This window comes from Phascolarctos cinereus, unplaced genomic scaffold (assembly GCF_003287225.1).
Source record: "Phascolarctos cinereus isolate Bilbo 61053 unplaced genomic scaffold, phaCin_HiC Scaffold_7;HRSCAF=346, whole genome shotgun sequence".
Classification (NCBI taxonomy): Eukaryota; Metazoa; Chordata; class Mammalia; order Diprotodontia; family Phascolarctidae; genus Phascolarctos; species Phascolarctos cinereus.
Window position 1 is genome coordinate 179,389,700 of NW_027556180.1, and position 72,089 is coordinate 179,461,788.

Genomic DNA, 72,089 nt, shown 5'->3' on the forward strand with positions numbered 1-72,089 from the left:
GGTTATTTTGGTTTCATGTCAATAAATTACAAAAGACTGCTCTGAACACTTTTAAAGTAATAGACTCCCTATCCTCTCCTCATTCTAAACTCCAAAGGATATTATAATAGGTCATCTAGTACAATGGAATTAGCTACTATTATATTGTCATGAGAAAAAATAATTTTTCATATCTAAGGATTGATACAAATTAAATTGTAAGAGTTCTTTACTATTTCTTTCAGTATATTTTCCTTTTTAGTGACAAGAAATATTCTAAAGTAGAGGCAATAACCTGCAAACGAGAAGAAAAAGAAATCATAGTTTTTCCCCTCTTCTTTTAAAAATATTTAGTGTCTACAATTCATCAGTGAACCAAGTAAATCATGGCTTCTTCAAGTGAAAGGATCGAAACCAATTACCATTAGTGACCATCGGGTGCAGCCGATCCTTTCTGTCCTGTTGCCTGAATCTCAATGATCTCCCAAGTGTGCCCATGCAATTTAACAGAAAGATCAATACACCACAGCAGTTAGCAGCAGCCCTCTTCAAGTGCTTCACAAAACATGCTACATTTCTCTACCGAATAAATGTCAAAACATTCCAACAGCTACAATTCTTAGGAGAAATCGTTCTTCTGAAACATTATTGACATACTTTAACCCACATTTCCCGCTGCTCTCCAGCTTCCTACAGGCCAGTCAATTCTGATTTGGCAAGAGCCACATCGACATATGTCCCCTGCTGACTTACTCAGTAGGCATGAAAGATGTCACAATCTGGTGGAAGTTTCCTTGGGGTCAGAGGTTGGTGGTCTAGCACTGACCCAAGGTCAAGGTGACAGTAACCTCTCTCCAGAGACTTGTCTTCATCTCTAATATGTCCTTGGAGCCAATCAATATCATAACAGAGCTTGCCTTTCAGGCAAAAAGCACTTGCTAAATACTCTATGGTTACTTTCTACATTCTCTACTGAAAAGAGAAGCATGCATACAGAGGAAGCATTTATTATTTTCCAAATGTGCAAAGAAATCATTGTTAATCCTGGTACAGACTTTATTTTATTTCTAAGATTCAAAGGAATAATGTTAAATTTTCCCACCAGACATGTAACATTGATTTGCATAGTGCACCCATATTTTCAAAAGTCACTATTTAGAGTGACACATTTTTCATTAACTGTTACTGTCAGAATATAGTCTAGGAATACACATTTCCTTCTAATTTTGTCATTTGTTTTATTCCTTTGCAATCCCTCCCCCCTTTCTTTATTTCCAAACTCCCTTAGAGTCAAATATTTTCTCTTAAAGTATGGCACTCTTCTCAATTTTATCATGTCTGGGAGGGTGAAAGCATCCTGTGAAACAATCACACACATGAACAAGCCTATAACTATGGAGATCGCCACAGCTTTTATCAGGTGTTTACAAGCACAGGTATCATTTTCAGGGAAATATATGGTTGACTTTTTTAGAGAGGAAATATAAACTGCCCATATAGCAGCATTCCAATGTGCATTTCTCAAATGGAATCATAGTCCCATAAAAAAAAATCAAGGTGACTACAATATGGAAGGACCTCAATATCTTTGGTATGTGCAGGTATTTCACATAAATATGTGTAATAAAGTCTAGCAGTCTAGGGAAATTTAGGGTATGCCCAATCCATTGATAACATATTTACTGCAATAATTATTGGTACTATTGTTGCTTTGTAGAGAAGAAGGGCCTTGTTGCCAAGAGAATCTGGGTTCAAGTTCTGCCTTTAACCCATATTGGTTAAATAGCCACTTAACTTCTTGGGACCCTCTGGAAACTATCTAAAAGTTTAAGATTAAAAGTAAGAATGGGTAAGTGAAGGAAATTTCCATGCTAGGAGCTTTCCAAACATTTCACGAAAAAGTTAGGTCAAAAATGAAATAACAATTACAAACAGAGCATCTAGGAATTGGAAGGCAAAAATTCTAATGTCTGATCTCACATTTGTCATAGATAATTTTGTACCCATTGAGAAGACATTGAATCCAATATCTTACTTCATGATCTATAGACTGGAAGCAATAACTCCATCAAAGAAATTATCTATTCAGAAATCAGGAATGGATTTTAGGGGCAAATCCTGTGGACATGCTTGTCTTCAGTAAGGACTTCAACTTCAACTATTCCAGGCTGCTGACAAGTTTTTTAAACTAAAAAAAACTGGAAAGATGATTCTATTATCTCCCTCAGAAAGACATAAACACATTTTATTCCATCCTATTCAGGTATGTATTGAGCACTTATTTTTTGAGACATTTTAATGCTGAATTATTTCTAATAGATATCAAACTTTCATATATGATCCTAAAACTTTCATATATGGCTCTTTTTTTTGTTCCATACTACATGGAGGGAATCCTTTAAAAAATTTGCTGTACAAGACTCCTGTTTCTATTTGTGATTGTAATTCAATTTTCCTTATTTCTTCTTCCCCTAAGCTGGAAATTTTGTTTAAGAAAAGAACTAATTTTGTTTACTAATCATTTAATGTTGGAAACATATTTTTTTTCTCATAGATATTTTAGGAATTTGTTTAGGAATGACATATTTTCTCTATTTGTCAAAATTGAGAAATTCAACTGAAAACGCTCTATGGTTATTTTTTTGAAACTAAGAAATCATTGTTTCCTTCAAGGGAAGAACAAGATGCAAAAGTAAAGTCTAGTTTCTGCTTTGATCTTTGATTGCATTTGCAACAGAAGCAAGGTTTTTTGTTTGTTTGGTGAGGCGATTGGGGTTAAGTGACTTGCCCAGAGTCACACAGCTAGTAAGTGTTAAGTATCTGAGGCTGGATTTGAACTTGGGTCCTTCTGACTCCAAAGCCAGAGCTTTATTCACTGCACCACCTAGCTGCCCCATTAAGTCTCTCTATAAAAATCCCTATATTCTTATTCTTTTTTTTTTCTTTTTTGGCTATGCAGTGGGGCTAAGTGACTTTCCCACAGCAAAACTAAAGTCTAGTTCCTGCTTTGATCTTATGGCATTTGCAATAGAAGCAGTTGATTTTTTTTTCTTTTTTATTTTTGGTGAGGCAGTTGGGGTTAAGTGACTTGCCTAGGGTCACCCAGCTGGTAAATGTTAAGTGTCTGAGGCTGGATTTTAACTTGGGTTCTTCTGATTCTGGAGCCAGTGCTCTATCCACTACACCACCTAGCTGCTCCAAGCAGTTGATTTTTTTTTTTAACAGCTTAGTCAATCTTGATCTTCTAAGTATAAACCAAAATCTGTAAAGGTAAAAGTTATGAACTAAAGGAGTGTAACCTTTGCTAAAAATAATTTTTTTTTAAATTAAATGGAGCACATCATTGTCTTACTCAGTCATAATACTAAATAGACCATATTTATGAGGACAGTTGATTTACCTCAGTGTTTCATATTTTAGAGCTTGAACATGTGTCACAGCTTAGGGCTAAATACTTATAAATATCATAAAAATGGAAAAACAATTGACAAATTCATTGTACTTCCCTCAGATTTTGTTTTCAAGGCTAATCATTTAAGTAGGGAATTTTGGAGAGAATAAATTAATAGAGGATCTGATTAAGGTTGTTAGAAGAAGTATTGTATGATACATTCTAAGGTGATCTTGGAGACATAAAGATCTGGATTCTAGTGTCTATTTCTTTCTAGCTTTGTGATTCTGGACAAGTCACTTATACTCTCAGACTTAGTGTCCATCATCTGTGAAATAATGGAGTTATATTATGTGACCTTTAAGCCTTGAAGATCTAGAATTAAATCATTATGATCAATACAACACAAATCCTGTAAATCAGAGATCATAAAGAGCCTATCTACTTTAAAATGTTTCATTTCTAGACTTCTAGGGGTAAAGCTGAGATGGCAGAATAGAGAGTCTCTCAACATTCCTCCATGAACAATATTAAAATAATACCTCAAATCAAATTCTAGAGTGGCATAGCCAATAGTCAAAGTAAGAAATTCATGAAGCCCAAGACAACATAGGAGGTTGTAAGGAGAGATCTCAGACGTGGGGAAGTATGCTGGCCTGGAGACAATGTGGATGAAATATCAATGATGAGCCAAATTTTTGAAGACAGGAGCAGCAGCAGCTTCAGGAGCTCTCAAGCCAAAGATGGTAAAAGGACCGGGCAACTGGTCAGAAACTGATTACAGGGTATCCCATGTGCTCGCACTGGATGCAGGGCTATAAAACTATGCATAAACCTTTTATCCAGCAATACCACATCTAGATCTATATCCCAAAGATGTCATAAAAAATGAAAAAGGACCCACATACACAAAAATATTTATAGCAGCTATTTGTGTAGTGAAAAAGAATTGGAAATTGAAGTGATGCCCATCAATTGCAGAATGGCTGAACGAGTAGTGGTATATGAATAAAATGGAAGACTATTATATTACAAGAAATGATGAGCAGGTGGATTTCAGAAAAACCTGGAAAGACTCAGATGAACTGATATTGAGTGAAGTGAAGAACTAGGAGAATATTGTACACAGTAACAGCAACATTGTGTAATGATCAGCTTTGATAGACTTGGTTCTTCACAGCAATAGAATGATCTAAGACAGTTCCAAAAGACTCATGATGGAAAATGCTATCCACATCCAGAGAAAGAATTCTGAATGCTGATCAAAGAATACAATTTTCACTTTTTTAATTTTTTTCTTTCTCATGATTTTTTCCTTTTGTTCTTATTCTTCTTTCACAACATGACTAATGTGGAAATATGTTTAATATGATTATACATGTATAGCCTATGTCAGACTGCTTGCCATCTCAGGGAGGGAGGAGGAGATGGAGGGAGGAAGAAAATCTAGGAACTCAAAAATGTTATAAAAATGAATGTTGAAAACTAAAACAAACAAATAAATAAAGAGAAGAGTTCCTTTAAAGTTAAAACTGGAAAGTTCAAATGGAAAATGGTAGAGAAAGGGCAGAAACTCAACTAAGCCCTCCCAAAGTTTCCTCCAAACAAAGTTAAAAACATCCCTCAAAACAAATTCTGGACCAGCTGAAACAACAAAAGGATGGGGTGAAACAATTTTCTAGTCCAAGACAACTTAGATAATTGGCAGGAAAGGCTTATCACACAAGAATGAGAATGGAACACAGTCCATCTCAGGCAATGCTTGAGTAATAAAGCATCAGGCCTTTCCTCAGCAAGCCAGCAGCAGACCTTGGGGGCAACTGAATGGGCAGCAACTTCTGGAACTCTCAGCTGACAGATAATAACAGGATCAGACAACTGGATAGAAAATTATGGGGGTCACTTTGCTGGCACTTGGTTAAGGACTCTGTTTCATTGCTCATATATCACAGTCCTGGGCTGCAGTCAAATGATGAGAAGAATCACTATCATACCAGAGCTTATTACTGTAAGGGAGCTGGGCAGTTTCAAGGCAGAAAAGAATGGTTGTGGACACTCACAGACCAGAAAACAGTCCATGAGAGTATTAAAAATAATTCTCCTTAAATCATACCAACTTGAAAAAACTGAAAACTTACAGTTCTTACAACTGCACAAAAAACCCTGGAGCAAAGCCAAACTCAACCTAAAGTTAAAGGTCAAGAAATAGGCTGGAAAAATGAGCAAGCAATAACAACAATGAAAAATGAACTTGACTGTAGAAAGGTACTATGGTGACAGGGAAGATCAAAACACAAACTCAGAAGAAGACAACAAAATCAAAATTTTTCTATCCAAAACTTCAAAGAAAAAATGTGGGTTGGTATCAGACCCAGAAAGAATTCCTGAAAAAGTACAAAAAGGAATTGCATTTTATTTTTTATTTTTCTTTTGTGTATTTATTATATTATATTTTGTTTTACCCCATAATTACATATCAAGAAAAATTTTAGCATTCTTTTTTACAAGATTTTGAGCTCCAAATTTTTCTCCCTCCCTTCCTCACTCTTCTCTTCTGAAAATGGTAGGCACTTTGATATAGTTTATACATATGTTATCATGTAAAACATATTTCCATATTCATCACAGTTGTGGAAGAAGAAACAGATTGAAAGGGAAGAAAATATGAGAAAGAATAAAGTAAGTGAAAAAAATATCCTTCACTCTGCATTCAGAACACATCAGTTCTTTAACTGTGTATGGATAGAATTTCCCTTTGTGAGTCTTTTGTCCTTGTCTTGGATCATTGTGTTCTTAAAAAAACATAAGTCATTCATGGTTGATCATCACACAATTTTGCTGATACTGTGTACAGTGCTTTCCTGGTTCTGCTCATTTCACTTTGCATCAGTTCACACAAATCATTCCAGGTTTTTCCAAAATTTGTTTGTTCATCATTTCTTATTGCAAAATAGTATTCCATTACATTCATATAATACAGCTTGTTCAACCCTTCCTCAGTTGATAGGCATCCCCTCAATTTTCAATATTTTGCCATCATGGAAAGGGCTGCTATGAATATTTTTGTATATGTGGGTCCTTTTCCCTTTCTTATGATCTCTTTAGGATACAGATCTAATAGTGGTACCACAGGATCAAAGGGTACTTACCATTTTATATCCTTTTGGGCATAGTTCCAAATTGCTCTCCAGAATGGGTGAATCAGTTCTCAATTTCACCAACAGTGCATTGGTGTCCTGATTTTCTCACATCCTCTCCAACATTTATGATTTTTTGTCATCTTAGTCAATCTGATTGGTGTGAGGTGGTATTTCAGAGTTGTTTTAATTCACATTTCTCTAATTAAAAGTGATTTAGAACAGGGCTTCTTAAGCTTTTTCCACTCACACCCCTTCAGCACTTTATATGGCTATTGATAGCACTGATTTCGTCATCTGAAAACTCCTTATTCATACCCTTTGACCATTTATCACATAGGGAATGGTTTATATTCTCACATATTTGACTCAGTACTCTATATATTTGAGAAATGAGGCTTTTGTTAGAGACACTTGATTGTCTCAGCTTTCTGTTTTTTTTTCTAATCTTGCTTATATTGGTTTTGTTTGTACAAAAGCTTTTCAATTTAATATGATCAAAATTATCTATTCCACATTTCATAATTGCTCTACTCCTATTGTTTGGTAATGAATTCTTCTTTTCCCCATAGATCTGATGGGCAGAGTATTCATTGCTCTTCTAATTTGATTACATCATTGTCTATGGTACCTTTTAGCAAGATACAGTTTCCTTCCTTATCTCTTTTAATTAGGTCTATTTTTGCTTTTACTTTGTCTAAGATCAGGATTGCTAGCCCTGCTTTTTTTTTTATTTCAGCTGAAGCATAATAGATTCTGCCCCAGTACCTTATCTTTATTCTATGTGGCTCTCTGCTTCAAGTGTATTTCTTGTAAGCAACGTATCGTAGGATTCTGGTTTTTCATACACTCTTCTGCCTGCTTCCATTTTATGGGGGCTCATCCCATTCACATTCACAATTATGATTACTGCCTGGGTATTTCCCTCCATCCTATTCTTCCTCCTGTTTGTCCTCTCTTTCCTTCCACCTTTTCCTATCTCACCAGTGTTTTGCTTCTATCCACCGCTTCACTCTTCTGCTCTCCCTTCTGTCAGTCCCCAAATCCCTCCCCGCCTCCGTTGCTTAATATCCTTTCCTCCTACTTCCCTGTCCAGTTATATAGATTTATATATTCATCTGATTGTACAGATACAGGAGAGATAACTTAAAAATTATTGCACTACCTGAACACTATGATCAAAAAAAAAGCCTAGACATCATCTTTCAAGAAATTATTAAGGAAAACTGCCCTGATATTCTTGAACCAGAGGTTAAAATAGAAATGAAAGGAAACCACTGATCCCCTCCTGAATGAGATCCCAAAAGGAAAACTCCCAGGAATATTATAGCTAAATTCCAAAGTTCCCCATTCAAGGAGAAAATACTGTAAGCATCAAGAAAAAAAAATTTAAGTATTGTGGAAACACAATCAGGATAACACAAGATTTAGCAGCTTTTACATTAAAGGACCAGAGGGCTTGGAATATGATTTCCAGAGTCAAAGGAGCTAGGATTAAAACCAAGAGTCACCTACCCATCAAAACTGAGTGTAATCAGTGAGGGGAAAATGACATTCAATGATCTAGGGGAATTTAATGAATTCTTGAGAAGCCAGAGCTAAATAGAAAAATTGACTTTCAAATACAAGACTCAAGAGAAGCACGAAAATGTAAACAAGAAACATAAATCATAAGGGACTCATTAAAGTTGAATTATTTACATTCCTACATGGAAAGGTGATATTTGTAACTCATGAGACCTTCTCAGTATTCGGGTAGTAAGAGGGAATATATATAGACAGAGGGCACAGGGAAAGTTGAATATGAAGGGATGATATCTAAAAAGGAAAATTAAAGAGTGAGAGAGGAATGTACTGGGAGAAGGAGAAAGGGAGACGTAGAATGGGGTAAAATATCTCACATAAATGAGTCAAGAAAAACCTTTTACAGTAGAGGGGAAGAGGGGGGAGATGAGAAGAAATGAGTGAACTTAACTTTCATCAGATTTGGCTTAAGGAGGGAGTAATATACACATCCAATTGGGTGTGTAAATCTATCTTACCCTATAGGAATATAAGGGGAAAGGGGATAAGAGAGGGAGGGCAGATTGGGGGAGGTGGTAATCAAAAGCAAACACTTTTGAGCAGGTACAGGTAAAAAGAGAGAATAAAATAAATGGGGGCTGGGATAGGGTGGAGGGAAATAGAGTTAGTCTTTCACAACATGACTATTGTGGAAGTATTTTGCGTGATTGCAAATGAGGGCGGGTGGGGAGTGAGGAGGAGATAGAATTTGGAACTCAAAGTTTTAGAAATGAATGCTAGAAATTGTTTCTTCATGCATCTGGGAAATAAGATACACAGGCAAAGGGGTATAGAAATCTATGTTACCCTACAGGAAAATAGAAGGGGAAGGGGATAACAGGAAGGTAATAGAAGGGAGAACAGATTGGGTGAATGGTGGGGGAAGTGGAGAGATGGGGAGAAAATTTGGAACTGAGAATTTTGTGGAAGTGAATGTTGAAAACAAAAAAAAAAAGAATTAAAAAAAGAAAATATAAATTGAAAGACTCCAATGATCTCCACCTAAAAGAGATCACCAAATTCAAACTCCCAGAAATATTTTAGCCAAATTTCAGAACTGCTATGTCAAAGAGAAAATACTTCAAGCAGTAAGAAAGAAATCTTTTTAATATGGCACAGTCACATTCAAGATCAAACAAGATTTAGTAGCCACCACATCAAAAAAGTGGACAACTTGCTATATGATATTGAGAAAGCAAAAGAGATGGGGTTACAACCCAGAATCACCTACCTAAAAAACTGGGTATAATTTTTCTGGGGTCGGGGGGAATAAAATAGAGGCCTTTCAAGAATTCCTGCTGAAAAGACCACAGATGAATAGAAAATCCGACTTCCAAATACATAACTCAAGAGAAATCATAAGGGGATCAGTAAGGTTAAACTGTTTACCTTTCTATATGGTAAGACAATACATTGATCTTCTAAGAACTTTATTGTTATTAGGACAGTTCAAAGGATTCCATATAAAAAAAGAGAGTAAAGGAATAAGTCAATTATGTCAGAAGACATAAAAAATAGATAGATGAGAAAGAGGGATGCTATGGGAAAAAAGGGAAAGGGATAGAGAAAATGGAGTAATTATCTGACATAAATGAGGTATTAATTTACAGTGGAGGGGAAAATTGCATGTGGGTGGATGAACAACCCTTGAATCTCACTCACATCTAAATGGATCTAAAGAAGTAAATTATGTATCTACACACTCAATTGTTAATAGAAATCTATCTTAGCCAATGGGGAAGTAGGAAGGTAAATGAATAAAAGAATGTGGGTCATAAAAGAGAGGCCTAAGGTGGTGGTCAAAAGAAAAATAAACATTAGAGGAGGAGCAGGATAAAAAGTGAGAAAGAAAGATGAGCAGAAGAAAACAGGATGGAGGGGAATGCAAAGCTAATTACCATAAACGTGAGTGTGAATGAACTCACCCATAAAACAGAAGTGGATTGCAGAATGGATTAGAAACCAGAATCAAACAATATGTTGTTTAAAATAAAAAGACTTGAAACAGAAATACACACAAAGAGTTAAAATAAAGAACTGAAGTAGAATTTATTATGTTTCAGGAAAAGTTAAAAAAAAGGCAGGAGTAACAAACGAGATCCCAGACAAAGTAAAAACAAAGCAGACCTAATTAAAAAGGATAAGCAGGGAAGTGACATCTTGTTAAAAGACATCAAAGACAATGAAACAATAACAATGCTAAACATACATAGACCAAATGGCATAGTATCCAAATTGTTAAACAAAAAATTAAATGAATTATAGGAGGAAATAAACAGTAAAACTATCATAGTGAGAGACTTCAACTTTCCCCTCTCAGAGGTAGGTAAATCTAAACATGAAATAAATGAGAAAGAAATCAAGGAGATGAATATAATTTTAGAAAAGTTAGATATGATAGACCTCTGGAGAAAAATGAATAGGAAAAGAAAGGAATATACCTTTTTCACAGCTGTTCATAGCACCTTCACAAAAATTGGCCACATATTTTGCACGAAAAACTCAAAACCAAATACAGAAAAGAGAAATATTAAATGCATCCTTTTCAGACCATAATACTGTAAGCAATTACTTTCAGTAAAGGACCATGAAAGTACAGATTAAATATTAATTGGAAATAAAATAATCTAATCCTAAAGAATCAGTGGGTCAAAGAACAAATCATAGAAATAGTCAATAATTTTATTAAAGAGAATGACTAAAAATTAGACAACAGTCCAAAATTTGTGGAATGAAGCCAAAGCAGTACTTACGGGGAAATTTATATCTCTAAATGCATACATTAATAAGAGAGAGAAAGAGCAAATCAGTGAATTGGACATTCAACTTTAAAAAAAACTAAAAAAAATTAAAAATCTTTAATTAAGCACCAAAATGAAAATACTGAAAAACAAAGGTGAGATTAATAATTGAAAGCCAAAACAAATTGAACTAAAAATATAGTTAGAGAAATTGAGAAAATTAACTAGAAATTCATTGAAACAATTAACAATTTTAGCAAACTTACTGGATTTAAAATTGACCCATATAAATCATTGGTATTTCTACATATTACAAAAACTAGCAGAATTAAAAAGAAATTCCACTTAAAATAACTACAGATAATATAAATTGCTTATTATTCTATCTGCCAAGAAAAACCCATGGATTATATGAACATAATTAAAAACACTTGTAACACAAATAAGGATAGATTTAAACAATTGGAGAAATATTCATTGTTCACGAGTAGACTGAGCCAATGACAATTCTACCTAAGTTAATTTATTTATTCAATGACATACCAATCAAACTACCAAAATAATTATTTAATAGAGCTAGAAAAAATAGTGACTTAGTTCATATGGAAGTACAAAAAATCAAGAATATCACAGGAATCGATAAAAAAAAAATTAAGAAAGCATCTAGCAGTTCTATATTTCATATTTCAGCAATCATCATAATAAGCTGGAATGGCTAAGAAATGAGTGGTGGATCAGTGAAATAGACTGTATAATACACAATAGAAAATGACTATAGCAATCTAGGGTTTTATAAACTCAGAAATCCATTTTTTTGCATAATATTTGGCAAAATACTGGAATGTTGGAAATACTGGAACGCTTTTTTTTTAAATTAGGTATAGACCAACATCTCACACCATATATCAAGATATGGTCAAAATGGATAAATTATTTAGATATAAAGGGTGATATAAGTAAATTAAAGAAGTATAGAAAAATGTACCTGTCAAATCTATGAATAAGGGAAGAGCTTATTATCAAAGAAGAGATAGAAGGTATTACAAGAAGTAAAATAAATAATTTTGATTATATAATATTTAAAAATTTTTGTACCAAAAAAAAAAAACCCTTAAGGCAACCAAACAGGAAACTGGTGAAATTTTTTTTTCAGCAAGTTTCTCTGAAAAAAACACTTCATTTCTCAAATAATAAAAATAAATAAAGAAATAACTAACTAAATAGATAAATAAGTAAATAAATAAGAGCTATTCTCCAGCTGATAAATTGTCAAAAGATATGAATAGGCAGTTTTCAGAAGAAGAAATCAAAGCTTTCAATAGTCACAAGAAAAAAATACTTTAAATCACCAGTGATTAGAGAAATACAAATTTAAACAGCTCTGAGATACCACCTCTCACCTATCAGCTCAGCTAACATGATAGAAAAGGAAAATGACAAATGCCGGTGGGGACTTGGAAAAATTGGAGTTGTGAAGTAATGTAGCTATACTGGAGAACAATTTGGAACTAGTCTCAAAGGGCTATAAATCTATGCATACTCTTTGATACAGCTATACCACTATTAGGACTGTTTCCTAAAGACATCACAGAAAGGAGAAAATGACCTATGTGTATAAAAATATTTATAGCTATTCTTCTGATGGTAAAGAATTGTAAGTGGAGAGAATTTTCATCAACTGAGGAATGGCTGAACAAGTTGGGGTATCTGATTGTGATGTAATACTACTGCGCTTCAAGAAATGATAAACAGGATGGTTTCAGAAAACCCGGGACGACTTATATGAACTAATCCAAAGTGAAGTGAGCAGAATCAGGAGAACATTGGACACAGTAATAACAATATTGTAAGCATGATCTGCTGTCAAAGACTTAGCTGCTCTGATCAAGACAATGATCCAAGGCAATTCCAAAGAACCCAGGATGCAAAATGCTTTCCACCTCCAGAAAGAAAATTGATGAACTCTGAATATATGTTGAAAGCATAGTTAGGAAAACACACACACACACACATATATATATATATATGTGTGTGTGTGTGTGTGTGTGTGTGTGTGTGTGTGTGTGCATATGTGTATATATGTGTATGTATGTTTATATACATATGTGTGTGTGTATATATATGCATATATATGTATATATATGCATATATATGTATATATATGCATATATATATGTATGTATATATATATGTATATATGCATATATATGTATATATATATGCATATATATATATATATATGTATGTATATATATATATGTTACCAAATACTACAGACTAATAAGTTTGTTTCCCCCAAATCCTAGTGAGATTCTAGAATGAGTAATTTAACAGATATTCTATAATCACCTACAAAAAAACCCAGCTTTTGCAGAGAGTCAACTTGAGTTCACAAAGAGTAAGAAACACAAAACTAATCTCCTTTTCTTTTTCTCAGAGGTTGATTAGACTGGTACCTCAATGTAATACTTAAGAAAGTATCACATGTTTTATACCAAGCATTTGAAATGCTTCTGTGCAACCTAAGGAAATATAACCTGAATCATAGGAGACTTTGTAATACTACTGCTATATACGTTGCATTTTTTTGAGCTTAAGACATTAATCCTATGAGGTAGGTAGTTAATTAAAATGTATTTTCCTTATTTTGTAGATGAGGGAACTGAGTTTTAGAAAAATTAAATGGCTTTCCTTTGATCATACATCTTGTAAGTTGTATAGCTGGAACTCAAATACAAGATTTTATTTTTTCTGAAGCAATTGTTCTTTCCACAACAAATGTTTGCTTCATAATTGATTTAACAACTCTGTCCAAACACTGTTAAATAAGGAATTTATGTCAGTATAGAAGAGACAGATTTTCCCCTCTGACATTCTAAGAATAAATTGGATAAATAAAAAAGGCATAATTATCAAATAAGCAAAAGTAACAAAGCTGATATTTGGTTTTTCTCCTTCAGCTCTGATCCATGCCTAATCACTTGGAACATCTTGTAAGATCTACCTTCACAGAAACTTTCTTAGTCCTTCCTTCCTTCCTTTCCATTCCTAAAGTCAATTTCATACTTAATAGTTCATGATAACACTATTGCCATATACTTCCTGCTTCTAGACTTGACTTCTATCAAACACTTTTGACCAGTATTTCCACATAGAAATCTTAGACTATAGGATCTGAATATATTTTCATTGAATTCTGAAATCTGTTCTCCCTAAATTTGGATGTGTACATAAGATTATGCCCAGTGTTTATCTTCTTATGTATTGAAATCTCTAAGATTAGCATTTTTTCCAAACTTTCTTCTGTTTGAACCTCAGCAACAAACTTCTTCTTTATTGGGTGAAATCAGGTATTTCCTCTAAACACTTATTCTGTCTTTTATAACTTTAAGATCATAGATTTAGCACTGAAAGGGACCTTGAGAGTCTTCTAATTCAACTACCTCATCTAACGATTAGAAAACTGAAGACTAGAGGGATGAGATGATTTGCATAACATTAATATGTATTAAGTGGCCGAGTTTGAATTCGAACCCTGTTCTTCTAACTTCAAATCCAGCATTCTTTGTACTTCACCTCAAGTTCAGTTAGGCAGACTAAGAACAAAATTAAAATTTGAGAATGGATTAGTTAGAAGTAAGAAGTACAAAAGCCTCAATATCTTAGTGGATTTTCAACATATCATCAGGTAACTGGAAGAAGAGATATCTCTTTGGATTCATATATTTCCATTGTCCAACATTGCTTCATACAACTTTTCCATTTCTTATATAAAGATTCCATTTCTCATACTTTCAGAAGTAACTCTGAAGCCAAACCAAATGTGACCATGACACATGTATCTCTCTCTACCTTTGATAAGTTTCACTGAATACTTACTGTGACTATATGGCATAGTGTGCCTTATTGATGAACTTTTTGTACTATACTAATGATTTCACAGGCATAAGGAGGTCTTAGTGAAGGGCATCATCTATCAATGCAGAGTAACACCTTCTCTACAAGTAATAGACTTAGGTATCAAGGGGCACTGAGGGGTGAGTTATCCAAGGTCACATATCCATTACATGTCAGAGATGGTTCTTCAACCTAGATCTTCTAGGACTGAGAGAGGAGAAGGGAACACATATTTATTGTGTCATTTTTTTATGTTCCAGGTACTCTGGTAAGTACTTTCCAAATAATATTTGATCTTGACAACAACTCTGGGAGGTAGGCGCTATTATTATTGACTTTTTACAGCTGAGGAAACTGAGGTTGATAGAGGTCAAGCGACTTGTCCAAGGTCACACAGGTAATTTTCAGAGACCTTATTTGAACTCAGATCTTCCTGACTCCAGGCCGAGTGCTCTATTCACTATACCATCTAGCTATGCAGAGGCCTCTTAGGTCAGCTATCTAGCATGCAGTGCTGCTTCTTGTAAAGGTACACAAATATTTGCATGGATAAATGATCCGATTGTTTAGACATTTCCTTTTAATATGCAGATCAAAAGTCTCTCTGCCTATTCCGTGTGACTTTTATCCATATGCTTCCCAAAGTCCTCTAGACAAGGTTTGCCAACCATAATATGTACCAAGAAAGCACCCTAATTAATTGATAAAGATAAAATGATCATCTTTAAAGCAAATAGAAGGAAAGAATCTTGCAAATGAATGTGATATCTGCCACACTTGAAGTGAGAAAGAAAATAAGCAACTTTGTGAAAATTCTGGTGTTTCCCCCTTTTTATGTTATTGCCTTAATTTACCTTCCCAACTCCATATCCCTGCTCTTACATCTAACCAAATCATTACCAAATTCCAATCCATAGCACTGTTCCAAGCAGAAGAAACAGGACTGCTGCTACTAGTACTACCACCACCACTACCACCACCACCACTACTACTACTACTACTACCAGCTAATATTTATATATCACTTACTATGTGCCAGTCACTTTACAAATAATTTCTCTTTTTATCCTCACAACAACCCTGGTAGGTAGTGCTGTTATCATCCCCATTTTACTGTTGAGGAAATGAAAACAGACAGGGGTTAAGTGACTTACCCATAATCACAAAGCTAGTAATTGTCTGAGGCCCTATTTGACCTTAGGTCTTCCTGACTCCAGGCCCAGTGCTCTATCCTATAGCTAGATCTATGGATAGATGGATAGATGGATAGATAGATAGATAGATAGATAGATAGATAGATAGATAGATAGATAGATAGATACCATTTAGCTGCCCCTTCCAAAAAGTTATGAGTTGGCATATGACCTTAACCAGCCTCTCTTACTTTCAACCTGACTCCATGATAAATGGAAACAATTACATAGGGAGAAAAGTGTGAATTAAACACAGAATGAGGGAGTATTTGAGCTGGAAGCAGTCATACTGTCTGATCCTCTCAGTTTACGTATAGGGAAGTGGGAGCCAAAGAAAAGAAAAACAGTTGTCATATATCCAATTAGTAGAAAAATTAAGGCAGGAAACCAGATTTCCTGACTCCTCATTCCATAATCTTTCTACCCTGTGATGTCATTGGTCTTCTTCTAGAACTAAGGACAAACAAGAACAACAACAATAGCACAACGCCAGGCTATATAACTGAAGCTCCCCTGGAATTTGGCAAACCCAGAATCATAGGATTTAGAACTAGAAGGAATCTGAGAGAGTATACAGTCCTATTTCTGCATTTTACCCTAGTTGAAACTGAAGCCCAGAGAAGGGGAAATGCCTTGCCTGAGGCCACACAAGTCGAAAGTAACTGAGCCAGGATGTGAACCTAAGTCTTTTTATCTCTGAGTTCTGTAATCTTTCTCCTGCACTATGTCAGGCAATAGAAGTTTGAAAGAAGGGAGGATGAATTGCAGTGAGCTTATTCCATGTGACAACAAGAGAGACATCAATATTAACCTTAGGTGATAAGCCCTAGTCAATAAAATAGGTAAGTGGTTCTTTTGTATTTCACTTAGCTAAGTGGTAACACAATAAAGAATAAAAGTCCAACAAAAGAACAGTAAAGATAGCTTCTTGACACTCAGATTTCTTCACATTTGAACTAGTAAAATACTGCAATTTCACTTTTCATTACCACTTTGCATGACCAATTTGTCTTTTAAAAAAAATACACATTCACAAGGAAGGAAAAAGATAGCTAAACTACCACATAAGGAGTAACTGGTGCATGAAAAACACATCTGCCTGGCTTGCTAGATCCCTTAGACCTTTCTTATTCAACTCTTACCAAGCCTCTTGTCCCTAAAGAATGAGACCTGAGAAGATTATAGCTCGTAGCAGTTGGGATGTTGGAGGAAGTGCTGCACTCATTGAGCCATTCAACTTAGCTCCCAAGTAATTCATCAAATATGTAAAGTAGGATTCAGTCAAATCTTACAAGGGTTTATATCAAAGTAACAAGCGGCACACTGAGATGGTTGCCACTGGCATTAAAACTTTTTATCAGTTGCTGAATATAAATTTTGCCAAGCAAATACATTGAAGTGTTAACTGGATGAGGTGATCTCTAAGGCCCCTTCCAGCTCTAAAATTCCAAGACTTTATCAAAAGCTGCATTTATTTTCTTTAAATGATATGACCTAATTTAAGAGACAAAGAGACAGAGAGAGAAACAGAGAGACAGAGATTGAAAGAAACAGAGATTGAAAGACAGAGACAGAGAGAAATTCAAAGAGAAAGAGAAAGATTAAAGGCAGAAAGATTGAGATATGTTGTTTCAAAAATATATATCACATGAGTTTTTATAGTTTATCTTACTAACAAAATTCTATTAAGTAACATGTTTCATTCATATGTGTAACATGGTATGCTATATGGTTATTAATCATAAATCTAGAAGAGACCTCAGAGGTCATCTGCATTCAACTTCATCATTTTATAGAGTAATAACCTGAGGCTGGGTAGGTAATGTGATTTAAGATCATAGGAATATAAATCACATAAGTAGTATCAGAAATGAGATTTGAAAACTGGTCCTCTCACTCCAGAGCCGATGACCTTTGGCATTATATTGCAAGTAACCACAGAATAAGGGGCCACAATCCACAATTTGCCGCCCCTCCCCCAAGTAGAAGGCAGATGATGCTCACATGGATTTTAGAATGGATAATACAAAAGTATATGATCTTAAGTAATTTTATGACATATTTCTGGTCCTGGAACAATAGTAGGCACTTAATAAATGCTCTTCCTCTCTCCAGTGTAATGATATATCAAGCTCTTGACATTGATGGAATGATGACTTAGCCAAAACTTACCTATATCTCCTCAGAAATATTCACATATTAACTTTGTTCTGTTTGATTATACTTATTTGTTACAAGGATGTGCTCTTTTTGGGAGAGAATGGTTGGTTTGGAAATGGCATATAGTGAATATGATAAACAAAAAAAGCAAGAAGATGAAAAAAAAGACCACACACAAAATATTTAAAAGAGAAGCAGAAGAGAAAAGAAGAAATTTCAGGAAGGGATACAAGCAGAAAAAAATTTTTTTACTATCATTTTGTTTTATATATTTTTTAAAATGTATATTTTATGTATTTATAATTTTATGTAAAATAATCTTTTTATGTTTGGGTGCATTAGTGAATGTTTATTATATTGTGGATATTTATTATATTCATAATGAAAGTGAAGAAAAATATTTCTATCTAGAAATACTTAAAGAAATAAAAATTTATATTTTATTTTGTATCTAACTTATACTGCTGTGTATCTGTCTTTGTATTTATATGCACAGTTTGACTTCCCTGATAGAATATAAGCTTTTTTAAGGCTGGGACTGTTTTTGCTGTTGTTTTGTTTCCCCAGGGCCTATCACAGTGTCTGGAATATAGTGAGCATTTAAATGTGTTTCTTGATTTATTTGTTAAGTAAACCTGACATGCATCTTGGGGAAAGTCACTTAAGATAACATAGTGATCTGCACTTTTCAAAATATCCATCATTAGGTCAAAGCCTCCTATACAGAAATGACAAAGGAAGCCATTTTTAAGACAGCTTAAGATGTAGAAAAATCTAATGTTATACCTGGGAGAGATCCTAGAGATCTGCGCTAAATTCTCTTATGGTTAGGACAATGATGAAATTGAAGCCCAGAAAAGTAAAGCCATTTGTCCAATGATACCTTAAAGTATACTGGTCACTGGACTCTTCAGACTTTAATGTGGACAAAAGAATTTGAATGAGAAAACTTAAATTAAAAAACTGCTGAATGTATATAGGAAGAGACCAAATTTGTATAAAGCCTTCAAATTAATCCACAACGTTAGAAGCAATGGCAATTTCATTTAATTGGCTCAGCTAGCCACCCTGAGCATTTTCTTTTTACAAATCTTATTTCCTTGTATTTTAATGCTTTCCTTACAAATGAGAAATTCACATGAAAATTCCTGGATGTATCCTAAGACACTTTGCTGATGGAGTATCTAAGATGATGGAGGAGTGGTAAGAATTAGTAGAGTCCAGATACTCCAACACACCTCTTCCACAAGACCTAAAAAATGCATTAGACTGAGTCCTGATTGGGAAATCCAAGAAAAATGTCACGATGAATCCCTTTTTTTATCATCTGGATTGGCTTATGGAGACAAACTCTGCAGACTCAGGATAGAGTATGGCTAGGAGCAAGTTATGAGGCATTCCAGGGCCAAGGAATTGAAAGAAGATGAGGTGGTATGTCTGGATAAAATGAAAACCTAGAAACCACCATCTTATGCAAGATGTAGGCACTAGTGCCAACTGGCAGCTCTGCAGAGTGTTCTGGCTGGCCTTAGGTTATGCATTGAGAAGTTCACAAGGAAGTAGTGTGGTTCTGACAGCAGATGCAGGAGGAGAATTTCAATTCCAGCCTCCAGTAAAGTTTGAAACCTGAAGTGCAATAACCAGAGTAGGAATCCCAGAACAAAGTGGAGCCTGCGGTCCTGTCACTTTGAATCTTCAGAGCTATCCAGCCAGTTGACAGGGGCTGAATCTAGTAAAAGTCTATTGGAACTTCCAACTAGGGACAGGCTTAAAAGAATGCTGCTCAGATCAGGCAGCTAGGTGGTGCAGCAGATAGAGGGTTGGGCCTGGAATCTGGAAGACTTATCTTTCTGAGTTCAAATCTGACCTTAGACATTTACTAGTTGTATTACTGGTTATATGATATCAATTCACTTAACCCTGTTTGCCTCAGTTCCTCATCTATAAAATGAGCTGGAGAAGTAAATGACAAACCACTCCAGTATCTTTGTCAAGAAAACCTCAAATGGGGTCACAAAGAGTCAAACAAGACTAGAAGTATATTGAACAACAAAAATAAACCAGGGATAGTAACTTTCTAAGATAAGGACAGCAGAACAGTGATCAGATTTGTCCCAGATCACACTACTTTGGGAGCATCGAAAGCTTACAGGTCCATAGGCTTAAGTTTCATCACTAAACTGTCTGTGAGGTCCTAGAAGAATACAGCACTCAATACCTCTAAGAACACAGTAGAAGAGCCTGACAAGAGAAAAGCTCAGTCCAGAAATTTCTTCAGAAGTATTCAGAGCTCAGTTCTAACATAAATTTGAAAATTAAGAAGCAATCTAGAGTAAACAAAATAGCAAAATAATCCCACACTAAACAGATATTATAGTTTACTGTGATTCCCAAGACCAAACCCAGAAGAGAATGACTACAAAATATCTACTGGCAAAGTATCAAAGAAACATATTATTTGGGCATCAGAACAACCAGAATGAGCAGAATATCTGGAAGAGATGAAGCAAGAGTTTCTAAAAAAGAAAAATGATTTCAAAAATCAAGTGAAAGAATAAAGGGAAAATAAAAGAAATGAGAGCTCTGGAAGAAAGATTTGGAAAGAGAATTAATAGTTTTGAATAGGGGATGAAAAGCCTAACCCAAGAAAATAATTCACTAAAATTAGAATTGACTAAGTAGAAGCTAATGACCCAATGGGACAAAAAGAAATGTTAAAACAAACTCAAAGATGGAAGGAAAAAAAAGAATTAAATGTAAAGTATCCCATAGCAAAAGAAACTCACTTAGGAAAAAAAAAGATAGAGGGCTTCAACTTCTGGGAGCCAAAATGGAGGAGTAAGCAGAGAATCACTCCCACTCTCCCCTTTTAACCTCTAAAAAAAAAAAAACAAAACAGAAATTAGTGACCCAGGAAAAATCCAGGAATAGCAAAGACAATGGAAAGACAGGGAAAAGCAGTCTTTTAGTATGGAAAACTTGAAAGGTCACCAAAAAAGGGCCATTGCATTCAGGTAAAAAGAGGAGTACAGTCCAGGACAGAAGGCATCACAGCAAGCTGCACTTTAGCAAAGTAGTGGGAGATCCTGAGCCCAGGTAGTGGAGCAGGCAAACACAAACACTAGGACCCCCGACATGTCTCAGCATAGCTAGAAGAACCAGCCTGTTCCAGCTTAGAGAACCACCATCTGTGCCTAGGTAAGCAGGCATCCTCCTGTGTCTGACATCCCTGTGCTTAGCACAGCCCCAGGAGGGCAGGAATCCTCCAACAATTGACTTCCCTGTGCTTCAGACAAGCCCCAGGTGAGCAGGCATCTTCCAGCAGCTGAAGCTTCCCTTGCTTCAGCTGAGCTCCAGGCTGGTGGCATCCTCCAGCAGCCAAACATCCTGGTGTGTTGTCTCAGCCCAGGGCAGACAAGTCCTCCAGCAGCCAGACCACCAAGTGCTTCACTGCGGCCCTGGGGAAACATAAAGAAACCCCACCTGGTCTCAGTGCACACTGGACACCACCACTAGGACCCCAGCCCAGCACTAGGTAAGCTGCCAGACTCCTAGAGCCTCCAGCTGCCAGCACCTGAGGCCACAACACACAAAACCAGTGATCAGGCACCTGGACCCTAGCACAAGAAGCTTGGGATACCCCTGTGCTCCAGCAGGAGAGCTCAACTTTAAAAGCCAGGAAATGAGCAAACAAAAGAAGCAAAAAGCAGAAAAGAACACTGACCATAGAGAATTATTACAGGGACAGGGAAAATTAAAATACAAACTCAGAAGAGGAGAATACTGTCCATATGCCTACATCTGAAAACTCAAAGGGAAATATGTATTGATTCAAGCCCCAAAAGGCTTCTTAGAAGAGTTTAAGAAAAATTTTAAAAGCCAAATAAAAGAGGTAGAAGAAATATTGGGAAAAGAAATGAGAGGTAATCAAGAGAGAATCAACAGCTTGGCAAAGGAAGGACAAAAATTGACTGAAGGAAGCAACTCCTTAAAAAAAAAAAGAAAAGAAAAAATGGCCAAATGGAAAAGGAGGTACAAAAATGCACTGAAGAAAACAGTTTGTTAAAAATTAAACTTAGGCAAGAGGAAGCTAATGACTCTATGAGACATCAAGAATGAGTCAAACAAAATCAAAAGAATGAAAAAAAAGAAGAAAATGTAAAATATCTCATAGGAAAATAGACCCAGGACAAATGCCTTAAGAATTATTGGACTACCTGAAACCCATGATAAAAAAAAAAAGAGCCTGGAAAGCATCTTCCAAGAAATTAACAAGGAAAACTGCTCGAAGGTCCTAGAACAGAGGGTAAAATAGTCATCAAAAGAATCCACCAATCACTTCCTGAAAGATATCCCAAATTGAAAATGCCAAGGAATATTGTAGCCAAATTCTAGAATTATCAGGTCAAGGAGAAAATACTACGAGGAGCCAGAAAGAAAGAATGTAAATATAGAACCACAGTCAGGATTACACAGGACATGGTGGCTTCAACATTAAAGGATTAGAGGGCTTGGAATATGACATTCCAGAAGCCAAAGGAGCATGCATTACAACCAAAGATCAACTATCCAGCAAAATGGAGCATATTCTTTCAGGGAAGGAGATGGACCTTCAGTGAAATAGGAGACTTCTAGACCTTCCTGATAAAAAGACCAGAGCTCAACAAAAAATTCAATCTTCAAAATACAAGACTCAAGAGAAGCATAAAAAGGTAAACAGGAAAGAAAAAACAACAACATATTATTCTATAAGGGTGAACTGTTTACATCCCTACGTGGGAAGAGGATAGTTGTAACTCTTGAGAACTGTATCATTGTTATAACATTTAGAGGGGATATACATAGAGGGTGTGGGTATAAATTGATTTTAATGGGATGATAAAAAAATAATTAAGGGGTGAAAAAAAGGATTGTACTGGAAGAAGAGGAATGGAGGAGACAGAAAAGGGTAAATTACATCATATGAAATGGTACAGAGGGAAATAATGGAAAGAGGCAAGCATTGTTTGAACCTTACTCTCATTGGATTGGGCTTTAAGAGGGAATAACATACACACTCATTTGGGCATAAAAATCTATCTTACTCAATGAAAAGTAGGAGGGGAAAGGGGAAAGAAAAGGGTGGAGGACTGATAGAAGGTAGGTCAGATTAAGGGAAGTGGTGGTCAGAAGCAAAACTCTAGTGAGGAGTGAAAGGTAGAAAGGGGAGATAAATTGGGGGTTGGGGGAGGAGAGGATAGAGAGAAAGTTAGAAATAATAACTGTGAATGTGAATGGGATGAACTCTCCCATAAAACAGAAGCAGATAGCAGAGTGGATTAAACACCATAATCCTGCAATATGTTGTTTACATTAAACACATTTAAAGCAGAGAAATACACACAAAGTAAAGGTAAAAGGCTGGAACAAAATAAATTATGCTTCAGCTGAAGTAAAAAAAAAAAGAGGGGGAGCAATTCTGATCTCAGACAAAGCAAAAGAAAAAATACATCTAATTAAAAGTGATGAAGAAGGAAATTACATGTTCCTAAAAGGTACCATAGACAATGAAGCAATATTAATACCAAACATATATACAACATGTTGTATAGCATCTATATTGTTAGAGGAGAAGTTAAGTGAGTTACAGGAAGAAATAGACAGCAAAACTATATTAGTGGGGGACCTCAACCTTCTCTTCTCAGAACTAGATAAATTTAACCCTAAAATAAACAATAAAAATTAAGGAGGTGAATAAAATACTAACAAAGTTAGATATGGAAGACCTTGGGGGGGGGAACTTAATGTGGATAGAAAAGAATACACCTTTTTCTCAGTGGTACAAGGCACACAAAAACTGACTATGCACTAGGGCATACAAACCTCACAACTGAATGCAGAAAGACAAGAGATATTAAATGCATCCTTTTTAGATCATGATGCAATAAACATTACATGTAATAAAGGACGATGGGAAGATAAAGAATTAATTGGAAACTAAATAATCTAATACTAAAGAATGAATGGGTCAAACAAATCATAGAAACAATCAATAACTTCAACCAAGAGAATGATGACAATGAAACAACCTACCAAAACTTATGAGCTGCAGCCAAAACAGTTCTTCAGGGAAATCTTACATCTCTAAATGTTTATATGAATAAAACAGAGAAAGAGGAGGTCAATGAATTGAAAACCAAATTTTAAAAAGGTAGAAAAAGAACAAATTAAAAATCTTCAATTAAATACCAAATTAGAAATTCTGAACATCAAAGGAGAGATTAATAAAATTGAAATTAAGAAAACTATAAATAAAACTAAGAGCTGATTTTATGAAAAATACAAAAAATAACTAAATCTTAGCTTAATTTGATTTAAAAATTACCAGTATCAAAAACGAAAAGGGTGAATTCACCACCAATGAAGAAGAAATTAAATCAATAATTAGAAGCTATTTTGCCCAACTGTTTGCCAATAAATTTGTCAATCTTAGTGAAGTGAATTAATATTTATAAAAATATAAATTGCCCAGATTAACAGAAAAGGAAAAAAGTTCTTAAATAACTCCATTTCAAAAAAAGAATTTGAACAAGCCATCAGTAAACTCCCTAGGAAAAAATCTCCAGGGCCAGATGTATTTACAAGTGAATTCTTCCAAACATTTAAAGAACAATTACATCCAATACTATATCAACTAGTTGGAAACATAGGCAAAGAAGGAATCCTACCAAACTCTTTATTTCTTTATTTATTTATTATGGTGAGATGATTGGGATTAAGTGACTTGGTCAGAGTCACATAGCTACTGAGTGTTATGTGTCTGAGGCCAAATTTGAACTCAGGTCCTCCTGACTCCAGGATCAGTGCTCTATCCACTGCACCACCTAGCTGCCCCCCGAATTCTTTTTATGACACAAATATGGTGCTGATACCTAAACTGGGAAGAGCCAAAACAGAGAAAGAAAATTATAGGTGAATCTCCCTTAGGAATATAGATGCAGTGTCCAGGGGCAAAAATAGTGGAGTAAGAAGTAAGTCTCTCTCACCATACATTATTAACTTCTGAAAGCCCAGAGAATATCGCTCCAGGAAAATCCCTGAAACAGCTGAACCAGCAGAAAGATGGGGTGCAGCAGTCTGGTAGCCTAGGTAGCTTGAGGGACTAATGGGAAAGGATGTTCATGCCCTGGAGGAAGGGGAGCAGTACGGAACAAGAAGCATCCCAGCAAGCTAGCAGAAAGCCCCACCTCAGCATACCAGGGAGAGATCCTGAATCCCAGGTGGTGGAGCAGGCAAGCACCAACAACAGGACCGCTGAGTGCCTTAGTGTGGGCAGGGGAACCAGTGAAAACAAGCTTGGAAAAAACCACCATGAGCCATAGCATTCTACAGCAGCCAAGTCTCTCAGTGCCTTCAGCAAAACTCTGGGAAGCACAGCAACAAGGGAGAAAGCCCCAAGTAGAAAAACATTCCCTAGCAGCAAAATATCCATCTGAAATGACACAAAGAAAGCAAAAGGAGGGAAAGGAAAGGCCTGGGTGAGCAGGCAACCTCCAAGGGCCAGACTACCCAATCCTACCCCTAGAGTTCCAGTGCTGCTGATTCTAGCCCAACACCAGGTAAGCTGCCAGAATTCTACAGCCTCCAACTGTCAGCATCAGAGGTCCCAGCACACACAGCCAGTGACCAGGCCCGGGGCTCCCAACACAAGAAGCTTGAGTCAGTGCCCCCTACTCCCTAGCAGGAGAACTCAATCTTTTTAAAGGCCAGGAAATAAGCAAACCATGAGTAAAAAGAAATGTACTATAGATTCTTATTATGGGAACAGTGAAGATCAAGGCAGAAATTCTGAAGAGGACAACATTGTCAACAAACCCACATCTGGAACCTCAAAAGGGAATATGAACTGGTCTGAAGCCCAAAAAGCCTTCTTGGAAGAGCTCAAGAAGGATTTTAAAAGTCAAATAAGAGAGGTAGAAAAAAATTGGAGAAAAGGAATATAGATGCAAAAAAAATTTAAATAAAATATTAGCAAAAATATTACATCAACTATCTTGAGGATAACACTCTATGACAAGCTAGGATTTATACCAAGAATGCAGAGCTGGTTCAATATCAGGAAAATTATCAGCATAAGTTACCACATCCATAACAAAATTAACAGAAATCATATGATTATCTCAGTAGATGCAGAAAAAAGCTTTTGACAAAATACAACACTCATTCCTATTAAAAACACTAGTAAGCACAGGAATAAATGGAGTTTTCCTTAAAATGACAAATATTATCTATCTAAAACCATCACCTAGCATTAAATGTAATAGGGATAAGCTAGAATCACTTCCAATAAGATCAGAGATGAAACAAGGCTGTCCGTTATTTTATCACCATTTCTATTCAATATTGTAGTAGTAATGGTGTTAGCTTGAGCAATAAGAGAAGAAAAAGAAATTGAAGGAATGAGAATAGACAATGAAGAAACAGAGCTATCACTCCTTGCAGATGATGTGATAGTATACTTAGAGAATCCTAGAGAATCAAATTTAAAAAAAAATACTGGTGGAGTTGTGAACTGATCTGGGGAACAATTTGGAACTATGCCTAAAGAGCATAGTAAACTGTGCATACCCTTTGATCCAGCAATATTACATCTAGGTTTATATTCCAAAGAGATCATAAAAATTGGAAAAGAGCCAACATGTATAAAAATATTTAGAGCAGCTCTTTTTGTGGTGGCCAAGAATGGAAACTGAAGGGATGCTCATCAATTGGGCAATGATTGAACAAGTTTTGGTATATGAATATAATGGAATTCTGTTGTTCCATAAGAAATGATGAGCAGGAAGACTTCAGAAAAATCTCAAAAGATTTGTGTGAACTGATGCTGAGTGAATTGAGCAGAATTGGGAGGAAAGTGTACACAGTAACAGCAACATTGTGGTATGACCAACATTGATAGACTTAACTCTTTTCAGCAATGCAATGAAATAAGACAACTCCAAAAGAATCATAGTGGAAAACACTATCCACATCCAGAGAAAAAACTATGGACTCTGAATGTAGATTAAGTATACTATTCTCTCTCTCTTTTTTTTAAAATTCTTTTCTTTCTCATGGTTTTTCTCTTTGGTTCTAATTCTTCTTAATAACATGACTAACGTGGCAATATGTTTAATGTGATTGTACATATACAGCTTATATTACATTGCATGTTGTCTTGGGGAAGAGCATGAGAAAATTTAAGATTCAAAATATTATAAAAGTGAATGTTGAAAAATACAACTCAATATTTTTTTAAAAAATTATAAAACTACAAAAAAAAATTACCTATCACAAAATAAATTGGCTTGTGATTCTAAAAAAAAAAAGAAAAAAGATAGAGAAGAAATAATTAAAGAATCATTTAACTACCTGAAACCTGTAACTATAAAAATAAACTAGACATCATATTTCAAGAAATAATTTTTAAAAAAACTGTGTAGATCTCTTAGACCATGTTGATAAAATAGACTCCACCTTCTCATGAAAGAAACTCCAAAGTGAAAATTCCCAAAAATATTACAGCCAAAATCCAAAGCCCCAGATCAGATATATATTACCAATCCATAAATCTAGACACTTCAGAGTAAATGCTTACCATACATTGCTACCGTGGTTTTTTTTTTCTCTATTGCAAGGTAAGAGGTTATCATTACAAATTTGTTAGGTAATTACAAACCTAAGTTTTCCCTCAGTGAGGTAAGGATAGATTAATTAGTGTTGATTTCCTTTTAAATAAAAAAAAATTAAATGTATGACATTCTTAAAAATCTTGGTAAATATATATAATGTTTTGAGCTGAAAGTTATGTTCTGAATTTTATACAAGTATGGATTTTTTATACCCAGCCATTTTTTTTTTTTTTGGTGAGAACAATTGGGGTTAAGTGACTTGCCCAGAGTCACACAGCTAGTGAGTGTTATGTGTCTGAGTCCAGATTTGAACTCAGGTCCTCCTGACTCCAGGGCTGGTGCTCTATTGACTGCACCACCTAGTTGCTCTGACCCAACCACTTTCAAGAAATGCTTTGCCATCATCCATTTATTATATCATTAACTTGCAAGGTCAAACTTCTTAGTAAGTGAAAAAAATCTTGAAAAATGCTTATTGAAAAGATAGAACTTTAAAGTCAAAATTGAAAGGTAACAGTAAATATCACAAACAATGTAATTTACAAGATCAGGGAAAATATAAATGGACTTTTACATTTGAACCAAACAAAATGGTTTGTAAATTCAGTATAATCAGGATTTGTTTTATCCATTATATGCTGAGTATGGTATTCTATGGTATACATCATATTTCATCATATAATACATTTAAAAAACTGAATATTAGGCTCTAAAAAGAGCCACAAAAGTAGTTTTTGGGTTCATTCTAAAGGGAATACACTATTTTCTTTAAAGAAAAACTGTATTTCATGAAGGAGTATCATTTTGAAATTGCCATGTAATCATAAAGTAAAAAAAAAGAACAAGAAGAGGGATTGTTAAAGGTCAAACTGTCAGATAACTATTGCAATGAATATGGATGGCTTTTTTCATTGAAGAAATTAGCATTATGGAACAAAATTGGTCAAAACTTCTGGAAAGATAAGAAGCATGTGTTCTCATAATAATTTGGTTATAGGGAACATTTCATGCCTAGGACTTTGAATGTCTCAGAGTTGTATCTTTCTTGTCTATTTTTATGTTCATATTGTTGCTGTTTATTTTAGTTATGAGCTTTCTGAGAAGAGAAATAATATATATTTTAATTTAATATATTATAATATATTATATATAAAATATAAAATAATATATTTTAATAATGTATTTTATTCATTCTTAATTCTAGTATTAAAACCAAGACCATTTGTAGGATGCTAAAAATATACGTTGATGATGGTAATGAGATATGCATGCATACATGCATATATACATATATGTGCACACATACACAAAATGTGTGCATTATACATATGTACACGCATGTGTATACACACTTGTCAACCTATGTACATATATGTATATATATGCATATATATATACACACATGCACACATACACACACAATATGTTCATTTGTTTCAGTCATGTCTCACTTTTCATAACCCCATTTGGGGTTTTTCTGGCAAAGATATTGGAGTAGTTTGCCATTTTCTTCTCCAACCCATTTTACAGATGAAGAAACTGAGGCACACTGGATTAAGTGACTTGCCTAGCAGATGTCTGAGACTGGACTTGAACTCAGTTTTTTCTGACCTCTGACCTGGCACTGCATACACTGCACCATCTAGCTGCCTGCATGTATATATGTGCATGTATATATTCTCATGCTGTAATAAACGTATATACATATGTATGCACAGATGCGTGCATATACATATGCATATACATACACATGTTTATCTGTGTTTCTGTGCAGATATACTATACACACATATACATGACTATATGGCTATAGATACATTCTTCTCTCTCTGTATATGTATATATATATATATATATATATATATATATATATATATATATATATATATAGTGTGTGTGTGTGTGTGTGTGTGTGTATCAGATATATGGTAAAGTGGATAATTTGCTGTGCTTGGAGTTAAAATCTGGTCTCAGACACTTATTAGTTCTGTGGCTCTTGGCAAGTCACTTACCCTCTGTCTACTCCAACTTTTTCATCTGTAAAATGGAAATATTAACAGGTGTTGTTCATTCTTCTTTTTCAAAGAGGACCAATGACATCGTTGCTTTACTTGTGCATGAATTGTATTTAAGTGAGGCAGAGATGGCAGCACCTACATTGAAAGGTTGTTCTACAGATCAAATGAGATAATACTTTTTAAGATGTTTATCACATCACATGGCATGGATTAAGCCCTAAATAAATGCTTACTCCACAAACAAAAATAGAGGCATGCATAGACTCACACATATATAAATGCATTGATATACCCAAATGTGTATATCTGTATATATAATATATGTATATGTGTATACACACACTTATATGTATATATAACATCTATATATGGGATGTATGTATATGCTCACACTCACAAAAGTCATCTGGTTCCTAAGACAATAATCCATTATTTTTTTCAATTACATAACATTGCTTTCCTTAGGATGGAAAAGATTAAACTGGTTTAAATCACAAAGCATGATCTTATGTTTTAGCATTTTATGAAACATTTTCTAGCAAGGGTAAGTATTTATTTCTGCCATATTATGCAACAGAATGGTGAAATTCCCTTTGTGGTATTATAACAAGATAGATTTTTTTTTCCCTCTCTGAAATTGTTGAGGTATGATGCTACCAGGATGGGTAAAGAAGGAAGTGTAGAAGATTCTACTGTTTCTAGAAGCAGGCCTAATGGTGCTGACCAGATGTGATCCCTGGCTGTGGCTGTGGGTGAGGAGGAGTGAGCATATGCCAAGTGAGTGTGGTACCACAGAGAGCAAGAACATTTTTGGGACAACGTGGCTGGGGGTCCTAACCATTGCTTAGGGGAGGAGAAGAGTCCCTGAGGTTTATTCTCTAGACAGTGAGAAAGACCTGAGGCACAGAGCAACATTACCCACAACTCAGGATTAAAACCTGATTATAATAGTAAACTGCTAAAATAAAATGAAATACGGGCAGCTAGGTGGCGCAGTGGATAAAGTACTGGCCTTGGAGTCAGAAGGACCTGAGTTCAAATGTGACCTCAGACACTTGACACTTACAAGCTGCATGACCCTGGAGAAGTCACTTAACCCTGATTGCCTCACCAAAAAATAAAATGAAATAAAAATAAAATTAGCAAATTAGTATGCAGAAGATCTGGGTTTATATTCAGAGGAAGATAGTAAGGTTAAAAAAATTGAAAAAAGAGAAGAATCAGAAATATCTTATTAGAAGAGCAACTGATGTGGAGAATAGATCAAGGAGAGACAATGTAAGAATTGTTGGACTACCTGAAAGTTATGATAGAAAAAAAAACACACAAAGAATCTGGATGCAATATCATAAGAAATTATTAAGGAAAATTGCCCTGAAATTCTGGAACAAGTGGTTTAAGTAGAAATAGAAAAAAAATCTAAAGTTCACTGCCTGAGAGGGATTTCAGGAGGAAAACTTACAAGAATGTTATAGCCAAATTTTAAAATTCCCAGGTTAAGGAGTAAATATTGCAAGGAACAAGAAAATAAAATAAATTTAAATGCTGTGGAAATACAACCAGCATTTCACAAGACCTAGTTACTTCTACTCTAAAAGACTGTAGGTATTGGAACATTATATTTTGAAGAGCAAAAGAACTGTGGTCACATCCAAGAATAACCTACCCAGCAAAATTGAGTATAATCCCAAATATAAAAAAATGGACATTTGACAAACTGACTTTCAGATATTTGTAACAAAAAGACCAGAGCTCACTAGAAAATTTGCTATAAAAGACATAGAAGAAATATGAAAAAAAAACTAATTATAAGGAACTCATTAATGTCAAGCTGTTTACTTACATACAGACGAAAATATTAACAGTGTTCTTAAAACTTATCACTAATAAGGTGGTTTGAAAGAAAAGGCTAGGGCTGAATTTGTATGATTGAGTGATTCTAAAAACAAAACTGGGTAGGAAAAGGTAAAAGGGAGCAATTATATTACGAAAATGGGAAATGAAAAGGAGAAATAATGTAGATGAAACTGGTGGGGATGGAGGACTGGTAATTTTGGAAACTTACTCTCATCTGGGTTGAAGAGGAAACAGCATGTACATCTGGAAGAGTGCAGAAGTCCTTTGAACGTGTAGAGAGGTGAGAAATCTGGGGGATAGGATAGAGGAGGGACTTTTGGAGAGGTATATGAATTGAGATGAGGGGGTGGAGGTGGGGGAAAAGGTGGATACAGTGGTGGGTAGGAAGGTGGAGAAAGAAAATTAGGTAACAGTGATAAGGTAAAAATGGAGGCTGAGAAATAAAATAGTGAGTAAAAATAAGATGGAGGGAAATTCAAGAATAGTACTTATAACTTTGAGTGTGAATGAGATGTTTGTAGCAGTTTTCTTTGTGGTGGCAAAGAATTGGAAATTGCAAGGATCCCAGTCAATTGGGGAATGTCTGAAAAAGTTGAGGTGTAAGGTTTTGATGGAATGCTACTGTGCTATAAGGAATGATGAGTTCAATAATCTTTGAAAGGCGTAGAAAGTCTTACATGAAATAATGAAGAAAGTGAGAACATTGTATACAGTAACAGCAATGTTGTTTTAAGAATGACTTTGAGCAACTAAGTCATTTTGACTATTATAAATACACAAATTTAAAGGACATATGAAGAAAGATATTTACATCTAGAGAAGGAACTAATAAATAGAATTATGTATAAAATAATTTTACACGCACACACACACATACACACAGAGTATCCTCTAGGGAGGGGAGTGGGTAAGGAAGAAAAAAGAGGAAAAAGAAATTTAGATGATAACTTTGCTGCATATTTAGAGGGAATAACAAATTGTACATGGTAAGCTTGGAGCTTATTGTACAATCACCTTTTTTACTGTACTGTGTTACAGAAATGCTTGTTTTGTTCCATGAATTAAAAATAAAATAAATTTTAAAAAAAGAGAAGAGAAGCAAGTGTAGTTGCTGAATTGACAGGACACCTTGCTGTCTACCCAAAATAAAAGTGTGATTAAACAGTAGACTCAAATATTAAAGAGACACACTAACCATCTACTACATCTAACATGGCCCTAGACCATACTTCCTATTCCATGCAACCATCTACAAGAAACAAGGTCTATTTTGCATTTTTTCTTCTGTTCCCTGCCTCCTTTATACTTAATTTCTACCTATTGGTCTGAAAACAGTAATAAAATCAATAATGTCATTGCTACTAGAAAAAAGTTGACAATCAATTGCCCTATAATTTCACTCATAATCTCTATGATTTCCAAGATAAGACCCCCTTTTCTGCCCACTCGCCACTTGATATGTTTTCCCCAATTAAAATGTAATAACCTTGAGAGCAGAAGCTGATTTTTTTATTCCCATGCCTAGCAAAGTGCCTGTTACATAGTACATTGTTAATACTTTTTTCCTCATTCACTCATTCATTCATTTGTTTATTCACAGAGACATTATTAGTGGCCTTAGATTGGCTTCTATGTTTCTATGAACAGGGTATCATCCAAATACATAAAGGATATGGGAAAGAGTTTCATTTCAGTGAAGCATCACCCAAAGTAGTGTGGAATGCCTTCATATTCTCAATTCTATTCAAATCAACAAATATTCATTAAACAGGGTATTATTAAAGAGTTACTATATATGAGACAAATAATAAAACCCACTATTTTGTGCTACTTGTTTCAGGAGGGCAGCTGTAAGGATGTGTTTCATGTATGTTGTGTGTCCCATGTCTATATTCACAATGACAAGCTGCTTTGAGGTCCACTAGGAGGGTGTTCTTCAATCAGGATTATGTCTTAAATGTCTTAAAATACTTTCCAAGACCAAAAGCTGTGACTAGGGATTCCAACACCTAGGACAATCAAAGTTGTAGGGATGGTGGTGGGGATGAGTAATAAAGGGAAAAGAAAAAAAGATGTTAGGGATAAATTTATGATAGATGTCTGGTAGAGTGGGGCAGGAGTGTCCCTAAGGCTAATATGTATCCTTGTATTGTGGGATGTCCAGATGATTCTGTGCTCATTGCCCCAAGTTTCCCTCTTTGCATAATTCCTAAGGCCTGGTGGCCTATACTGAGGAGACAGGGATAATGGTAATCTACTCTATCTTGACGGTAAGGTGGAATAGAAGAGGACTGGAAGACCTAATACCCTAAGGAGTAACGGTCCATGGTGAGACAAAGGAGTAACTCTGTTAAATGCCTGGTGGTGGTATGGGAAGCATGCGCTCTAAGAATAAGAATCATTCTCAGATGTTGGCTTCTGAGGTAAAGTCCTTGTGGCTATTTTAATTCTAGCTCTGCCAAGACTATTTATTTCCCTGTATTTATTTCTCGTCTATTCTTACCCCTACCCTTTAATATACTAAACAGGGACGAAGGACCCATTATGGAGAAGTGAATGGCTTTATGATTCATAATATGGATCAGGAAACAATCATAGTAAAGTTAAGTGACTTTCCCAAAGCTACACATCTAATGCTTGGGGGAATCCATGATTGAAATCCATCTTCTGACTCTAAAGCCCGGGCTCTTTCTTCTTCCCTCTAGCATACCTATCTCCCTCAAATGTTGAAAAGTAGATTTTCATGATATTGAAGTGTACTAGAGAATGAATCTCTCAATTAGAGCTATCATCATTTGTATTTAAAGCTCAGATAGCTTAGTTAGAAAATCGAAGTTACCGAGACATCCATAGTTCAGCTCCATTAAGCTCTTTGACCTAAACTCAATGAATAGCCATTAGTTCAGCAGGGAGAACATTATTGCAGATGCAAAGAGATATAGTATGGTAAGGATCTTTTCCCTTCTCTTCCCCTGTCTCCACCATCACCGCAAGTTTTATGTGAAAAAATAGTGACTACGGGAGGCCCTAGTAAATTATTGCATGAAATATGGTCATCAATCATTGCATATTATTGTTAGTGTTTTATTGATTGTTGTAAGCTGGACCAGGAACAGTGCCAAAGGTTGCTATTTCCCGACCTTCTCTAGTCATTCTATTTTATTGCTCTTCTGGTTTTCAAATGGAAGGCTTAATTATTTTTTTTCTTCCTTGTTAATATTAAATTAATTTTCTTTCTTATTCCCAGATATTTTCACTGGAAGGTTGGCTGTGAGAGTGAGGGGGTAGAAGACATGTAATTAAAATCTTAGAAAACGCCTTGATTTTTTTTAAGATGAATTCCAAGAAGATATAAGTATCAATTTCATACCTGCTAAGATAGCACCACTCTAGTAAAGTAGTGCAGTATAATGAAAAGAACCCTGGGATTTAGTGTTGGCCCTTTCACTAGCTACCTGCATGATCTTGGGAAAGTCACTAGCCTTCTCTAGATGTAACATTCCTTATCTATAATGTGAGAAAGTAGGGCTCTATTGGTCTCTAACGTTTCTCTCTCAGCCCTAGGGATCAATAAAATCTGAAATCTCTCTCTCTCTCTCTCTCTCTCTCTCTCTCTCTCTCTCTCTCTCTCTGTATGTGTGTATGTGTTTGTCCTACAGCTTTGTCTACTTGCTAAGATTTATATCAGAAGCTGTTCTAGTTCATAGTTCAAGGGGGTCTTAAAAATTACCCCATAGACCCCTTTTATTCTATAGATGAGAATATCAAAGCCAAAAGAAGTTATATGATTTTGTTCATGGTCACATACATAACAGAGCTGGAATTTGAAGCTAGGGCCAAATCCACTCTACCACATTGAGAATCAGCCAACAGTTTAGGCTAGGCATCCTGAGATTATTGTACCTTTGTGTACTCAGAGCTGTTTCACAATCAAATCTTCAATCTTAAGCCCCAAGTCTCTATTCTACCTGCTTATTTTGGAATAGTTAGGATCTATAAGACTGAGTCACTTCAATCAAACTCAGAGGAAAAGGTTAAACTCAAATGTAATTTTAATAGTTCCACAGTAGGAGATATATATATGGAAATGAAAGACATTGGCAATTTATGAAACACACTTATTTCTGGTAAGTTTATTTGGCAGGACAAGTCACGGTACTGTTTTTTTAAGTATGGAGTTAAAACAAAAGAATTTAGATGTTATGATTATATCACAAACACACACAGACACACAGACACACAGACACACAGACACACACACACACACACACACACACACATACACACACACACACATACACACTTTTCCCAATGAATAAACTCCAATGGCCAATGGCTCCCCGTTGCCTCCAGGATCTAATATAAAATCTTCTTTTTGGCTTTTAAAATCTTTCCTACCTTTCCAGAATTCTTACATTTTGCTGCCTTCCATGTACTCTGTGACCCTGGCCTTTTTGATGGTCCTCAAGCAATACACTATATTTCTTGACTCCAGTCATTTTCACTGGCTACCTATCATGCCTGGAATATTTTTTCTCCTCATCTCTGCCCGTTGGCTTCCTTGAATACCTTCAAGTCACAAAGACCCACTTTCTGTAAGAAGCCTTTTCTAGTTCCTAATCTCCATGCCTTTCCTTTGAGATTATTAATTCATCCTGTGAATATCTTGTTTGTCCATAGTTGTTTCCATTTTGTTTCCCCCATTAGATTGTGAACCTCTTGAGAGAAGGGAATTTTTTCTTTTTGCTTTTCTTTGTATCCTCAGGACTTAGTGCAGTGCTTGGCACATAGTAGGCACTTAATAAATGTTAATTGACTGAGTGAGGAATAGCTACGGTAGTTTGATGCATTGTCCTCTTCTACTATAGTGATACATCTATATGCTCTATAAAATGAAAAAGTGGAACTACATCTTAGGTTCTTTATTTTTTTTTCTATTAGGAACCCTTTGGGTAGTATAATGAAGTGTATAGACCCCTTCCCTGAAAAATTATATGTGTAATTATATAATAGTGACAAATATGAATAAACAAATATGAAATATATTGGATTACAAAGTCATAAAAGAAACCAATTATATTGAAATTATCAAATGAACCAAAAGAGTTCACCAACTTCAAATTGAGAAACCCTTGAATATATTGATCTCTGTGCTCTGAGTTCTGTGATTGAAGCTCCCTTGGAACCTCAAGATTGATAATTGTTGATAGTGTTACCACTATTGACAGAATTCCTTTGCCTTTGATTCTTCTAGGACTGTTTGGATTCCAGTCTGGTCTTTGGTTTCAACTCATATTTTAGCCAATCTGGCTACAAATAAAACTTGCCTCTTGCCCCTTTAAAGATATCTGGCTGTCTCACAGTTACTCTTCTCCATCTCTGACCCATGATGTCTTAGTCTGTACTATGAAAGATTCCAGCTTCACCACACTTTTGTTTCTTCCTCATCAGTGGTCAAGGTCAATGAAATGGTGATCAATTTGAAGTTACTAATGCATTTCTGCTCTTTGCTTTTCCTTTTTCTAGAGTGCTAGACCAGAAGGTTCAACATTTGATTCTAATACTTAAAAGCCATGTAATTAGGGGTAAATTATTGAATGTTTCTTAGCATCTGTTTCCTCACCTGAAAATGAAAATAATAATAGTAGGCTTACCTTAAAGTGTTCTTTAAAAAGGAGAACTTTATAAATAACAACATTCTATAGAAATGAGTTTTCTTTTTACTGTAGAATATACCCAAGAATTCTCCTTCCTTTTGTCACTCATAAGAGTGTCATTGGTTGATCAGGAGATATAGTATCAACTAATGATAGAAGTGTAGAGCAGGAAGGTTTTTTTTTCCTTTAGTATGTCCTTTATTTCTATTTTTATTATTTTACTGTGGACCAATGAATTTCTGACTATAAGGCATGTTTGATGAAAGATAGATTATGTACAACAGGGCTCCCCTACTTTGCCAACATGAGTTATAGGAGAGTATGAGAAGGTACAGACATAAAGTTATTTTTCTTCTACATCTCCTTTCTTTAATGCAAGTGTGTCTTCATCAACTTACTGTACACAATCTTTAAATTGTACTACATGGCCAAATAGAGTTGTTGAACTTGAACAAATCCAGGTGACAAAGTTGGAAATTGTGGGCTGGCCAGGGCTTTTTGCTCCATGGCCTGGATGTTGTGGTAGCTAAGCTTCCTTTTGTAAAATTTATTTTTAGTTTTCAACATCCATTTTTATAAAGCTTTGAGTTCCAAATTTTTCCTCTGCCCTCCTTTTCCTACTCCCTCCCTAAGACAGCATGCAATCTGATATAGGCTATACATGTACAATTATATTAAACATATGTCCACATTAGTCATGTTCTGAAAGAAGAATCAGAACAAAAGAGAAAAACCATGAAAAAGAAATAACAGAACAACAAAAAAAGGGAAATAGTATGCTTCAATCTGCATTCGGACTCCATAGTTTTTTTTGTCTCTGAATGTAGAGAGAATTTTCCATCATGAGTATTTTGAAGTTGTCTTAGATCATTGTATTGCTAAAAAGTCTATCAAAGTTAGACATTACACAGTGTTGCTGTTACTATGTACAATGTTCTCCTGGTTCTGCTCACTTCACTCAGCATCAGTTCATGTAAATATTTCCATGTTGTTTCTGAAATCTGCCTGCTCCTTATTTCTTATAGAACAATAGCATTCCATTACATTGAAATACCACAGTGTATTCAACCAGTCCCCAATTGATGGGTATGAAGGGGAAGTTTTGATTAGATCAATAGCTTTCACTTTTCTTTCATTTAGATGTGAAACAAGGCCTAGTTTTATTCTGGATGCCTGTACATTTTAAGAACAGGAATATGAACAAATGTTATTAAACAGGAAACAACCCATTTTGAGGTCATATTTATACTTCTTCATGAAAGTTCTATTTTTAACTTTAGAGCTATAAGTGGCATTTTCCCTCAAAGCAAGCTTTACAAAATGTGCATTTGGTAACTAATGTGAAAAGAATGCTGAAGTTGAGTGAGCATGGAAACTCCAGGTCACTAGTTCTTATTGGTAGACATTGTAGTTAGAATAGAATTCACCTGGATTATAGCATCAGAGGTTTTGTTTTTCTTATTTAAACTCATTGTTCTCATTAAATAGGTGCCAAGGGCAGTTGTTTTTATGTTGATGAAAAGAAGTGCTTTCAATGCTCTCTAAATTTTGGTAACCTGGGTTAAGTCCTGGTCACCCTGCCCTAGCATTCCATCCTATGCCTTGCTAGTGGAGGCAGTTTTTCATTGAATGTATTGAAGGAAAGTTCTGTGCTAGGAAAATGAAATTTATACATGTGAAATGTACATAAATTATATCATTAAAAGACAGAGGAGACCTCATTTGCATGGAACAAATGATTAAAGTTAAGATTATAAATATTAACATGCATCTAATTTTATGGTTTGCTATTAGTTATTTTCCCTTTGTGAACATTGGCTTACATCTTACTTTTAGAGAATTTACTCATGTGTCCATGGAGAAAGACTTCATATAAAACAATAATAATATCCAGTATATGTAATGTATTATAATTTTTCTTTTTCAGATAACTTTCACTGACATATAGTAGTTTTTGATTCTTACAATACTGTTGATCAAGCAAAGATATACCAGATAGAGTCCTAGACTCAGTCTCTATAAAATAGAGGTTCAAATCTTGTTGCTGGTATAATTGATAGCTGTATGACAGTGGGTCGATAAGTCATTAAACCTATCTGAACCTCAGTTTCCTCACCTATAAAATGAGAACAATATCTATAAGGCTTAGATCATAGGATTTGTAAAAAGCTCAAATGAAGAAATGTATATGGAGTGTTTTGAGAAAACTTATTTGCTGTAAGAAATCAATCATTATTAAAATTATCGTTAATATTTTCTTTATAGATGAGGAAGCTCAGATGCAGAGTTTTTTAGAGAAAATGATTTCTCCATTATCACATAGTTTATGATAAAGTCAAGACTAGAAACCAGCCTCCTAATTTTCATCTTAGGACTCTTTTCACAAAATCATATTGCCCAATGTTTATAAAGAAATTTGTGTTAGCTTTTGGTAATTAAGGAAATAATATGTTGGAAAATCTAAAGTTGATTTTAGTTGGAACTGTACCTTATATAAAATTTCAGTTTTATATTTAGTTTTGCATGAGTTAAGATCTTTATTCTTTTTTATTTAAGTAATTCAAACCTATAGTAACAATTATAAGGATCACAGTGGAACCAGCAATTAAAAGGTAGAGAGAAATTAGATGATTAAATGCATACTGGTTCTCATAAGAAAGATACCATTCTGCTTTGTGGAGAACCATGAGAAAGTGATGATTTCCTTGGAAAAATAAGAGAAGATAAAGGAAATCTGATATAATTATAGCTTGAAAGAGTGACTCTCTAAGGTGTTTTAAAATGTTTATAAGTTACCCGAAGGCACTGGAATAGAGGTTTTTACTTGGTCACCACCTTAAGGCAGAACAATCCAGAGAAGCTGTGAAGAGTGTGGCTAGAGAAAAGCCAAAGGACCATGACATAGTAATGCTGGATGAACTGTGCAGGGATGGGGAGGGTGAAGAAAGATAATAGAGAATAAAGAATTAGTACCATTCACAACGTGACAGTAAAGCTGAAGTCCCCAGGGATGGTAAGATTGGAAGGGGAAAGGTCAATAGTACTGATAAAATCTGAGAAATCTTGAAAGAAAGAGTTATTAGGCCAAGATGGCCCATAAATTATAGACTCTTTCTGGTTGGATGATAGTGAAAGAGCCAGTGGCAAGATATCATTATGTTTTATTTAAGTGCTTGGTATTGTGCTCTGGACTATGTTAAACAGAGTAGATGAGATGGTACTTGTCCAATGGGCTAATAGATTAATAACAAAGACCAAGCATGTAAAATGTAAAAAAATGCTATTAGAAATTATAATGAGATAAAGCCTTTTTCATCTGTCTCTCTATCTCTGTCTCACTCTTTTTCTCCCTCCTTGCTCTCCCTACTTCTTTCCTTTCTTCGTAACTTTATTTTTCTTCCTTCCTTTTCCTTCCTTCCTTCTTTCCTTCCTTCCTTCCTTCCTTCCTTCCTTCCTTCCCCTTCCTTCCTTCCTTCCTTCCTTCCTTCCTTCCTTCTTTCCTTCCTTCCTTCCTTCCTTCCTTCCTTCATTTTCCTTCCTTTCTTCTGTTTCATTTTTTTCTTCCCTCCTGGCATCCTTCTTTTCTTGCTTCCTTGCTTCTTTCCTTTCAATACAAATTAGTAAGAATAGTATCGATAAGAGTGAACCCAGGGCAGGATGAACTGGGGCTTGTGAAAAAAAAAAGATCCTGAACATAATAAGAAAAAGACAAGAACAAGACAAGTTGAACCTGCTATTTAGAGCAGATGGCACAATATTAACAAATGACCGTGAGAAAAGAGAACTCTTTAGTTGCTTTGTTGCTTTCATTTTCTCTATCAAGTGAAAGTCTTCTAATTGCAAGTAGTAGAATATTCATGTTCAATCAAAGGTTAGTGAACTACAATATAGATGAAGGGATAATAATTGCCTCTTGTTTTACAGAAGTTCACAAGTCCAGATTCTGGTGAGTTCATTACTATGACATGGGAAAAAAAATGACGTGATTAAATTAGCACTGGTAGCTATTTAAAAAATATGAAGTGGTAAGAACAAACAATTAAATTTAGTTTCTATTTTAGTTTGAAAAACTCTTTAGGCTATCAACAATTTTAAATCAATGGGCTTGATCTAGATTCTCCCCTCCTCTTCTCCCTAGCAAAATTCTAGAGTGCATATCTAAATAGAAGTTTGGGAGAATTTAGAGGGGGAAAGACTGATTCTTAGGAGCTAGGGTGATTTCACTAAAAAGAAAAAGGCCCAATATCTAGCACATAGTGCCAGGGCATACTATGTATTGTGAAGTATTTGAAGGAGTTTCAAGTTGCAGAGAAATTAAAGTTAGTTATATTTGGCTCCAGAAGGCAGAATCAGGAGTATGTTTGGAAGTTCAAAAGACAAATACGTACTTGATGTCAGGAAAAATATTCTAGCTATCAGAATAAAGGTTCTTAGCTTGGGGTCCATACATTCCTAAGGAGTCTATGGATAGATTTTGTGGTTTCATGAACTTTGATAGAAAATATGCATTTTTAACTACTCTCTATCTGAAATATAGAATTCCCTTCTAGTACTAAAAACATTATCCAAAATCAAACAAAGGATTATGATTTCCTATATTGGAATTATCCAAATGTAAACTATTCTATTTCAGGAGGTATTTTTCCATTTATCTTTGGTTTTCAAGCTGAGGATGAATGACAACTTGTCAGGTACATTATGATGGAGATTCTTTATCAAATATGAGTTGGACTAAATTCCTGCTCTCCCATTTCTCATATTTTGTAATTTGAATTCTGAAAGCATGACTCATAATTGTCTCACGGGAGTGGCTAAGTGGCACAGTGGATAGAGCACTGGCCCTGGCATCAGGAGGACCTGAGTTCAAATCTGGTCTCAGACCAGACACTTGACACTTACTAACTGTATGACCCTGTGCAAGTCACTTAACTCCAACTGCCTCACAAAATAAAGTCACCTGACTATATGGATCCCAAGGAGCAAAATGAGAGAACAAGAAGTCCCTTACACACCAACATACCATTAGCAGCATTATTTCATTATTTATAGTAGGAAAGAAATGGCAATGAAGTGGATACCCATTGATTGGAAAAGGGTTGAAGAACTTGTGGTTAATGAATTTAAGGGAATATTATTTCAGTTTAAAACATAATCAATGTGAAGAGCACAGAGAAATGTAAGGACTGTATGAACTATGAAGTATTTATGAAGAGGAACCCAGGAAAGCGGTATGCACTACAACTATAGCAATAAACATCAAAAGAACAACAAAAAAAGAAACTAAATGCTCTTTAAGCATAATGACCAATCTTGTCCCCTTAAAAAAAAAAGATGTGAAAAATATATATCCCCCCATTCTTTGAAGAGATGAATAACTATGGGAAGGAGAGAAGGAAACAAATATTTATTAAGCACTGACTGTGTGCCAGGTACCATGCTAAGCCCTTTACAATGATCATACTTTATCTTCATTATGACCTAGGAGGTTGGTGTTATAATTAAGAAATATTATCCTTGAGGAAAGGGAGAGAATGCTTAAGTAACTTGCCCAGGGTCACAGAACTAGTAAAATGCCTGAGGTCAGATTTAAATACAGGTCTTCCTGATTCCAGGGCCAGTGCTCCATTATTCTATCTTGGATTGGTTAGTTTTGCTTAGCTGCTTCTTTACTACCCCAACCCCTAATCCCCTTCTTTCTTTTTCTTTTTTCCATTATTATGAGGAATTGATTTCTGGCTAGAGGAAAGGGGAGTATGTATTTGGAAATAAAAAAGTATGAAATGATTGCCAAAAAGTTGATATGAATTTGAGTTGTTTTAATGAAAGATACAAGAGAGCTTATAGTCTTACTGTTCTATGCACTAATCAGACAGCATCTGGAGTATTGTGCTCAGTTCCTGCGCTGTATGGATGAATATAAATCCATCCAGGTGAAAGTAACCAAGAGACTGGAAGTCTCCATCAATGATGTTTTTGTTTTCCTGATACAACAGACCTCAGCAACCTCTAAGTCAATCCCTGAAGGAATAATTTCCCTGAAAATAGTTTTTAAAGACCATCTAAAAGACTGGTTGCTGTGGATAGTATATGTTACTGTCTACTTTTGCCATTCCTTATGTATTAAAAAAGACATAGGCATGGACTTAAATAATACTTACTAGCATCTAAATAGAACTTTAAGTATTTCCAAATGCTTTACAAATATCATATCATCACTTGGTATGAATATTGTCCAAATTACTTGACCTGGAATTTGCTGCTTCTTAGTGTGAGTTTCATATATATTTTGAAGTAATTTGGTATGTTGTTCTTCTGACTTTTCCTTTAATTTCTGACTTCATAAACATCTCCCTGAATTTCTCTGAATTTTGTATATATTTTTTATTCTTTATTGAGTAACTATTATATGAAATTGATATATTAGAATTTGTTCAGCCATTCTCCAACCAAAAGACATACAACTTTTTTTCCAGGTTCTGTTATTACAAATAGTGCTACCAGGAATACTTTTTTTTTTCTACCTGTTTGTTTTCTTCTGCTCAGATACTTTCTTGCAGTATATTTGGCGTGGATGTCAATGGGTATAAACAGTTTACTAACTCCAATTTATAGCTCCACCAGAAATAAATTATCCTGTAAAAAAAAAAACTCCTATAAGATGGAAAGTTTCATTTTTTATTCCATGTTTTGTCACTTGAATACTTATGAGCTAATATTTCAGAATTTTTATAATTTGTATTTCTTAGATTATTAGTGGTTTTGAGCAAGTTTTCAAATCTTTATTGATTGTTTACATGTTTTTCTTTCAAAATTTTTGTTCACATCTTTTGACCACATATATTGAGGAATTCCTCATTCTTAAAAATGTGTTACTTCCCAATAAATTTTGGACTTCATGCTTTTATCACAAATATAATAACATTTTCCACATGTAGGAAAATTATTGTTGTTTTTATTTGTCTTTTGGAAAATTTCTACAGGCAGTTTTCAAAGGAAGACGTAGCTATTCTGCCAGTGATATGAGACAGCCAAGGTGAAATATACTTGTAATGCCTGTTACAGGGGACCCTGAAGCTGATGGACCTCTTCAGATGATCCCTTGGGCAGAATTGATCAGTGGTCTTAACAAAGCCTAGCATCAATATTGTGAGGCTGTAAGAGCAGGGTCCACCAGATTGCCTAAAGAGGGGAATACAAGCCCAGAAATAGAGTAAGTCAAGGATTTGATGTTTTTTGCTAGTGTGATTAGGTTAGTGAGTAGCCACTATAATTAGAGATAGAAACAGTCCTAAAACCAACCAACCAAAAAAAAAAAATCATATGATAAAATGTTTAAAATAATTAACAGATAACTGCAAATTTGTTTCCACCTCACACTTTTCATTTTAGATTTCAAAGATGTTAAGAGATGAAAATGAAAAAAAAATGTTGGAGGAGCTGTAGGAAATGCACTATTGATAGAGCTTTGAATTAGTCTAGCCATTCTGGGACACAATCTGAAATTATGACTTAAAAGTTCCTATATTATGAATATCACTGGACCTCACTATACTACTACTAGACCTATACTTCGAAGAAATCAAAGAAAAAGAGATTCTATATATTAAAATATTTACAATAGCTCTTTTGTATAGTATTAAAAATGTACAGTAAGGAGGTATCCTCTTTTGGAATGACTGAAAAAAATGTAGTACATTGGTATAGTATAATATTATCCCAGCAGAAGTGATGAAATAAATAATTTCAGAGGAAACAGAGAAGACCTTTATGCAGTGATACCAAGTAAAATGAATAGGAATAGGAAAGTAAGTTATGATAGCAAACATTTTGATATTAGTTGATCAAAATTACATATATTTTTATAACCATTTCTCTGTCATGGTGAAAGACATAATTATTATATAATTATTATTTTCTCCTTTATTTTATTTGGGGTGACTTTTATGAATAAAGAAATAAAAATGCAAGTTATTATGACATGTGATGTAAGATGCTGGTTGAAATTTTTTTTCACCAAACTGTTGTTTTCCAAAACATTTTTCTTTTTCTTTTTTTTAGGCAATTAGGGTTAAGTGACTTGCCCAGAGTCACACAGCTAGTAAGTGTCAAGTGCTGAGGCCAGATTTGAACTCAGGTCCTTCTGACATCAGGGCCACATCATCAAGCTGTCCCAAAATATTTCTCAAATAGATTCTTTCCCAGTAATTTTTGTCCTTGGATTCATAAAATCTTAGACAGCCATATTTGTTTCTGGGCCTTGCTTATCTAGTTTAATACTCTCTTTTTTTCTTCCAATGGTCTTCCAGTGATACTGTATAACTCTGAGTCATTGAATACTGCATTTTCTGAAGAATGAAAGCTGAGGATCGGAAGTCAATGAAAAATTTCTCGGCAGGTGTGACTAGGATGCCTCATATTACAAACAAGGAAGCAGAGAGGATGAAAGATAAGCAATAGACTCAATATCCATTTTGTTTTGTTTTGTTCTTATTTTATTGTTGTCATTGTTGTTGCTGCCTCTTGCACAATATTGCAAACCTCTGCCCACAGGCAGGCACTCTATCTACTAATCTTTTACCCTGTCTACTAATCCATTAAAGGTATTCATCACTTCCCCTTCATATTCATAAGGGATGTTATTTAGGTCATACTGTATGGTCTGGTGGTTTTTCCTACTTTCTTCAATTTAAGTCTGAATTTTGAAATAAAAAGCTCATGATCCGAGCAACAGTCAGCTCCAGTTTTTGTTTTAACTGACTATATAGAGCTTCTCCATCTTTGGGTGCAAAGTATATAACCAATCTAATTTCTATATTGACATGTGGTGATATATATATACATATATATATATACATATATATATAAATACGTGTATATATATATACATATACACACACATACACACATACATATGCATGTATGTAAGAAGAGTAATCGATAATATATATTATTATATACATTTTATATTTATTAGATAGGTACACTGAAGATAGATGTACTGATATGTGATATAGTTGTCAAGAAGGAAATGTTCTATAAAACAAAGTTTTATGTGCTTTTTCTTCCTTGTATGTTTGTTTTCTGTCTCTGCCATTCCATTTTTCAGAGAATCTACTGATTAAGCTACTCATTATCTTGTTTGTATTTTGCTATTCTTCATTAAGAAATCTAAATTCTCTCTTTGTATTTTTACATCTTTATAGGAGAAAAAGAATGGCGTAAATAGACAGAGCACTGGAGTAGGAGTTAGGAGGCCCATGGTTCAAACCATGACTCAGATACTTACAAGGCACTTAAACTTGCTTTGACCTGAGTTTCCTTACCTGTAAAATGAGTGTATTGGTCTCAGTTATCTCTTAGGTATCTTTCAATTCTAAATCTGTGATCTTCCTTTAATTCTTTTAATTGAGTTTTTAAAACCCTGTGGAATTTCTGTTGCAATCGCTAGTTTTCCCTCTGCTCAGTAGTCTCTCATGGAATTATCTTTTATTATCTTGTATGCCTCCATAAATTTTATAATCATCCCTTTTCCCATCCCCACCATGAGAATGTAAGTTCTTTGAGAGAAGAGATTTTGTTTTGTTTTATTTGTATCTGCATCCCAAGCTCTTAGCACAGTGCCTTGCCCATATACTCTTAATAAATGCTGTTAGCTAAATGAATGGGCAAATGGGTACTTTTTTTTATTCAGCAGATCTAGGTGTGGCTATTTTATTTTATTTTTTCTTTTCTTCTAGATACTCTTTCTTGCATCTTACAGTATACACTTAATGTTCTAGGGTTACTTTTTTTGCTTACTTTTTTTCAGTCTCTCTACAGGTTTCTCCATGAAGTTTTCGTTATAAGGGTTTCTCCATATTTTTGTTCTTATTGCTCTTTTGACTTTTATTTGATCACATTATATGTCAGTTAAAAAAAAACTGTTCAAAACTCTCATTTTTTTGAACTCTTTGTTTAGAAATTCATTATCTATTCGTAAAAGTGAAAGCTTCATAACTTGGCCTCCCAAAATTGGACCCAAAACTTCATATAAAATAATAGAAATCTACTGTTCAAGGAGACTTCAGGGATTATCTAGTCCAAATACATTGTTTTACAGAAGAAGAAACTGAGGATCAGAAAGATGTTGACTCAGCCAAGGACTGATTAGTAGCAGAGCTAGACTAGAACCAATGTCTCCTAATTCTCATTCTATGGACCATTCCATGATATCACCCTGAGTATTATTATTATTGTTATTATTTCTAGCTTGGAGAGAAGAAGAAAAAAAAACTTTTAAAATTTTATGGCTCTAGGGACAGCTAGGTGGTGCAGTGGATAGAGTATGAGTCCTGGAGTTAAGAGGACCTGAGCAAGTCTCTGGCGTCTGACACTTTCTAGTTCTGTGACCCTGGACCCTGAGCACAATACACTCATTACGTCTCTTAATCTTAATTGTCTCAAAAAAGTATGTGGCTCCAAACTTTTCAAATAAAAATGTTCTTTTTATTCTCCCACTGATGCATAAAATTCCAAGTGAGGGCACTCATTTTCTTAAGGCTGAGGGGCATGTAAACAAATCATAATCTTAGAGTTTTGTCAGTAGGTACTGAGAAACTAAGTGATTTATCCATGATCACAAAATAAATGTTATGTCAGAGGTCATCATTGAACTCAGATCTTTTTGAATCTGAGCCTGGCTTTCTATACATCACACTAACTCTTCCATTCAAAAATGCCATTCACAAATGACTAAGACATTAGCTTATATCTATAAGATATAATGAATAACAGTCAAAGCTGAGGACAGATTTCTGATGTAACGGAAAACAGAGTCCTCAATGTGCAAAATTCGGAGAAATACCTTCATAATCTTCCCATATATAGACACAATTGATCAATGAGGCAAGAATAGGCACAGTGCAAATTTAAGCATGCATGAATTGGGAAAATAGTCAGGCTTAAGAAAAAGGGACATTTGGGAAGAAAATGCTCTGTCCTGGTTGCAAGGGCATTTATGATTCACAGTTGGAACTCTCTATCTTGCTGCCTAGAATGTTAGGTGTACAGAGAATATTTAATAAGTTCATAATCTAGACACCAAGTTTCAAAAGACTGACCATTAAAACATATTCATGTGGCCTTATATCAGAAGATCAAATTCCTTTTGGACTTGCACAGTGCAAACTCCCAATAACTAAAAAAAAAGGTGAAATTTTTTTTCAGGTTATAGCTCTAGTTACATATTACTAGTGAATGACATACCTCTGTACTTTGCAACAGGAGAAGAAGCTCTATAAACACATATCAAGATTTAGGATTTAGAATTCTATTGCATTATGATGATATTGGAAACTGTTTAATATTTGACATGTTTTTGAATAAAGGAATGAATGCATTAAGCATTTAAGTACTTGCTATGGGCAGAAAATACTGTGCTAAGTGCTGAGGATACAGAAATAAAAGTAAGAAAGCTCCTGCTGTAAAGGAACTCACATTCTAATGGAGACAACAACATGTAGGGAAGGTTTCAGCTTCAAGTCAGATGAAATGGTCGAGTGGTCCTTACACAACAGTAGCAAAACAGATGCTATTGCCTCTTCTTTAATATCATTTCTATTGATAAAATTATATCAGTTTCTGATATTGAACCATTTGAAAGTGCCAAAAATTCAGGTCATGACCACATTCCTTTCTGGGTCCTCCATAGATATATGGCTATATTAGTTCTTTGTCAGTAGTTTTTGGGTTTCTGAAAACTTACTTTTAAAGTCAGCATTGGCATTTTCAAATAAAATGCAGCTTTTGAAACAACATATTGAAGCACTCTTAATAGTCTGCCCTTTGAAATATCACCCTGTTCTAGACACCAGCAGTTAATACTTTACTTCAATAAGAAGGGACATTGGCCTATGATGTTGTCAAGGCCCATGATATAAGAGATGCAAAAAAGTTGACAACAGACCACCACATTGCTTGTAAATTTAACCCAAATACTTTTCCATTTAGGAAGAAAAAAACTGAGATAGCTGGGCTTTGGGGACCATTTATAAAAATGTTCTTAACTTGTCTGCTTACCAACAAAATAATGGAAAATAGCAGTAATGGGCAAAATGTGATTTTCAAAGTCTCTGTTGAGAGTAAACACATTATTGCTTTTAGTGTCTTGATCCAAATATTTAATATTGTAAAAACCTATCTAGCCTGAGCTTTTATCATAATTAAACGAAGACTAGAACAGACTTTTTAAAGACATAGTAAAGCATAACCTTTTGCAAAAAAAAAAACAGTTTCTTAACAAAATAATTCACAGAGACTTTATCTATGTTAAACAATTCAAGTCAGTAAACATTTATTAAATTCTATTATGATCAGTGCATTAAATTCTACTATGATCAGTGCTTGCTCTACGGAAGATTACAGTGTATAACTATATGTATGCAAATAATATGAAGAGAAATATGATAATTAGAGAAAAGAGATATAACAAATTGCTACAAAAAATTAATGGAAGAGTAGTAAAAAGATCATCACCAACAGACAGAATTAGAAGATATAGCATGAGGTAGAATGGTAAGTAATTCTGTTCTTTCAATTCTATTTGCTATATAAAAAGGACTTCAGAGGTCATTTAGTCCAATCTCATTTTACAGATAAGGAAACCAAGACAAGTTATATTGGGAGTGGCAGAGGCAGAGAAGCAAGAGTTGAACCCATATGTCAAGTGTTCTGACTCCAAATCCAACCTCCTTTCAACTGTAACAGTGTCACTTAAAAAAATTACATTTTTCAATAAACAAGAATTTATGTTCTGTCCCCCATCATACACACTTCCCTGCCTCAAAAGGGAAAACAAAAAGAAAAAGTCATAACAGTGCATAGTGAAGCAAAACAAAAACATTGGCCACATCCAAGAACACATGCTTCATTCAGCATCTTGAGTCTATCTCCACAGTACTAGGAGGTGAGCATCATGATCCATACTCTTGAATTGTGCTTGTTTGCATTGCACAGACTACTTAAGTTTTTGAAATTGTTTTTCTTTATGATTTTGTAGTTAATATTTGAATTATTTTTTTTCTAGTTCTGCTTATTTCACTCTGAATGAGTTCATAAAGATATTCCCAGGTTTCTTTGAAATTATCCTTTTCATCATTTCTTATTGTATAATAATAGTCCTTTTAAAATATTGATTTTATGTTGATAAAGTGTTCTTTAGTTGTATTAATATAATTCAAGTGGGTGCCTTCATAGGAAGACTCCCAACTCTTACATATGGCTGGCAATTATTTAAAATGGGATATATATATATATATATATATATATATATATATATATATATATATATATATATATATATATATATATATATACACACACACATATATATGTATATGCATATATATGTGTGTGTATGTACATGATATATATGATATGTGCATACATATACATATATAGTTTTATTGGTAACATACAGAAATGCTAAAGAATTATGTAAGTTTATTTTATACTCTGCAAGTTCACTGAAATTACTATTTCAGTTAATTATTTAGTTTACTATCAATTGTTCTCTATCATATGATCTGCCAAAACTGATGATTATATTTCTTTCTTTGCATATACTTAGCTTGTAATAATCTTTTTCTTATCTTACCTCTATAACTAGAATATCTAGAAGCATACCCAATAGTAGTGATGACAATAGACACCTTTGCTGTATCCTGATTTTATTATTCACAAAAAAAATCTTTTGGTTTCTGGTAGATATGATTTATAATATTAAGGATAGTTTCATTTAATCCTAGGCCTTCTAGTTTTTTCTTTCTTTCAACAGAAATAAATGTTTTATTTTCCAAGCACTTTCTGTTCAATTGATGTAATCAAATTATTTTTTCTATTCTCATAAATCATATGGTCTATTATGCTTACAGTTTTTTCTAACATTTAACCAACTTTGCATTCTTGGCATAAATACAACCTAATCACAGTTTGTGATTTTTTTGATATGTTGCTCAAACCTCTTTGCTATTATTTTATTATTTTTAAAGAAAATTCACAAGAGATATTGTTATATAGCTTTCTTGCTATGTTTTAACTCTTTATTTTAGGAAATAATATAATTTTTGTATTACAGGATAACTTTGGTAGATTTCTTTCTTTTCATAATTTTTCCCCAAAATATATGTATAATATTTGAATTAATTTACTCTTTCACTATTTTATGAAATTCATTTTTAAGTCTATTACCAGATTTGTTTTTCTTTTAGGAGTTCATTTATATCTTCTTCAATTTTTTTCCTGAGTTTGTTTTATTCAAATTTACTGTGTATTCTTTATTCTGAGCAATTTATATATTTATTTAAGTTATTGGTTTTATTGGCATATAGTTGGGTAAAATATGTTCTCATTATTTCCTTTCTTTTTAGTTTTTATTATTTTTTTCATTTTTGTTACTTGTAATTTTGTTTTTCTATTCCTTTTAAAAATGAATAATAATTTTGTTTCTATTTCACTTTATATAGTTCCTAGCTTATCTATTAGTACTTTTTTTTTGGCTTTCATTTTATTAATCTCCATTATTTCTAGTACTTCTTTTGTATTTATTTGAGTGTTAAAAAATTTTTAACCAACTAGGTTATTTTAATTGTATCCTAATTTTTACAAATCTATTCTTTTTCTCCATTGTTGATCTAAGTGTTTAGAGCTATAGAATTTCCCCTAAACACTGCTTTGACTGTATCCTCAAAATCTTGGTTTACTGTCTCATTGTTGTCATTACCTTTAATGAAATTTTCTTTTTTTTTTTATTTTTAGGCAATTGGGGTTAAGTGACTTGCCAGGGTCACACAGCTAGTAAGTGTCAAGTGCTTGGTCTGAGGCCAGATATGAACTCAGGTCTTCCTGACTTCAAAGCCAGTGCTCTATCCACTGCACCACTTAGCTGCCCCTAATGAAATTTTCTATAATTCCTTTGATTTGTTCTTTGACCAACCAGTTCTCAGGATTAAGTTATTAAGTGTTCAATTAATTTTAATAATTTCTTCAATAGCCATTTATGAATAATAATTTTATTGCATAGTGGTCAGTATATGATGTGCTTAATATTCCTATTTTGTGAAGCTTTTGTGAGTTAATACGTACTCTTTTTTTGTAAATACATTGTGTAATAGCTATAAATAGCTACACAGATATGTATATGTACATAAACATGTGTACATGTATTTACCTTGATCAATATGTATATATTGTAGTTACCTCTAAAAAAGAATTTGAGAAAAAGAACACTCACATACACGTATACATACACACAAACATATATATATATATATATGTGTGTGTATATGTATATATGTGTGTGTATGTGTGTGTGTACTCGATTTTCCCAAATTCTTTTGTAGAGGTAATTGTTTTGATTTAAAAAGCTATTGGCTGTTAAAGAACTTATGGAAAACATAGCTGTCAAATTAAAGCAGAGGGAGTGAATAGTTTTTTTTAAGGATGCTTTATGACCTATTCTCCCTAATATTCTAGACTTATATCCAAGCTTTGCTACAAATGACTGAAAATTTAATCAATCGCATTCACTAATTTAGGTATCATCTAAAACAGAAAAGAGATCTAACACATTTTAATATTATAAACTAATATACTCTAAATCAATTTAAGTATCTAAGATTTTTGTGCACAGTTTTTACCCTTTTTTCTTCCCCCCCAAATCCTATTCAAATGTCTTATCACATTATGGTGATTACACCAGTGTTCTCAAGGTCATTTCAGTGAAGGGGAATGTCTGGAGTGTCCTACAATGCTGTCCTACAATGCTGTAAATTATCAGCTGACAACTGTCTGCTGGCTGAAGAACAACCTAGGTACATATAGAGAAACTAACTACCAGAAAGCTGGCCACCAGAAGATCTTTTCTTTTATTTTTTCCTTCCTTCTTTCCTTCCTTCCTTCCTTCCTTCCTTCCTTCCTTCCTTCCTTCCTTCCTTCCTTCCTTTCTTTTTCTTTCTTTCTTTCTTTCTTTCTTTCTTTCTTTCTTTCTTTCTTTCTTTCTTTCTTTCTTTCTTTCTTTCTTTCTTTCTTTCTTTCTTTCTTTCTTTCTTTCTTTCTTTCTTTCTTTCTTTCTTTCTTTCTTTCTTATCCAACAAAGCTGTGAAACTCTGGGCAAGTCATTGCAAGATTCTAAGACTATAAGTTGCAGAGAAGGTTTGCTATACACTGCAAAGTGGTTTATTTTATTTTTTCATCTGAAAGTCTCCTAAACAGTTCCAATGCCTATCTCTAATATGACGAATGGCAAAAAGTATAAATAAATTAATTTAATGTATATCACCACTTTAAATATGTTTATAATGAATAGAACATGCATTGAAGTTGGTCGTACTCCTTGTAGTCATTTTTCTAATTTCTAGATGTATGTGCCTAATTTTTTGATCAAGTATTTGCATGTAGAAACAAAAAGATTGTTTTGAATAGAAATAAAATCCACACTATCTCCTTGAAATATTCTATTAAAACAGAGGAATTCTACTGGATATCTTTTTTTTCCCATGTGGTTATAACTTGAAACATAAAAATGTAGGAAAGGAAAACATTAGGGTTTCCATGGCAACATTACTTCACTGACAGTACACATATGTACTGGAATATTTGTAATAGACTATGAAAATTGTACATAAACATATATAATATGCAAAGCATATAAGTGCCAAAAACACAATTACTTTCCTTTGCATTTAAATGAATGATTTGTATGTTGCATATATGTAATAATTAATTATTTGCTTTTATATATGGTTTTATGGTCATGTTAACTAACTAGTTTTCCATATAAAGATTGATCTAATAAATAGATTAGTATACACATGCCATTAAATACTATATATACATATGCATGCATATATTCACATTTTAATGAGACATAGAAAACCTTTCTCTAGGACTTGGCTTTCCATTCCCCCCTCCCCATTCATTTGAGTCAATTTGTTTCCTAGTAGTATACTTTTATTAGTATTAATTAACACAGTAGTTTCTATAGTTACCCACGGTATTAGCACACTTTTCTCAACTGAAATGTAAATTTCATTCTAATAATTCTGTCTTTGTGGAATTAAAGAGACATTTAATCGTGTAATGTTTATATTTGTGAGTATATGTATATGATATAGGTAAAAGCTTGTATACGCACAAAATGAAGTACATATTTAAAATTCACACCTACTTTTTCATGAAATGTTTATTCTTTATCATAGAAATGGAATTGCAACATGCAAGCCAATGAAATTTATAATCCTATACATTTTAGTCATTATGCATGTTTTATGCTCTTATTCCCCCTTTGACATATTCCTCATTGCAACTCAAATATTAATATTAGAAGCATTTACCTTTACTTCTTTTCACGAACATATGATATTTTAGATACTTCTCCTAAATAAGTTATTTTATGAAATAAATGAACCTTTATTGAGAAATCACTTAATTCTTTTGGATGCTTTGAGTTGGACATAGGAATTTTTGTTTGGAAAATTATGTTTCCCAGTTTTTGTTTGTTTGTTTGCAAACATAGAAAAATGAAAGCTTCCAGACATTAACTTCAAGTTTGAGAGAAATTGACTAAATGTTACTCATAAAATAGCTTAGTAGGCAAAGTGAGGTCCTTTTCCAGGAATGAAAATGCTAATCCATTGTTTAACGGTCTAAGAGCAATAGATAATTCCCATTGAGCTTGCTTCCAGTATTGTGAAGATGGACTCTTTTCCAAGATGAAGCCTAGCTAAATTTTTAAAAGCTCATCAATATGAAGTTGAAAACTAAGTATTGAATATATATATATATACATATATATATATATATTCAATGTTTTATACATACACAAAGACACACATATACATATATGACAGCTCACCCATAAGATAAGCAGCCAAGATAGCAGTGTGACTTACATGTGTCATCAAGAAGCCATATAATCTAGGAATAAAGAAGATAACCATGACACTGTGTTTTTCTGTTTGGGATGCATCTTCTCACAATTTAGGAAGTATATTTAAAAGTTTAATTTGAATAGAGAAGGGCAAGTATAATGAGAAAGGGCCTCGAGTCCATGTCATATAAGAATTGGTTCAAGGAATTGGGGAAACTTAGGAGGAGGAAGAAGGCAAAGAAGACAAAGAAGAAGATGAAGACAAATTAGAAGACAAAGAAGATGAAGATGAATCAGAAGAAGAAGAAGAAGAAGAAGAAGAAAAGAAGAAGAAGAAGAAGAAGAAGAAGAAGAAGAAGAAGAAGAAGAAGAAGAAGAAGAAGAAGAAATGCAATGTTGTTTTACATATTGTCTCATTTGATACAACAATTCTATGATATGGGTGCTAGTAGTGCCACATCCACTTTACTGATAGGGAAACTGAATATGAAAAAGGTTAAGTGGCCAAATGTGAACTCATCTATTATACTAGGTGGAAAAGAAGGATAAGTAGCTACGTGATTGTTGAATTAAAGTATTTGAAGGACTTTTGCTTGGCCCTAGAAGGAAGAACTAGGAACAATGACCCAAAATTGCAAAAGGAAAATTTGGGCTTGATTTCATGAAAAAACATCCTGATCATTAAATGTTTCTTACTGTGCCTTACTGCCTCATGAAAACTTATAAAACCATTCATTATTATTGTGGAGGGGCTGGCATAAGAATTAATGAATGAAATATCAGTATCAGTGAACTCAAAGATTTCTTAAAGTAATTTAATGAGAGACAGAGAGAATGGGCTTTCTGTTCTTTTACAAAATGTAGTACCTAGTGAATAGAAATTATGAATTTTTTTAAACAGCTGTAGATAACATAAAATATTTAAAAGATCCTTGACACATAGAATTCTTCTATTTGTGTATTTAGGGGTAGGGGTAAGAAGTATAGAGTAAAAGAAAGAGAGGTGTCTACTAATGTGTGATTACATGGTTGGGCTTCTGTACTACAACATTAAATCAAAACTGTCACTGAGATTACCCAGAAAACATATTTGAATTGGTCTACATAGAAACAAGGGATCATTCTGGTTCTCAATTTGTTAAAGTAAATGTCCTATGAAGCCTCCTACACTTTAAATTTTATTTTATGGAGAATGGAAAGGCCAAGAATTACTTTTCATGAAAGGGTAAAATAATGAATGTAAAACTGACATGCAGGAGATCCATGGTGGCAGTTAGTTTATTTTTTTCTGTGACATCAATTTATTCCAGCTGTAAGAGTTCATCATAGAGGTGGCTCTCAATTCTATAGCAATTGAAGGTTTTTTATGCAAATTTCAATTGCAGATATGTGATCTCTGATATGGAATTTTCTTTGGGTAATATCAGTATATTTTATATGATATTCCTTCTCAGCTTTGGGTAATATGTTGAGGTTGAATTTATAACTAAAATTTAATTAATGTGGAAAATATTTGCTTTGCCCAGGCATATATGCTGTATAGCATACTCTCTAACCTAGATTAAAAAAAGTTTCATAGGAAGAACAATTAGCGAATTCATTAAACTGTATTTTTGCAAATAATTTTTGTAAACAATTTTAAATGTAAATAATTTTTAAAAGCTCATTGAATTGTATAGGGTTGATTAAATGTCAAAAACTTTCCTGAAAAAAAAAACTTACCTGACAAAAACTACTTTACAGGAACTCTCATTCAAATATGAGGACCTTATTAAAATGTTGTTTTGAGATATACATGAATGCATACAAATAAGATTTTTTGTAAATTTTATTTATTTATTTTAAACTTAAATACAAAATGAGAAGAGAAAAAAAAACATTGCCATGTATGCAGCAGAACATAAGAGACAGTTCAATATAAAACAATAAATGTCCATTTCAAGAAAAACTATATAATGAATACTATGTTATTTTCAAAGCTGCCCAGGTTTTTTTTCTACTTCTTTTGTTCTCTGCTGTACACTTTTTGCTTTGTTTTTTTTTTCCTTGCCCTCCTACCCTAAAGAAGGCTACAACTATTTGTATATGTATATAAACACCCACCCAGGTATAGCTACACATATGTATGTATATATACACATATACATATATAAACATACACACATATACACATGTATTCACATGTACAGTCATAAACATATATGTAACACCACACTGCTTATTTACACTTGTCATCTGTTTTTCTGAAGGTAGACAGCATCTTCCTTCATAAGTCTTTCTATGTTGTTTCTAAATCAACCAGCTCATCATTTCCTACACCACAGCAATATTCCAACCCCATCGTGTCTTATCTGAGAAATTATCTATGAATTTTTTTTGCCTAATTTTATGCATTCCTTCTATTCTTGACTACATAGTTTTTATTTATACAAGAAATAATTTAGAATAATCAGAGTTATCAGTTTTGCTCTTCAACAATGATCTCATCTTATAACATAGTTTAAGGTCCCATACTGTTAAATCAACTTCATTTACAGCTTTCCCCACCCTATTTCTTTGATGTTCTTGACCTTTTGTTCTTTCAAATGAACTTTTTTTATCATTTTTTCTAACACACTAAGATAATTGTTTTAGTAATTTAATTGAGATGGCATTAAATAAATTGACTAGTTAGGTAAAATTGTTATTTTTTAAATTATATTGGCTTTACCTACCCATGAACAGTAAATACTACTTCAATTATTTATATCTGACTTCATTTGTATAAAAAGTGTTTTATGTTTATGTTCATACAGTTCCTCTATCTGTTTTAGCAGGTATGTGCTCAGGTATTTTATACTTTCTAGTTATTTTAAATGATCTAAAGCAATATTAAATAATGTTGCTGACACATAGTATAGTTTCTCTTTTTTTATTTGATTAAATTTATTTTAACTTCAACTTTTTCTGAGATCATGGTTGCTTTTTTTTTTACCTAAGAAGTTCTGCTCTTGCCCTTTATGTTATCTTTTTATGTATCTCTCATTTTTGTAATGTTTCCTGAAAGCAACATATTGTTGAATTCAAATAGTTAATCTTCTGTTACTATTTTATGGATAATTTCATCCCATTTACAATCTAATTTACAATCACTTGTGTGTTTTCCTTTTTCCTATTTTTCCTCACTATCTTTCTTGCCCTATTTACTCTATCCCTCTTTATTCCTCTGCTTTACTTCTACCTGCTACCTTGCCCTCGTATTCCTTAACATACACACCTCTCCAAAAGTCCCTTCCATATCTCTCCCCTCCTTATCCCATTGCCCTTTTATTTCTCTCTGAATTTAGAAGACTTTTATACCCTTCTAAATATGGATATTTCTCTTTAACCTATTCCTGATTATACTAAGGTTCCAGTACTAGCTCCCCTCCCCTCTAGTAGCTTATTCTATGTCAATTTTTACTTTCATTTGTATGAGAAAATTATTCTTTTTTATATTTTTCTGCACAGTTTTATTTTTTTTTAGAATCACCTCCATCATACTCAGCTCAGCCCTAACCTTTCTTTCTAACTACCCAATAATGACAGCAATAAGAGTACTTCTAATATTTTCACATTTAGGAAGTAAACAATTTGATCTTATTGAGTCCCTTACAATAGGTCTTTGATGTTTATTTTATATTTCTCTTGGATGCTAGATGTAGAATTTTCCCTTAAATTCTGAGGCTTTTCTGATTAAAAACCTAAAAGTCTTTTGATCATTAAATACAAATTTTTTTTTCCATTCAGAATTATACTTAACTTTTCTGAGTAAGTTACCCTTGGTCGTAACCCCAGCTCTTTTGCTCTGTGGAAGATAGTGTTCCAAGACCTAGAGTCTTTCAATGTAATAGCTGCTAGGTCTTGTGTAATTCTTATTGTATCTCCATTTATATATATATACATATATATATATAATATATATATAATTTTTTTCTCATTGCTTCCAATATTTTTTCCTTAATCTGGCAGCTTTGAAACTTGGTTATGATATTCCTGTAAGTTTTTCTCCTATGAACTCTTTCAGGTGATCAGTAGAATTTTTTCTATTTCTTGTTCTAAAACATCAGGGTAATTTTCTTGATAATTTCTTTTTTTTTTGCACTTTTTTTTTCTTTTTTTGGGCTAGGCAATGGGGTTAAGTGACTTGCCCAGGGTCACACAGCTAGTAAGTGTTATGTGTCTGAGGCTGGATTTGAGCTCAGGTCCTGCTGAGTCCAGGTCCAGTGCTCTATCCTTTGCACCACCTAGCTGCCCTTGATAATATCCTGTAAAATTGTATCAAGATTCTTTTTTTATCATAATTTTTAGGTAATCTGACTATTCTTATATCATTTCTCCTAGACCTGGTCTCCAGGTCAGTTGTTTTCCTGATGAGACCTTTCATTTTCTCTTCTATTTATTTTCTTATGATTTTTTTTTTATTATTTCTTCTTTTTATTATTTCTATTATGTCTTAGAATGTCACTAGCTTCCCCTTGCCCAACTCTATTTTTAAGGAATTTGTCTTCCCTAAGTTTTTGATTCTCTTTCAATTTGGTTGACTTTGCAAAATTTTCTTGGATTGCTTTTATTTTTTTTTCTAATTTTTCCTCAATCTTAGTTTATTTTTAAAGAATTATTTTTGTGCTTCGGACTATTTGATGTTTCTCATTGAAAAAGGAATGACTTTTTTTAAGCTCCATTATCTTCCCCTAAATATGAACACAGATTTTCTCTATCCGTAAAATAGCTATCTATGGTTGGGTTCTTTTGTCTTTGTTTACTCATATTTATTCATTTGTTTGTTTTGTTTTGTTTTGTAGTAGCTGTTGGTGTAACTAAGTTCTGGTCTTGAGATATGGGGAATAATGCCCCAATGCTCAGGTCCTTCTTACTCTCATTTTTTGAGGTCTGTCCTGGGGCCTAATTTTGGGTTCTCTTCTCCATCCCTAAGCCACTACTAGGGCCCCCAGCCACACTGCCCCACAAATGATCTTGTCCTTGTTGTCCCTCTGGTGGTTGCAAACTACAGCTGTATTCTCTGCCCTGGAATTGAAACCAAGGACTCTGCTCTCCTGTAAGTGCCCACAGCATGCAGGATCCCCACTCCTCTGCTACTGCACTCACCAGCTGTGTGCTAGCTCCTTCTCCCCGCACCCACAGTCCAGGACACTTCTAGTTAGCATAGGTGTGCCTGATGTCACTCAACAGTGGTAAGTCCTTCAATCTTCTTCTACTCAGTGATTATTTTCCCCCCTACACTGTCTGTAAGAACTAAGTCTAAGGCTGAGGCTGCCTTTCAATCCAGATGCCCCCAGGGCTTATTGTTTGTTAATTCTGCAGAGTCAGACTGGAGGTGTTTGTACTTCACTCTCGCCAAACCTCCGCCTCTGGAAGGTCTTTCCTAAAGTCTTCTCAAATTGTTTTAGGAGGACAATTGCTTTACCCCAACTTTTGTTTATTTCTGCTGCTCCATGTTCCCTCTGAGGTGATGTTCTGTCTTTTTTTTTGTGGAGGAAATTTGGAAAGCCAAAAGTTTTCTGACCTAGTCCTTATCTTCCTGGAATCCTCTCATACAAATAAGCTTTAAAAATTATTCTATCTCAATGTGAACATTAAGCAGCAATCAGTATATAGTGATTAAGCAATATGTTATTGATATTCCAGACATATATATTTTAGAACATAAAACATGAGATCTGAAATAGAACATGTGTGCCACATTGTTGTTATTGTTGTTCAGTCAATTCAGTCATATCCAACTTTCAATGACCCCATTTAGGGTTTTCTTGGCAGGAAAACTGGAGCAGTTTATCATTTTTTCCTCCAGCTCATTTTCTAGATGAGGAAACTGAGGTAAACAAGAATAAGTGACTTGCCCAGGATCACACAGCTGGTAAGTGTCTAAGATCAGATTTGAACTCAAGAAGTTGAGTATTCTTGACTTCATGCCCAGCTCTCCATCTATTGTGCCACCTAGTTGTCCTTTTTTGCCATACTACTTAACCTCATATAGCATATATGATAAAGATCCCATTCATTAAATTACATTTACATCATTCATACAGATCTGTATCAGAAGAGACTTATCTCTTTAAATGGAGTCTAATAGAAGTGATTTCATGTTAGTGGTGAAAAAAGAAGCTGAACAACAATTACATGACACCCGAACACATAGTCATTTTCATTGAGGGGGACTGATATACCCTTACATGCATTTAGTAAGAACTGAATTATTTTAACATGCTTTGGTGACAAAAGATGATTAATGCTTTCTCCTCACTTAAAAAAAAAAACCTTTCTCTGTAATGGAATGAGGAGTGCATGCTGTCATGAAAAGAGAAACTGACCGAGAGACAGAGAGATACGGAGGAAGACAGAGAGACAGACACAGAGAGATAGAGAGAGACAAAACAGAGAGAGAAACAGAGAAAGCATCAAAATTGATGCAAAACAGCATACATTATCCGCCATAAGACAGAACCTTTAAAATCCTGAATTTATCAAATGACAACATTCATTTTGTACCATGTAGAAGACAACAAGAAAGTCAGCAACTTGGTGTGCTGACATTGCAGTTAAACATGATTTTAATTAGCTCACACAGAGGACACATTGAGGAAAAAGTGACATTTTGTTGAGGAATATACTATTAAATACAACCCTCCTTGACCTGCCATTTATCAGGGTGCAAACCTAAATCCACATGACTGGCAGAGACTCTCTCACTGTCCTCTGACCCAGAGATCTATGACTCTTTTGCAGAAATGTTTATTTAAGGACACTCCCAGTTTCCTGACATCTGCTCACCTTGGGTTTCAGAGCAGAAAGCAGAAGTTTATTGAAAACCATTGCTGAAAACAACTATGAGAGGGAGCCAGACAGAGCGCTCACTACCTCTCTATTGATTCTAGTTTGCAGAGTGGTGTTTGGAGGGGGGCGGCTAGGGGGATTGAGGAATGTGAGGAAGATTTTTTTAATGACACATAATATATGTAGAAGTTTATAAAAATGTTAGCTATTATTAGGGAACACTGGATTTGCAATCAGGAGAATTATACATATAACAAAACAAAAAATAAGAGTCTTGTCATATGCCCCCATCCTTACACATCCCCGTGTGTATTCTGGGCCTCTTATCACTAGACTTCCATGCCTTCACACTCATAATCACAGATTCACACAAGTTATTATATGGTGACATATACAAACTCAAATGTTTGCACACATACAAAAACACAAGCTCATCTAGAAGTTATGATTACATACTAATGTGAAGCCTTGAATACTTGAATACTTCAACAATCTATGATTTTTATTTCAGGTTAAAGTTTTCATTCTATATCCTAAAACCCTTTGTGGCTTGTTACATGATCTTGAGAGTTTCTATGACTGAAAAAAATGTTTTTGAGGCTAATTTGGAGAAAGGTATCTCTCCACTTAGCTTAGACTAATTTGCAGTAAAGAGACAAAAGAGGTTTCATTTGGGGGAGTACTGAAAGTTTTCCTTCAGAACATGTGCTGTAATGATATAGGTTTTGAAAACCCGGAGTCATGTTCACATTGTTAAAATGGATCAAAGGAAGACTTTTTAAAGGAGGAAAATGCATATATTATGTGAGTGTCTAAGTATAATATAGGAATATTCATAATGTATATGTGTATATATACATACATATGCACACATACACATATATACATATATATGGTTATAGATATTAATATACAGGTAGACAAGAAATTAGAGATAAACACAGGAATGAAAGAATCTGAAAAGAGACAGAGATAGATACAGAAAGAGGAAGGAGGGAGGGAGAGAGAGAGAAAGAGTAAAGCACAGTAAATGGAGGTCAAATGGTGCAAGGGAAAGAACACTGCCCCTGAGAAGACCTGGACTCAAATTTGGCCTCAGATTCTTATTACCTCTAACCTTGGGCAAGATATCTAATTTCCCTGGGCCTTAATTCTCTCACTGTAAAGTTAGGGGGTTGGAGTAAAAAGGAAGCAAACAAACATTTATTAAGTATCTTCTATATGTTAGACATTGTGATGAGAGCTTTGGGAGGTAGGTGCTGTTATCTCTATTTTATCATTGAGGAAACATCCCATAGTCACAAAACTGATAAGTATCTGAGACAGAATTTGAATTCAAGTCTCTCTGACCCCAGACCTAACACTTTCTCCACTGTGCTACCTGTCTGCCTCAAGTAGATGGTCTCTTAGATTCCCACCTTCTGTACAGCCATAGGCCATTATAAGCCCTCATAGATAACAGCTTATGCATATATGTGTGTGCATGCATATGCTGATATCTCTAGTCATATATGTTTATAGACACTTGTATACATCAACACACTCAGGGTCCATAAGATTGTGAATATTTTAGGTCATTAAAATCACATATATTTTAGTTATTCCATTTAAAAGTTTCTTTCACCATCAATCCTATATTCCCATACAGGCTAAACTAAAGAGATAGAAAAAATAGAAGAAAACTCCTACCACTTTAACAGTGGAAAAGTCACATTATTTCTCTGATGTTCAGTTTCCTTTTCTGCAAGACGAATAATAAGAGATGCTACTTTCCTTAAAGGGTTGTAGTGAGGAAAACACTTAAAATACTATAAAGTGCTATGTAAAGGTACCATGAAAATACTACTACTACTACTACTACTACTACTACTACTACTGCTACTACTATTAATAATAATAATAATAATAATAATAATAATAATAATAATAATAATGAGAAATGTATACAGTGTCTACTATGTGCTAGGAATTATGCTAAGCACTTTACAGATATCACCTCATATTTGATCTTCACAACAACCTGTGAGATCGGCGTTATTATTATCTCCATTTTATAGTCAAGGAAAATGACGAAAACAGAAATTCAGTGACTTAGGTAAAGTCACATACTATTAAATGGTCTGAGTGAGGATTAGAAATTAGGTCTTCCTGATTTGAGGAACACTGCCCTATGAACAATACCACCTAGATACTCTTTAATCCATTATTCATAGTTTCATTATCATTATTACATAAACTGAAGAATTATGGAAGAGGGTGGGGGAAGTTAACCAAATGCTTTTCCTTAACCATACCGCTGCAGTTCTGGGGTAGGGAGAATATCTGTTTTTTCTTCTAGTCTTTTTCACCATTTGCCAAAAAAGAAAAAAAAGAAAAGAAAAGAAAGAAAGAAGAATCTTTTGTATTTTAATATGCTGAGATGCTATTCACCACATATTTAAGCTTATATTAATATTGACCTGAAAAAGATTCAAATAGCTATTTATCAAGTAAAAGAAGAAATCAAAATCTTGTGATGCCTATTTGCAAAAGGAGCTGTTATTGATATTTTTCTGTCCTTGCTGTAATACATGGAGGATGAAGTGTGAACACACCACAGAGGGTTTCTCCTGGCTTCAGTGACAGGGCTCTGAGATAATGGTGGTGATAGCTGCATGCATGACTGGCTAACTAACCCAAAGATAGCCATTAGTAAGCTGCAGAGTAGCAGAGGCTCCAAACACTCTCATAATGCCATTACTATCTGAGAGGCTAATGTTTTAATAACTGGAGTGGGAGAAAGATTATGCTGAAGAGCAACTTCTTCAGGATCGTTAGAAATTAATTCATAAGGAGAACAATTGGACAGTTCCTCAGGATTTTATCTTCTTATTACTTTGGGATGGACTGATGAGATTTCAATGTGTGCAGGGCTTCCTATATTACCCTGCTGAGCTTTCTTCAGCTCAGACCCCATTGAATTCAGGCTGTCATCACTTTATCCAGGCTGATTTGGCAATGCAAGAAAGAAAGAAAGAAAGAAAGAAAGAAAGAACGAAAGAAAGAAAGAAAGAAAGAAAGAAAGAAAGAAAGAAAGAAAAAAGAAAAAAAAGAAAGAAGGAAGGAAGAAAGGAAGGAAGGAAGGAAGGAAGGAAGGAAGGAAGGAAGGAAGGAAGGAAGGAAGGAAAGAAGGAAGAAAGAAAGAAAAAGAAGAAAGCACTAGTACCTACAGCAACACTAACCTGTATTGGGCAATGTTGATATGAGAAGTAGCATCCAAGCTATTAGTGAAAGCAATCTTGAAATAAGCTCTAGCACACACATTCAATCTTAGTGAAATAAATTATTCTTTATGAGAACAAGTAAAAGAGGTCTAAGTCAAATATTCTAAATCTAGAAGCTGCGAACTTATTTAAAATATTTTGATAAACTTATTTCCATATAATTGGTTTCATTCATAATCTCCTTTATTAAATTTCATGCATTTAGAGAGATTATTAAGGAAAAAAAAGGTAGGTAGTCTTCACTAGGACAAACAAAATTCACTGATCTAAAAGGTAACTACTTATGATTTCCTTTTTTTATCTAGTGTTGCTGGGGGGTTTTGTGTGTGGTTTTTTATTTTTTTATTTTTCATTTTTTTTTTTAGGAGTAGATTGATTGAGAAAGTAGGGGAGAAATTGAAGTGCTGTCTACAGGCCATGTGTTCTCTTGCCCAAAATGAAGATCAGAAAAAGGTGCCAAGAAAGACTGTGTGTGTGTGTGTGTGTGTGTGTGTGTGTGTGTGTGTGTGCATTTTGGGGGGGGGTAGTGAATTAGGATTTGAAAATGTAGATAGGGTTAATGCGAATCTATTGTGCCAGAGAATTTCTGTGAACCTAATGCTTTTTGCAAATGATTTGTTAAGCTGATCTAAGTCGTCACTCCCTGGCTGCTCTGTGCCTCAGTGAATCAGTCTGACTAATTGATGAATAGGCATTATTCCACCCATAATAGAGCCAGCCAAGAGACAATGTATATGCGTGAAGTCTCATTTTATCAATGGCAGGCTTCCCAGTTGAGTAAGTCCAAATCATACTGAGTCCAGACACCCGTTCTAAATTGGAAATGACATTGTTAATGCACCTCAGGGATGTACAAATTAAAAAAAAAATAATGCAGTTTTTGCAACTAGTTGTTGGCAAAGCTAAACCAAATAGAAGTTTGGTGTACTAAACCCATGGGTGGCAAGAGGAAGGGGGATCCAAACAATGGTGCCCATGCATTTCAATAGCATTTGTTCAATAGGTACAATACAAATTGTACATGAAAGGTAAGTTGATTTTTATAAACTGCAGTGGCTTGGGATGCATGTGTGTGCACATGTTTTGTGGAGACAGGGAAAGACATGCAAGCTTAAATCTCAGTCTGAAAGGAATTTTTGGTTCCCTTCTAAATGACAGGTAAACTGCCTGGCTCTCCCCTAAGCATCAGAAAACAAATATTCCCAGACTTTGAAGGAGGGAAGAGTCTCCTATCTTTCTCCTGATAAGTAGGGGGCAGAATTGTAAGCAAGAGAGTCAGACTTACCTAATTTTCCTGAGACAACTTTATGTAAATTTTTAATAGATACACATGAAAATTGTGCAGCAACAATCAGTCCTGGGGAGAAATCCTCCAAAACGGTATAAACTTATATGGCCAATGGAAGATGAGAGCAGAATAAACATCTGGGGAAAGTTATAATTTTCCACTGGAGAGGAGTATATTGAAAATACAAGAAAGCCATATTAAATCAAATAACTGTTCAGCATCCTATCATTATAGAAACATCAACTGATACAATAACTAGGATAGATATTTGTCTCTTCCATGATGCTGACCCAAACAACTATTAAAAAAAGCCTGTATCTAATTTTAAAATTAGTCTCAATCAATAAAAACATTCAAATAAATGATTCTTTATAAAATGATAAATTCAAAATTAGAAAAAATATCTTAAAATGTGTTTATATAAAAAGATATTCAGCTTTCTTCAATATTCTTTTCCAGTCACTTTGCATTTTGTAGACTTTGTTTCTGTGTGTATTTTATGTTCAAAACATAATTAATGATAAACATGGAGTCAGAGGATGCCATCTAGAGAAGTGTCAAGGTGGGAGTAAATATGACAAGAGATAATAGGGAAAGGTGGAAAATGGCCTGTAATTGAGTTCTTCCTTAAGAAATCAGACAACACTTCTCTTTGCATTTGGCTCTTGGGAAAAACAAAACAAAACATATTAATGGTCAGGCAAAGGTAGATTGGTAGCTCAGTGCCATATTGGCAGAAAAGTTGGGAAGTCTCCTATGAAAGGATTAAACTTTTTACAAAAAGTGAGCACCATTGTTTGGATTCCCCTTCCTCTTAGCATCTATGGTTTTAGTACACAAAGCTTCTTTTTGGTTCAGTTTTCCCAACAACTAGTTGTGAAAACTGTGTTATACATATAAAATTGAGTAGATCCCCAAGATCCCCAAAATACACACATCAACATTGCCATTTCCATTTAGAACAGGTGTATGCACTCTGCATGATTTAGATATACTCAAACAGCCAAGGGATTTGAGTCCCTCAGCTGAGTTATGGGTATGATCAGCCTGCAGTTTGGCATTGTGAATGTGAAGTTATCTAAAAATAGAATACACAGCCTCAAAAGCAAGAGCATCCTCTCTCATTTAGGATCTTCAAATGAAAACTGACAAATCTCTTGTTGGATATTTTATAGGATGGGGCTTCTTAGCAAGTTTTGTGTTATAGACCCCTTTGGCAAGCTGGTGAAGTCTATGGACCACTCTTCAGGATTCTGTTTTAAACGTATAAAACATGTTGCAAAAGAAAGTTCCCTACCAAGCTCCTTTTACAAAAGGCTTATAGTAATGTGAGGTAATCAATTCTGGCCTATAAATATAATGAATTTAGGAAGGGCTTTAGTTTGATCTGGCACCATGCTCAACATCAGAAAATAAATATTGGATGTGAAGACTATAAGAAGGGATTCAGTTAGAATTTACAACTTGACTCAATACCATAAAATTCATAATAACAAGTCCGATGGATATGAGAAGATGGAAAAGTCTTCTTCATTCAGAGATTTGTGATTATTCAATATCAAAACACGCACACTAGAGATAAGCCCTACAAATGTAGTGAATGTGGGAAAGATTTCAGTTACAGACTAATCCTTATTCAACATCAGAGGAGTCACACTGGAGAGAGAACTTAAATATAGAGAGTATGGAAAAAACAAACAAACAACTTTTAATTAGCACTCCCAAATCACTAAACATCAGATAATGTACATGAGGTAAGTCCATGCCAATTTTTAAAAATAAATTGATACTGAAGGTGAAAAAATTTTCATCCAGATCTCATACATCTGTCAACATCAAAGAATTCATAGCAGAAAAGACAAATCCCATGAAATAATGAATAAGGGAAATTGTAGCAATTAGCTTAGCCTTTTTCAAATTGTCTATGAAAGACTCAACCAATGATCACACTGATTATGGAAACACTTTCAAAGGCTTGGTAAATTTTCACTAGAGTAAAAGATTCCAGAAAATGCTACTTATGTCTTCTTAGAATATGTTGTTATAATACCATTAAAGAACTGTTAGACTCTTACACTGAAGATAACTTCTGTTAGAATAGACTTTTATTGTTTGTGAAGATGTTTTAGTTCTTTCTAGAACCTTCATTTTATTTTATTTTATTTTTTGGTTAAGCAATGGGATTAAGTGACTTGCCCAGGTTCACACAGCTAGTAAGTGTTATGTGTCTGAGGCTGGATTTGAACTCAGGTCCTAATGAATCCAGGGCTTGTGCTCTATCCGCTGCGTCACCTAGCTGCCCCTAGAACCTTCATTTTAAAGAAGACATTGTGGATAGCCATGTCTTGTTTGCTTTCCAGGTTCCACTTCTGACTCCCCAGATTTTCTTAACCACAGCATATTTTTACCACATTTTCTTCATCTCTGATTTTTAACTTCCTTTTATGTGTTATCTTCTTCCATTAGAGTGTAAGTTCCAAGAGAGCAGGGAATATCTATCTTTCTGCTTGTATTTGTAATTTTTTGCCCAGTGCCTGTCCAAGAGTAAATGCTTAATAAATGTTTCCTAGTTTTACTTATAAGCAAAGAAAACCATAGACCACTAGTATTCACTAATGGATTGTTGATGCAAAATTTCAAGTAAAATTCTGGAAAAGGACTAAAGGAATATATAAACAAAAATCATTTACAATGAAAACAATGAATTTATTACAGATATTAAAGGATTTTACACTAGAAAAACAATTCAAGTCCTTGGACTTCTGGGAGCCAAGATGGCAGAGTAACCAGTGAATGGGTGTCACTCCCCCATTTTCACCTCTAAGAAGCCATAGAATAGTGCCCCCCACCCCAAAAAAATCCTGGAATAACAGAGCCAATGGTGAGGCAGGGTAAAACAGTCTTTTATCCCAGAAAACTTGTAAAATCAGCAAGAAAGGTCCCTCTCACTCGGGTGAAAGGGGAGCACGTTTCAGAACTGGAAGCATCCCAGTAAGCCAGCAGCAAGCCCCATCTCAGCAAGCCCAGTGGGACATCCTGAGCCCCAGTGGGGTGAAGCAGACAAACACCAACACCAGGATCCCACGTTTCTTAGCATAGAAAGGGGAGCTAGCTGATTCAGGCTTGGAAAACCACCATGTGCTTCAGTGCAGGCCTGGGCAGGCAGGTATCCTTTAATGGTCAAACCTCCATGTGCTTCAACGTAGCCCCAGGGAAATGTAGAAAAACATCTGGCCTCAGTATACACCATACACCACCAATAGAACCCCAGCTCAGCATCAGGTAAGCTGCCAGACCTCTATAACCTCCAGTTGTCTGCATCTGAGACCCCAGCACACAAAACCAGTGACCAGGCCCCTAGCCCTCAGCACAAGAAGCTTGGGACAGTGTTCCCTGCGCTCCAGTAGGAGAGCTCAACTTTAAAAGCCAGGAAAGAGGAAAACAAGATGGACAAAAAATTAAAATGAACATTGACCATCGATAGTTATTATAGTGACAGGGAAGATCAAAACACAAACTTGGAGGAGGACAACATTGTCAATATACCTATATCTGAAGCCTCAAAGGGAAATATGAATGGGTCCCAAGCCCAAAAAGCCTTCTTGGAAAAACTCAAGAAGGATTTTAAAAGTCAAACAAGAGGGGGGCAGCTAGGTGGCATAGTGGATAGAGCACCAGCCCTGAAGTCAGGAGGACCTGAGTTCAAATCCAGCCTCAGACCAAATACTTAACACTTACTAGCTGTGTGACCCTGGGCAAGTCACTTAATTCCAATTGCATTAAAAAAATAAAGAACAAATAAAAGTCAATCAACAGAGATAGAAGAAAAAGCAGGAAAAGAAATGAGAGGTATGCAAGAGAGAGTCAACAACTTGGAAAAGGAAAGATGAAAATTGACTGAAGAAAATTCCTTAAAAAAATACAATTGGCAGAATAGGAAACGAATCCACTAAAGAAAACAACTCCTTTAAAAAGTCAAATTGACCAAATGGAAAAGGAGGTATAAAAGCTAATTGAAGAAAACAATTTGTTAAGAATTAGAATTGGGCAAGGGGAAGCTAACCACTCTATGAGACATCAAGAATCAGTTAAACAAAATCAAAAGAATGAAAAAAAAAACAGAAGAAAACATAAAATACCTCATTGGAAAAACCAATGAACTAGAAAATACATCCAGGAGAGGTAATTTAAAAATTATTGGACTACCTGAATGCCATGATTAAAAAAAAAAATAAAAGAGGCTGGGCAGCATATTTCAAAAAATTATCTAGGAAAACTGCCTGAGGTCCTAGAACCAGAGGGTAAAATAATCATTGAAAGAATCTACCAATCACCTCTTGAAAGAGATTTCAAAATGAAAACTCCAAAGACTATTTTAGACAAATTCCAAAATTACCTGGCCAAGGAGAAAATACAGCAACCAGAAAGAAACAATTTAAATATCATGGAACCAAAGTGAGAATTAAGCAGGACTTAGTAGCTTCCACACTGAAGGATCAAAGGGACTGGAATATTATATTCTGAAAGACAAAGGAGCTTGGATTATAACCAAGAATCAACTACCCAGCAAAACTGAGCATAATCTTCAGGGGAAAAGGTGAACATTCAAAGAAATAGGGGATTTTCAGTCATTACTGATAAAAAAAAAAACAGGCTGAACAGAAAATTCAAACTTCAAATACAAAACTCAAGAGAAGCATAAAAAGGTAAACAGAAAAGAAAAGACAAACATTTTGTTCAATTAGGTTAAACTACTTACATTCCTACACAGGAAGTTTATATTTGTAATTGTTAAGAACTGTATCTTTATTAAAACATTTAGGAATAAAAATAGAAAGAGGGTGTGGGTATAAGTTGATTTTGTTGTAATAATAAAAATTAATTAATGGGTGAAAAAAAGAATTGTACTGGGAGAAGAGGACAGGGGAAAGCAGAAAAGGGTAAATTACATCACATGAAGAGGGGCAAACCCCTATTAGAGTAGAGAGAATGAAGGGAGATAGGTAAGCATTGTTTGAACCTCACCTTCATCAGATTTGGCTCAAAGAGGGAATAACATACACATTCAGTTGATTATAGAAATCTATCTTAGTCTATAGGGAAGTAGGAGGAGAAAGGGGAAAGAAAAGGGATAGAAGGGAGGGCAGATTGAGGGAGGTAGTGGTCAGAAACAAAACACTGGTGAGGGTAGAAAGCTGAAAGGAGAGAGAAAAGTATAATTGAGATAAAAAATAGGATGGAAAGACACAGTGATCATAACTGTGAATGTGAATGGGATGAGCTCTCACATAAAATGAAAGTAGATGTCAAAGTGGATTAAAAACCATTATCCTACAATAAGTTGTTTACCAGAAACACATATGAAGCCAAGAGATACCCATAGAATAAAGGTAAAAGGCTAGAGAAGAATATATTATGCTTCAGCTGAAGGAAAAAAAAAAAAACAGTGTAGCAATCCTCATCTCAGACAAAGCAAAAGCAAAAATAGATCTAATTAAGAGATAAGGAAGGAAACTACATCCTACTAAAAGGTACCATAGATAATGAAGTAATATCAACACTGAACTTATATGCACC